The 58,310-nt window shown below is 39.0% G+C and overlaps 1 protein-coding gene and 1 long non-coding RNA gene across 3 annotated transcripts; one reads left to right on the top strand and one right to left on the bottom strand.

Moving 5' to 3' along the window:
* Positions 1-14,054: 14,054 nt before the first annotated feature.
* CXADR (CXADR cell adhesion molecule) lies at positions 14,055-47,436 on the bottom strand. Of its 2 annotated transcripts, XM_080551586.1 has the most exons (8): positions 47,277-47,436; positions 32,378-32,547; positions 30,999-31,203; positions 30,454-30,609; positions 28,281-28,403; positions 27,812-27,950; positions 27,304-27,490; positions 14,055-14,653 (listed from the first exon to the last, which is right to left on the bottom strand). In XM_080551586.1, exons 1-8 carry the CDS (start codon positions 47,353-47,355, stop codon positions 14,612-14,614), a joined length of 1,101 nt encoding a protein of 366 aa, XP_080407712.1. In that variant the 5' UTR covers positions 47,356-47,436; the 3' UTR covers positions 14,055-14,611. The 2 variants fall into 2 exon arrangements, with proteins under 2 accessions (XP_080407712.1, XP_080407711.1); XM_080551585.1 differs by lacking the exon at positions 14,055-14,653 and having other exon boundaries at positions 23,271-27,490.
* LOC308176365 lies at positions 14,661-24,185 on the top strand. Its single transcript, XR_013938239.1, has 2 exons — positions 14,661-20,348; positions 20,383-24,185. It is a non-coding gene; the product is annotated as an uncharacterized lncRNA (long non-coding RNA).
* Positions 47,437-58,310: the final 10,874 nt, after the last annotated feature.

Raw genomic sequence — 58,310 nt, 5'->3', positions numbered from 1 at the left:
TGCAATTTCTGAGTTCAGTTTACATCAGAGGAAGATTTATGTTTCATACGAATAGTGTTAGCGAAGCTGGCAATAAAGATACTATGTCTTCCCATCCTTTCACATAATAACACTATGCATCTTCTCTTTGGGAATGTGCTCTACAAAATAACCCTCATCCACAAGATCACAAACACACAATACCAAAAACATCCTTCTGTCCCTAAGTGACAGCGTTATTTGTTTGCATGCATATAATATTTACTTGTCTGTCAACTTGTCAACTACAGCCCGGTTATGCCTGAAGATGGGGAAAAAAAGAAAAAAAGAAAAAAGAAAAAAAAAAAAGGTCACACAAAAAGGCATATTATGGCTGTGTCCTTATCAGAGATTTGTCTGTATTCACTGCAGGTTTGTCACTTAGTCCCCATGATATCATGTGAACAACAGATTTCACAGAATTGCCTTCTCATTTCACTGACCTGTTATAGATCTTGTGTACATGTCTGAGGAAGCTGGGAGAGAGAGGCTGGAGAGAAATACAATTTGCTAATGCTCAGAGATGCATCTAACTGCTAGTGGGCTGCCACATACATCAGTGTCTTTTATACAAAATTTTATATATACATTATATTTCATTTTTACTTCTCCATATAGGGAACTAACAGCTGCCTGGGAAAATCACATGTAGAACTTCAGGCATAGGACTTCAGTAAACTGTTCATAAATACAAAGTAAACATTTTTTTAAGTACTTGGCTATAGTGGTACCCAGACATCTTGCAATGATTTGCAGGGACAGAAGGAATTTTATAAATCAATCAATTTACTACTTTTTATAATAACGAATTAGTACATGTGCAACTCTCAGATGTGTTTAGCACCTTGTCATGAGTTTGAGTAATTTTAAAACCAGAAAATAAGGTTTATAAAAATTGGGTGTCACCTCTTTTTCTGTCATGTACACATCTACAGGCTGGCAATCTCTCACAAGACTAAACTTGTGAAGTTGTATTTATTTTTCTTCTGAAGTTTGTCATTAATGTTTTACTAAAAAATGCATTCTACATGTAGCTTTACAATACTCCTAAAGCAATCAAGGACCTCAAGTCCCGTATTATAGTTCTTATATCAGTTCTTGCGAGCTCATATTTTCTTTGAAGAAGTGTTTCTTGTATTAAAAAGACAGCTGCTGATGTTTCCAAAAGATCATTTATGTGCTCCAGTAGAAGCACTCTTTAGATGAATGAGAATATACAGAGCTGTATTATGAATGTGCATGAAAGACAATATGTAATTATACTGCCTTCAGTGAAAACATACCTGAACTTCTTTGTCACAGCCTCAGTGGAGAGAGGCTTTCAGTGAAGGTTTTGAACAGGAAGAGTAGGATGCATACATAGCATGGCCAGTAATAGTCTTACTTTAAAGAAGGATTTCTGCAGCTGACTTAATGCATTTTGCCAAACTTGACCTCATTCCATCTCAGCAATTTAGAGCTGTAAGTCTCCCTGTCACTTTTCATATTACTTTGTTCATTGCTCAAACTGGTGTCTCACCTAGGTCAGTATGCACCAGGGAAAAAACCTTTTTGCTTATTTCAGAAGAAGCTTCAAGAGCAATTGTGATCTTGCCCTCTTGCTTACTCTAGGCTGCTGCAGAGTCCAAAGGAGAAAGCAAGCTGATGACAGGGGAGGAAGCCTCCAACAGCATGCTAAGTTTGGGACTGCATCAGGAGCAAACAACTGAACTTTATCTGGGACAAGGAGCAAGTTTCACAGGGTTTGTTCAGTCTTGCCCTGGCCACAGAAACAATGGTGCAAATTGGATTTTCATTGGTGAATCCTGAAATTTTAGCTTGCAAACAGCTCTCCCCAGGGTGTATGCGTGTTAGAGGTACCGCCAGGACTATGGTCTGAAGCTGTTATTTTCTAAACAGAGGAGACATTAGTGCTGCTGGATCTGGACTTGCCTTAATGAGAAGCTGCCTGGATCTGAGCTTCAGTGCTCATTTCCCTTGTCAGAATAACAGCTGGCTAACTTCTGCTCTTGTTCCCCAGGAATTTTATACTGTCCACAAAGTTTGATCTTTCCTTCAAAGACTGCCTTATTTGCATACCAAACCAGATACCATTTCATACATAGAACAAGCACAGATTTTCCTTCTTTCAGCACATGATGTCCAAGTGCATTCTTGTTTTTCATTACTCTTCACTTCCTTTTTACAAGCCCCCCAGACCCTGGTTCTTCTTAATCCAGTAAATCAACTTCGTGAGATGGGGAATGCAGTGAATAATGGTTTTATACCTGTCAGTCAACAGCCAGAACTTGGGTCAACAGGGAGGAGGCACATCAATTTATTGCTGGCAGAGGCAAGCAATATATTACTGGCACAGAAGTGGGAGGCCCCGAGTGGAAAAATTATGACAAGAGATGTCTGTCCATGTGACATGCTTCCTTATGCTGCACCATTAGTTTAAGGAACTCAAGTATTATTATGTGTGTAAAATAGCGACCTCGCAGCTATAGGCACGATGGAGTAAAACATCGAACTACAGAAACAGAAAATTACTGTTTATACAGAAATAAATGCTGTTTCTAAGCACCTTGTTACTTATATCACAACATCCTTACTAAGCTGAAAAACATTAATTAGGCACATACAATACCAGTGAAATGATAATAAAGCTCTTCTTCAAGCATCACTAAAATATGAGTGACTTAAACAAGTAGAGACCCAGCAGAACTGAACCCTGGTCAGATACCAGTTGTCTTCTCACCGTCTCACAAATCAAACTGCAATGCACAATCAAGGCAGAATACTGTCGGAATAATGTTAATTAGTGTATTAAAATCCATTTGGTAAAATGATGTTAAAAATTTAAAAAACAAAAATCCCCAGTGAATTGGCTCACGTTGGAGCTGTCTGGTGCATTACACAAAGTGCCTGCTTCATTGGACAACTAATCCAAAGTAATCCTCTTTTGAGATCATTGTTTCACTATCTGATTTGTACTCTGATTTGCACTGGGAATGTCTGCTACCGCAAATTATTCCAAAGTGGCAGATTACTTTATTTTTCACAGCATACACTTTGATCTCCAGAAACTGACAGACAGCACAGTCTTTCCAACAGCTGATGAAATACAACTTTAAAAAAAAAAAAAAAAGAAAAAAAGATCCACACGTTATTATAAAGTCTCTTACTGGAAATAAACCTATAATAAACATCCTATTTTGGCAGTCATACCTCAAATAGTTATGGGAAAGTTCACAGATTAAAAGCTTCGCTTTTAGCTTTTCCATAATCCTACCCTTTGGTTTCCAGTTTCCTTTTTTTAACCTACTGACTTACAATTCTGTCAGTCATTTCAGTGAATGCCTAGGTGTACCTTCTCTTCTTTCACTCGTACAGCTGCAGGAAGAATGCTGATCTGGTGAGTGCACTGAGCTTTTATGCAAGTAACCCGGGCTGGGCCTATCTGTCTATTGCAAGGCTCCTTTTTAGTCTGGGCTACTTGACGGACCTCAGGCTCAGTTCCTTATCTGTAGAATAAAGACAACAATGTGTCTTTCCCTGTATCTCCCAGCAGTTGGTAGTCTTCGCTATTTAGACTATGAGGTCTGTGTGGCAGGACTGTTTTTTTGCTGCTGGCCTGTAGAGTCTAAGCCAGTGAGGCCAGTCTGGGTTGGAACATGTGCACTCAACTCTACCTTAAGTATAGCAACTGCACAATTATTTGGTAGTGGTAAGAGTAAGCGTGTTGAACAGTTTAATCAAACAGCATCTGAAAGAAGTTTCTCTTTTACTACATTCATGTTCCTTAACTATATCATAAAGTAAATGTGAATGTATGTGTGGTTTTTGTATATAATTTTTATAGTAGTTTAAAATTTTGATCAAATTTCCCCTCCATAAATTGCTCTTTCATTAAATAATTCTAGTAGCTGGAGAATTCTATCAAATACCATGAGATATAAGACTGCAGAATCCAGGGCTTTCTTCATATTTGTATGTGCCATTCCACAACCAAGCATAACCAAGAAGGTATAACATAAAAATTCATCAGTAAGGAGGAAACTGAGCATGTATTCTGCTCCCCTCTCCCCTTCAGTTATGTAGATTAAGTCAACAATAACTAAGGCGATAAGATAAGTCAGGGTCAAAAACTGAGATCAAGGGAGAACAGGGGAGGTAAAAAGAGAGAAATATTTTTGGATTTCAGAAAGTTCTTAATCCATGGTCATGGTACTGCAATATCTAGCCAATACACAGATTGCTGGTCCCCACATGAGTTTCTGAGTGATGTACAGTAATAACAACAATCATTCTAAAAACATTGACATTACTAATTAGCTTGAGGCTAATTTTATGAAGCTTGACAGATTTCTTAAAGACCATACGATATATCCAATAGGACTGAATATTGGCAAGATGCTATTAACCACATTTCTCTCTTCTGTGTCTGCCAAAATACATTGCAGAGTCAATGGATATTCCCTGCAGTAAATTACAAAGAGCAGCAGTGCTCAAACGCATATAAACTATTACAAACCAACTTCCCATTGCAAGCTTTGCTGCTTCTACAGTGAAGTAGAAATAAATTGATGTTTTCATAATGCATTCAAGTTAGATCTCAGAGTCTGATCAACACACATCTCCACAGGCCACTGTACTACATCCTTTGCGTTGCTTTTAATGAAGCTGCAGTGTTCATTCTTAGGTATATCTTGTTGCCTGAGCAACAATACTTTGAATTTGGATTGCTGTGTTACTCAATTTTGCTCAATCAAATTAAATGAAGAAAATAAATCAGAGAGCGTAGAGTTCAGGAAAAAAACTCAGTGTTTTTCTAGCCTCACCTCCCTTTGATTTAACACCTCATCAGTCCACAGGTTGTGCTCCAAGAAACATAAAAAAGAAATGAAATGAATAAGTGCTACAGAAACTATGCTGAGATGGGCTTACAGTCACAGAGCTTCATTAGCAGCATCTATGACTTATGGTATACATTGTGTACATATGGTATACGTTATATACATATATATTCAAATAATGAAAGATGAAAAATTAAAAAATAAAATAAAAACAAAGACAGAGACAGGAACATAACAAGGGGGAAGGGGAAGAGCAGCAACAGAATCCAAGAGGCTTATGTGGCTCTCTGCAGTGCAACAGTTGGCAATAATGAAGGTGATGGGGATGACAATTATTTCTTGCTGTGTTTTTCCTTTGCTACTTTATACTTTTTGTTTAGGACCTGCTCAAATTCCCTACTGATTGCTCCCATTTAAGATGCTCTTAGCGTTGACTGGAGTATACTAATTGGGTGCAAATATTGCACGTTAGTTGTGAAGCTTCTCTGCATATTATTTGGATATGGAAAATATCCTTATTGGCAAATATTTATTGAGAATTTAAATGACTGTTAACTACTTTATTGTGCACTATATTTGTTCTTCACTAATAAAAAAAAAAATAAAAGCCACAAGAGAAGAGGTAAGGCAAAAAGTGGGCAAGACAGGTGATTGCCACACCAGGGGTAGTTGTTTCCCATGAGAACCTGACATAACAACAGGTTTGCAGGAACAAAGCCACGAAAAAAACACAAGCACAATAAAAGAAAAGAGGACCACAGAGGCTCTGGAAAATGCTGGCTAAGATGAAAGGTTACAGAGATGTAAACAGCAGGCACCATGCAGCGGTTTCTACAAATTGGCATTAAGCAAACCTCTTTGACAGGCTATTGCCTCTTCTCAGTAGCAGCTTTATCCAAACGTGCAAGAGGCTGACAAGTGGTCCTAGTCAAGAGATCAGCTCATATCTCTGACAAAACCAGAGTCATACAAGCTTTGTTTCGTAACAAAGAATCACACACGTGAAAGCTACGTGACCAAACAAGCATCTCCATTCTTTGTTGGCCCCCTTCTCCCTGTGAGAGGTGCTGGTGGCCTTTGCAACACATGCCACTATGTGTCACTGCTTGTGCATGACATTCAATATCCCAGATTTAAAAAAAAAAAAATCCATTAAAAGATAAACTCTGCTGACAGTGTTGATAGGATAATTTGGGAGGAAGGAGAGAGCTCTTTTTGTCTTTTGGTATTTTACTTTTGGAGTAGTGGCCAACATTTACTCCTGTAGTGTTATAATTTAGGTCTTGATGAGTTACTTAAGAATTAATCTCACTAAAATCTACTGCATCTCCTATCTTGTAGCCTCTGATTGATGACCCAGAACAGCAACCAGCAGTCACATCAAGGGATCTGCAGCAGCTGGAGGAAGGTGCCTCTCTGGTGAGGTTACCTGGCCACTGGGAACCAAAATGAGAGGAAACCTCTACAAGGTTTGCTTCTGCCAAGCAGTCTTCCAGTGGCATTAGCACTTGTCTTTTACCTGCTTAGATAGGAGTCAAACTGACAAGCTGAAGACAACTACAGTCTTATTTATGGTTTTGCTTTGTAAAGCTTACTTTCCAGGGCTTGTATACCAGAACCATATAGTCATGCCTGGGTGCCTCACAATGAAGATGAGAGCTGAAATCTGTGCAGAATAACTGTTTCTAGCTTTCTGCTTATTTACTGATTTTTTTTTTTCTTTTTCCTAAGGAGAGAGTGCAAATGTAGATTTTCTGAAAGTGTCTGTTTAAGATTAACATAGCACTGTGTTTGAAAATTAGGCACATCTATCTAAATGAGAATCTTTCAGAGAAGGCTTTCTACTGAGAAGTATGTTAAACTTGATGTTCCCTTTTACTTCAGAATAAATTAGTTGTACAGAAAGAAAATCAGCCAAACCCAAATGCAAAGCTTGTTATATCCTATGAATTTCCACTTTGCCTTAAAAAGACCTAACAAGGAACAGATATAAAATGCATTTCCTACAGTGCTCATTGCTGGATAGAATTCATGCCAATTACGGGGTTTTGTTAACATCTCTGGGAAAGCATGAGTAATATCAATATTGGGAAACACTTATTTGGCTAAATATTATTGAAATAAAAATGTTACATATTTTTACATAAAGGAAGTAACAGTTTGACATCTAGTTGCTGTTTAACTTTAAATATCCAGCCCTATTCTAATATTATGTAAGCTTTTAAATTGTACTAAAGCAAAATCATATAATAAAATTGGAAAATCACCTCAGGGGATGAATATTTGTTTTATATGTGTATGCATACATATAAAATAGCATCTAATATAAATATACATTAATATGTATATATTACCTAGAATCAAAGAATAAGTTGTATACCTACAAAATGTATTTTTAAAAAGAATGAAGAACAGCAGTTTTAACAGAAATGATCAGAGAAGCAACCATAATGGCTTGATTAAAATTACTTAGGTTAAATTTCTTTTATTATATCCACTTTTCCCTGCTCAGCTATCAGTTTGTTATTGATTCCTATCAACAGCTCCTCTCCAATGATTCACTCTTGAAATCTCTCTCTTTCTGAGTATGCACATTCTCCGTACATGAATCATCTCACAGCAGGACAAATCTAATCCTTATTCTTCTGCATGACAGCGCAATGCCAAACACACACATTCAGAGCACACAAAGGAAGAAAAGCCACCACCAATATCAGCATACAATGTACTGTTTATGTTCTTCCATACATTTTCTTGCTTCAGGCAATCCACTGACAAGCCCAAATCTGGCTTTTTAGCATAATACAATAAGACAACAATTTATGTGTGTACACTGCATTTTATGAATAAAATAGTATTATAAGTCAAATAACAGTTGGCCTTACTCTGCAACTAAAGAGATTAGTGGAGCTCTCAGGGTACGTGCATACGACTAAGAAAAAGAGGGCAAAGGCCTGCTCTCTGCACTAGAGCTAGTCCACCTTGATTCCTTATTTTATTTTATGGAAGAGCTGTCTGGAGAGATCAACCGGAGAATCCAAAGCAGCACTAGGGAGTGAGGAACCCCACCACATACACCCCAGGCAGTCAGAAGTCCTGTGCCCCTGACCATTTCTCTTTTGCTCAGAAGCATACGTGCACACTGGTTCCATGGCGAGGCCATCGTCCTGCACCGATTCCTCGTGGGTGGCCATGCTGCCTCAAGCTGTATCATTCTTTCCACAAATAATAATATTTTGCTACAGGAGACAAAAAGGTTCCTTTGGTCAGATATCCTTCTTGCCAGCATGAGTTTAAGAATATGAGTAGTCAGGGAAATGGCTGTCCATAAGGGGACATATCACACCAGAAAGACTGAAAAGGTGTTAGCTATAAACATACTACCTTAGTCCCTTGTGTGGGACATGTATGATGACTGTATTCTTGAGCAGGGTGCTCAGTTGACCTCTGAGTCCCTGAGCCTCAGTGTTCACTATTACAGATCACAAAGCATCTAAATACCTGCCTGTGGTACAATCAAACCACACAACCATGGTCAAGCCCTGTGAGCTGCTTGGCACACAAGGATCAATGGTATTCAGGGCCTGCCATTGCAAGCACATTAAACAAAACAAAACAAAAACTCATCTTAATCACCAAACAAGCCTTACTAAAATAATTACAATGTTTTTTTCTTATGTCTCAAAACTTTTAGGGATAAATTACTACAATTTCCTGTTCTCAACAGCTATGTACAAAAGCGTGTGTGGTTCTTCACACTACAAATACAGATTTTTTATGTTAGTATTTCCATTGCTTACTACCATATAAACTATACCAATAGTAGCTCTACAGAAACTTCTGCACAAGTCATTAGAATTGAAATTGTGATGTTAAATCTGTTGCTTACCACTTCTTTGCTCTACATAGATGCTTCCCAACAGCATCTCCACTTCTGGATCTAGGTGGAAGAGCTGCAGATATTTTCTACCTACTCACCAGCTTATTTTTGCTGCCGTATAGTTCTGCTGGCATAATAGAAGTTGTATTAACACACAAAATTTCCTCCAGTGAAAGCCTAATCCAAGCTAATTTAAACCATCCTTAGTTTATTCCAGTGATGCCAAAGCAGTAGCTATGGAACTACAAACACCTCTCTGACGGTTAAATCCTGGCCACTGAAATACAGCCCCAAGGGCTGAGAAAAGACACCTTTTACTTTAAAAGAAGAAAAAGCCAAGGAACTAAAAAAAAAAAAAAAAGAAAATGAGGCAAATGTAAGACACCTGCTGTCCTAGAAAAGTAACAGCAGCTTTGTGTACCACATAGTCCAGGGCAACAGACCAAGGGCTAAGAACTGCCTGGAATCTCAGACACCTTATGACAGGGCAAGATTCTGATTTGAGAGAGGGGCTGAAGGGAAGAGAAAAGAAGACTGCCACATCCATCCTGGTTTGCCTGTCCAAGAGCTCTTGAGCCACCCCACCGTGACTACTGGGACCAGAACTGCCCTGGAGGGCACCCAGCAGCACTAACTGCAGGGCTTCCACTCTGCAGTTTTGGCGTCACATACTCACAGGTATGAAATATATATACATAAAAATATATATATATATATGTCAAAATTTGGATTTGAAAGTGTGAAACTCTTCTGCCTGTCACAGGACAGGCCTCAGTGTGTTAGTACTCTATTTCGCAGTTTCAGCAACTCAGATACAGCATTCTTCAAACAGTTCTGCAAGGATTTCATGCACTTCATTTCCATGTTAAAGCATGATTTGATCAGAGATGTATTAAATTTACCACCTCCCTTTCCATTAACATGAAGAGTAGGACTATCAGAACCTCTGAAAAAGTTTGTTTTCTGATAATAGAGGGGGTTACATAGAAAAGGTTCAGGGCTGAGAAAGACAGGTGTGAAGGGAACAGGGATTTTTCTGCAAAGCCAACACATTCTTGTTGCATTAATGACATCTCAGTTGTGAGGACAGAGACCTGGCATTGACAATTTAGACACTCAGACATGGTAAAAAAGCAGCATGAGACAGTGTTAACACAGAAGGCAGTAATTCCATTATAATTTCTCTGTCAAGCAAAACTTTCAGTTTCTGTTGTGACATTTTTAATTAATGCAATTTACTTTGTAACCGGGGAATTACTTACGCAGAACAGAGTACATACAGTGCATTGTAAGCACGTTGACATATTCAGTATCAGCTCAGGCTCCTGCTCATGCCTTGCTGCTTCCTGAACGTTAAAGCATCCTGCATTATATAAGCAAACAATTCAAAATAAATTACTTGCAATTCTTAACATATTACATTTTCCCATAAACAATCAGAGTCATAAGGGGAATAGAAATGAACTAGAATGAACCACACTCAACTCTTACTGTCAGTGTTTAAATTTTATGAGCTGGGCCTTGCGTATGTGGATTAAAGCAAGCAGTATTTGGATGGTACACCACATTGTAGAGAGAGATGCTGGTTTTTCTTTTAATGTTTTCCCTCTTCGCCTTCCACATGTTACTGGAGCTGAGTTTGAAGTAAATTATTCCTCTTCACTTGAACTTGAGCCTTTTACATCTTGTAAACAACAGTAGACCTAGAGTTTGCACAGAGAACTGCACTACCAGTGACCTAGCTACACTGCCCTTGAAGATAACGGCGATTTGCCCAAGTGAATCTATTTCACCAGATGCCTTAGGGAGAGACTTGGAATTACTTTGCAGTCACAAAAAATAACTGCATACATTTTTGCAAGCTCATAATTGAGGACAACATTAGCATTATCAACAACCATCTCCTTTAAGTATTAAAAGTGGAAACTTCTGCTGACATGTTTAGTCCCAACACTGGCTGGGGCGGGATGTCCTGAGAACACACTGAATTTGTATAGACTGGTTTGTACATGTGGTAGCCCACAGGATGCACATGCAATACAACACAGCCTGCATCCCATTCAGACCAGCTGGTTTCTGAGCAGGCCAGGAGGGTTAAGGGTGCCTGGAATCACCAGAGTCGGAAGCAGAGGTAACTGTAGCCTTCAAGCACCTTCAGATTTACACGGCTGCTAAGAATCGCCATTTTTGATGCAGGGAGAATTTGGCTATGTGTGTCTATTCCACAGAATCACAGAATAGTTGAAGTTGGACAGCATCTCTGGAGTGCATCTAGTCTAACTCCCCGCTCAGAGCACTTTTAGCACTGCTGCTGAAATAAGCTGTCCTACCTTTCTCTTGTACTTTGATCCCTGTTTCCACTTTCACACTGCCTCCTTCTCTTCCCCTTTTGTCAGCACAAATATTGGTGCAGCTGCTTGGTGAACTGAAATGATGAACATATCTGAGTTAAAACTAAACTACACTATATGTAAGTAATTTTAAACTAAAACATGTCTCTGATGTGGTTCACAGCAGCTGCACCAATGCTTATGCTGACAAAAGATAAGATATAGCCCAAGGCCAGGAATGAAAAGCCAAGAGCAAGAAGGGCTTGGCCAATTCAGCTTCTAGCATGCTGAGTTCTGCTGCTTAAAATGCATATGCTAGAGTTACAGTCTGGGGTTTCTAATTTTTATGGAAATAATTACAATGATATAAGTTCAGGCCTGGATAGAGTTGTAGCAATGTGAAATTGCCTTGTGGTGGCATAGTTCGTTCGCATTTCTGAGCCTGTTGCAGCCATATTGCCTGTAGGGCAAAGTTTGAATCTGGATCAGCCCCTAGACCACAGGAAAGTTCATCTCATGAAGGATCTGGCTTGCTTCAGACTCCAGATGGTGTAACACCCAGGCAGTCTGATCCCACATAACCAACTTCGGTCTTAGATTGCAACATATGATTTCCAAAGCACACATCAAACCTAAAGGTCTGCATGACTAGAACGCTTGGTAACTGTGGAGAAGATGCCAGCAAGTGTGAAAATGGATGAGCAGAGTGCTATTTTTCAGATGTGTATAATTAGAATGGCTGTTGGAAAAATTATACTGAAGAGGTCTGAACTAAATAGAGTACAGTAACAGCTCGATTCAAGAATTCACATTCAATAGACCTGCATATTATGCAGGGACAGTGGGAAAGCACTGCAAGCTAGCTTATCCATTTTGCAGCAAAGATGCAGGCTGCTGAGTATAGGCAGCTCTTAGGCTTTGTCCAATTGTCCAGGTCAGCTAGCTTGCATATGAAAAAGAAAGACAGAGATTTTTGGGTGTGGACAAGAGCTCAGTTACCAAATAAGCACTGCTTGAACTTTCTTGTGAAAAGCAAGCCCTGGCAAGAAGATCTTCTCATTTAATAGTGTTGGCACAAGAGCCAGGGTGTTTCCTCCACCCTCTGACCATAGAAGACATTCTGCATGCTAGATACAAAGATAAAAGGTTGAAGACTTGAATCATATCCAAGTAAAAATGCCTACTGACATATATAATTCATAAACAGCCACCAGGTCACAGTAATCTATCCAGGCATGATCTCCAGGCTTCATTATTTTACCTTCTAAGCATGAACACGATGGCAGAATGCAGACAGAGTTAGTCTCAATCTTCAACCTGTCTATATAATATCAGGCAGGCTTTCAAATTTGTACCACATTTACACCACGGTAACAAAATTAACATTTACTTGGCCATCTCACTGAGGCAGACTTCTGGACTAAATAGTCAATATTCAGTACCTTTCAAAAGACTCCATGTTGGTATCTGGAAGGCTAGTAAGAAGAGCTGTACTGTCACGTGGATTAGACATGACAAAGTAGTTCTGCAGCTACTGGCTTTATTGAAGAAAATAAATGCAACACACATTTAACTTCAAGAGCAACAGTTATTTTTCTTTACTCAAAATATATTAAAAGTTTGTTTAGGTAGGAATTTGAGTACAAAAATGGCTCCTTTCACTCCAAGGACATACTTAGGTGCATGAAGTTTCAGACTTTCCCTGAGTTCTTTTTACAAAACTAATTTTTTAACCAACTAGCCGACACTATAAGCTTGCACAGTAATTCCTGCATTTCTCCCCTCTCCTAAAACACTAGCAGTTAATCACTTAGATGATGGGGTGTGTGGGGAGGTGGGGGTGGGAGGGAATATCTATTCATCTTAGTTGGAGCAAACTCTAGTGAAAAAGGTTTTATTTATATATTACTGTCTTATGTGACAGTCTTATGGAATCAAACAGGCAATTGGTTCTTCTTGACCAGGTAACTTTCCCAGTGGAATTTTACCATGATTAATTACTTGCCAGATTTGCTCACAGACAAGTTTAGGCAGCACAGAGTCAAAGAAAGGATGAGTAATGTAATGTTTTGGCATAAAAATAAGTGTTTCTTAAAGGCAAAGTATCTTTTCTGCAATTATAATATTGAAATTAAATCAAATTTGAAATTACTTCAAAAAAATGGCTACTTAAGCAACTGTGACATTTAGAAACTCCTCTCTCCTTTTTTTTTTTTAAACTATTTTCTTAATTTATTTTCTTTCTATATGCAGTGACAAAAACGATTGTATGGATTTTTTGGTCAAAAACATCCATCTCAGTTTGAGTTTATAATAGAATTAGCTGTGTTCCTTTCAAAAACAGACGCAAAAATAATTGAGTAAGTAGTATACTTTTCAGCATTATAAGCACCAGTATCACCAATAAAGTTTATGGTTGCCTTCAGAGTACAGCATAGCAGATATCACTGGATTAAGTTTTAAATTAGTAACTACATATTATAATAGTAAAACAAAAACAAACAAAAAAGCACAGTATGTGCACATACACTCTGCATTTCTCAAGAGCAGAGAAAGATGTAGTGTCCTTAAGTTGCTCTGATTTATGGGGACTGTGACAATAACCAAATGACCATTTTCAAAACTGCCTGAATATCAGTGGGGTACTAGGCTCCCACCAGTTTCATCTTAGCCACAACTTTAAAATAAAAGAAAGAAGAAAGTGAATTATTAAAACCTCTGATCCACAGGATCAGTCTACTGTGATTTCATCCTTACATGGTTAGGTAGATTGATGTTTTTATTATGAACTCAAAGTTTTAATTTGTACTCAAAGTCTCATGTCACAGACTACAAAAGACCATGTACCACCTAACTTGGTTTAAAGAGTGCACTCTTCTTTCCTCCAGTTTTTTTGCAGGGTAAAAGCTGAGGAACAGAAAGAACGAGACAGTGTACAAACATGAATTACCACAACATCTGCATTAACAGATTATGTTGAAGCGTGCATTAACTGTAGCATTCAAATACATTTTATTGTTAGAAAACATATACAATCTTAAAATACAATACATTTCAAACACAAGTTGCAAGTCCTCATTACAGTAATACTGTAGTAGCACTACAGTATTGAATAGGTGATATACTTCCTATCATATCAGCTGAACAGAAAGCTAGGAAAAAAAACTACTCTATTTAAGATTAAAATCTCTTTCAATGCCCCACTGCTTAAGGCTGTATTTCTACCACCTGAGTTGATTTTGTTAACCTGATGAATTTTTGAATCTACGTGATGGTGGGGCAAAGGAGAGTGATTGTGCGTTCTTTTTAAAATACAAAACTAGCAAGAAAAATGCTGGTAGTCACTTTGTAAACTTTGCATTAAAAATATATAAAAGAAAATTTGGTACTTAAAAAACCAAATACAGCCTACTTTACAATCTTGAATCTAAAGTGAGATTAAGTTAAAAACAAAAAACAAACAACAAAAAAACAGCACTTCGTTATGAACTTCAGTTTCACCGTACTTGAAATTCATGCAAAAAATGATGCCTGTTTCTTCATGTTTATACCACTGTTATGTCACCAATCTTGTGTGCGATGCCATACTATAAAAAAAAAGAATATCATTAATCTATATTAAAGAGGGGCCAGACACTTCAACATACAGTAATTAAATGTATGATTCAGATAATCATCCAAATGATGGTCATTCCGATTAGAGTTCATACCAGTGTCTTAGATAAAACCAGTGCAGCAGTGTAGCAAGCTAACTTGATTTATTAGTTAATTTTAACAGAAATTATTTGATATTTCGCCTAAAACATGCTTTAACTCCCACTCATGTCAATGCAGTTGGCTGCAGCTAACAGAATTGCTCTCCATGCCATCCAGTAAGTAGTGTGATTTTAACTTCGTCATAAGTTTTCTAGTATCTTCACCTAGGTTATTGAAAATTCTCATGGATTTCCCAGCATACACCCACTACAGTCAACTTGTAAAGTTTCTGTGAAAGTTTGCTTAGATGGCAGTTTTCTGTTTCATACCAATAACTGAATTACCAAAGAACCACACATTTTTGCTTAGTGCTATAAACACTCAAACAGGCTTTTCAAAGTACCCAGTGACTCACCCATACTTAATAAAACATACTTAATTAAAAATTTCTTTGTTCCAGTTGCCGTTCTTTACTAGCTCTGTATTCTTTGACCTAATATTCTAGATTGATATTCTAAGAAAAATGATAACTAAGCATTTTTGCTACCACTCTGTGCTGCAAAGCTATTTTTTCTACATTGCTAGTACTCAAACTTTGCTGACAGTCACCAATATTCATTTTCAAAACTCGATACTCTAACACAAAACAAATCTTAATTAACAATCCACAAATGTGTATGTATATAGTGCATTTACTGGAAAAATCCCACTTTCTTACTCAATTTCAGCCTATTAAAGGCTTATGTATCGCTGTCCCAGTACTGACAGATATTTAAAACATGCCTCAACTTCATGACAATTCATCTGTAAGACCATTAATTGAAAAACTGACTCAGGTTATCTCTGTAACAACTCACGTTCTTCTTCGCAAGCTGTCACATTTCAATTAGAATTACACTTTGAATAAATCTTCCAGCTGCACATGATAGTGAAAATAATCGAGCACCTTCACAAATCTTGCTTGGAAGCATAATTCAAAGCAGTGCCAAGTACTACTTGGCCAAGTACTACTTGGCACTAAATCACCATATTTGCTGATCTGTTCAACAACCTTATTCTGTTTACAGTTTATACAGTCTGTTTTCAAAAGTTATTCTTCTAAGGGATAACAACATGCAATAGTCACAAAGTTAATTTTCATTATCATTTATCTACTATTCTCTCAATTTGCAAAGATTTTAGCAACTTGTTTGTTTCTCCTGGAACTTATTTTCAACCCTAACTTAACACATCTATGCTCAACTCAGGTACCACAGGAACAAGAACACTGCCATCAGCCTGAAATTGTATTTGATAAAATTAATTGATACTCTGTAACAGGCATATTAATTAGAATTGTACACTGAGGCAAGAAGTGTCCTTTCAATCTGTATTCCTGTCTTTGCACTACAGTTAACACAGCACTCCTATTTCTGACATTTTTCATCAACAACTCTCAAATATATCCAGTTAATAATTACTAAACATAAGCCTTCTAAAAAAGATTATCCTGCTCCCCCCACAGTTCATCTTATCTCATTCTATTGCAAAAGCCTGAAGAAACAGATCTTACGTGCCAAAAAGTTTATAAATCTAGCTATTCTGAAGGATAAAACAGGCACACAAGTAGGGGCTTACTCAAGGAGGGCTCTCCATCAAGCCTGTCCTGTTCACACCTTCTCACAAATGAGTTTAGAGACAATTAACATAGCCTGCTTATGAAAAAAAGGTCTGCTGTGTGGTGCACAGAGACCAGATTGGAACAGGACGATAGCTTTTGATCACCCAGTTGTTTGGGAAAGCAAAAGTTTTGAAAAAAAAATCAGATGCTTAAAAGAGCTGGAAAGGCAACGTGAACAAATACAACGTAATCTGTTTTCTGTTTCCTGCACTGTCCTGATACTTCCAGTCTTTGTTTTCTTCTCCTTCTCATTTAAGTAAATCTCTCTCAAAAAAAAAAAAAAAAAAGAAAAATGAAGTCTGGCAAGTGAACCCTAGCATGAAGCTAGAGGTTATTCATGCAGCTGTGATAAAGGAACACCATCTACAAATACCTAACTACCCACTGCTGTTGTAACTTATAAACAAAATGTGGTAACTCTTTTGGCTCTCATAGGACAAATATTAATTAATTAGAAACTGCAGTCTGCCCAGGTACCTGGGATCATAGCTTTATGTTTAACCTGAGTAAACAGGTGACAGTGTAAGATACTACGTATATTTAGTTTACAGTACCTAATACCTAAAACGGTACAAAACAAGTGAAACTGGTTAGGAACAGAAACTATGATAGAAAAGAACAATAAAAAATTATGATCATCCACAAAAGCTTGTTCAATAGCAACATACAGAAAAGGGAAAAGCTGCCTAAAATCCATCCTGCTCCAATGGTGAAATAAATCCAGCAATCAGAAATAGACAGGTAGCAATAGAAAGAAAGTGGAAGGTCAGCCATCGGTGCAAGTGGGAAGCTGTAGGTAAAGCAAAGATGTATAGAAAGGCAAACCCAAGGAGTAATTCATTGCTGACAGGGCCAATGACGACAAGGAGCTCTTCCCTCTTTATGTACCTCAGCCTGGCAGTGTAAGCATACGTGGCTAGATGACTACAACATCAATAATAATAAAGAGAAGTACTCAATATATCTTAACTCTGTATTTTCAAAATAAATAGGATGAACTACCTTATTTTGAGAATACCTTTCATTACACCCATAAGTGAGCAGCAGAGGAAAAGGGTGGGAAGGGAGCGTCAAGTGACCCAGATGACTAACGAGGGACACTGGTCTACGTGACTACTCTCTCCTAAATGCAGTTCAGGGGAAGGAGAGAGAGGCATGCTTCCTGTGAAGGTGATCCCAAGCAGGCATCTAACCTGGGTTCTGTGACAATGCATCTGGAAGGAAAGTGTTCCCCTTGCACTGGCAATGGGTCTGGGGGGATCCTTCACTCTGAAGAAGTTGCCTAATGAGATCTGACCTACAATTCTTTTCACTACATCCTGAAATACCCAAGTAGTGCCAGAAGTACTGGAAGAGCGATTATTGTTAGGACAGAATTAACAAAGAGCAAATGGTAGGGGACAGACAACTACAGATGGTCTGACCAAGGCAACTACCTTTAAGTGCTGGTCATTTGAAGGTTTAATTCGACAGTTCAAACTGAAAGCAAACATTAGATGGGTAGCTGACAACCACTAAAAAGACTGGTCAAGGATAGCTTTAAAAAAATGAGGTGGTGAGATGGAAAGTCTAGTTCTAAAGTCCCAATAACTCAACAGAATTGTCTCCATTTTAACAAACGTGGAAACTGAGGAATATGGAGACGCTGTCAGTATTCGAAAAAGAAAAAAATGATCACGTGGCTAAATCATGACATAGCCAGGACCTCAACCCTAACCCTCTACTTCATTAATCAGACTTCCTTGCCTTGGAAATCTTTTGTTATTACTACAGGTGAGAGCATTTCTGTTGGCCATGTCAAGCACCAAGCATGTCCTAAGGTTCCTTGCATTTTCAGCAGTTTCACCCCGTGTACAAACTATACAGCCAGCAGCAAGTTAGCTAATATGGTTGGCACAGACACAGGATGTTGTCAGGATAAAATTCACATGTGTAATGTAATGACCCAATTTCCACTGTCAGTTGGATACCCCTTTTAGAGTGCTGATTAAAATCCTAGCTTGCCCAGGTATAACTGGGGGCAGGGAAATTATGCTAAGTCGGGCAAAATAGGACTGTTGAGCATAAAGGCTCTAAAACTCATTTCAGCTCTTTCATCTAGGAATAAAGTATCTTAGCAGGTTGTTGGAAACTCCTGCCTGCCCACCCATATCACGCACTATTAACAAAAAAAATCATATTAGTATATCTTATTTAAATAATACAACTAAAATACTTGAAGTAGAAACATAACATCAATTTTAAGATGTAATTAATGTTTAGAACTTCAATCTCTTTCAATTACACAAGGCTATCATGATCAGAACTGTACTTTTTTTTTTTTTTTTACAAGAATCAGTTTTCACTATCTTGCCCCTGAGAGAAGCCTACAGATGCAATTAAAATGTCTGAGATCCTCTCCCTCCCCAAGGACCTCTGCAAATGAAGAAATATTGTTGGTGACCTTAACTGCAGTCTCATGAAAACAGATATTTCAATGACTAACCCATACTAGTCAATCAGGTTTCAGTTACGCTTTTTTTTTTTTTTAAGAAAAGGATGTAGAAGTTTTTACTTCTAGCCTAGCAACAGGGTAACATAAGAGTAGTATTTCAAACCAAAACTGTCAAAAGCTATACTCATATCTCAGCTGTACATTTTTTAATGATATCTGTACAATTTACAGCTTTATTCCAGAGCTTATGCAGTGTCTGCATAAAGTGTCTGCAAATAATTGATGCAGATTAGAATAATAATTTTCTTACCTAAATTATTCTCCTGAATATTCTTACCTAAATTATTCTCCTGAATAAACAAGAAGAAAATAATTTTCTGGTATTTAAGAGTCACTTTGCTTTCTGTTGAGAAACATTTCTTAGTAAGCTACAGTCAACCATCAGTAGAACAGTGGCCTTTAGCCAGTCAGAAAAGGATTAAAGCTGCCTACAGGTCAGCCACAAGAGGGCAATCAGTATTGTCAAAACAGAGAATTTACTACTTCATTTCAATTCAGACCCCTCCATTTATCCACAAAATGTTTTTTTTTTTCTTAAGTAGGCTAGAGTCAGCATGGGAGACGACAACCTTTTTGAAGTTGTGTTTTAAACACAGTGAATTTTCCATCTTAAGTAATAATAACAAGGTAATTAAATACCTTATGCAAAGTTACTTGAACCAACATTCAGGTTTAACGCAAGAGATGGACATTGCAATTCCTAAGCAATTTCACATTATACAATACAAGGACAAAATTAGGGCAACAACAAATAGTCAATTTGAAGCTGTTGGTACCCAAGAAGTCACTGTACTAAATGGACAGAAGGAACAGGGAAGGAGATATTAAATAAAGCAACTTCAAGCTTTATTTTACATTTTACAGCTCTTACAGCTTAGACGAACTGTTTCTGCTCTTGACAGTTATAGGATTGGAAGTGACATAAAAGGACATTCTATTTATTGGTATAAAAAGTACAGTGCTGGCAGCCACAACATAAGCTTTTTGACAAGTTCCACAAACCACCAGCTGTGCCCCAGAGCTGTCATCTTGTTCAGAAGTCGCAAGTAATTCAGTAGTTTTGTCTTATCACCAGCTGTCTTTATTTCTGGTCTAAGGATATCAGTTTCCCTCCCACCTGAGCTATTCTGCTCGTAAATGGAAATCTTAAGTAAATATTTTATCTTAATCTCCTATCGTTAAGTATGGCACAGCTCAAGTGTTTTCACTTCAGAAAACAGTTTCTTAGAAACACCGTCCATTCACAGGACTAGCAAGATGCTGCAAGTTGATGCTGCTGCCAGTTGCTGACAGAGACCTTGAGTGCTGAGAATGGAAGCTCTGCTACACATTTTTAACTTCGGTGAAATCTGACTAATCCTGACTGCTGTTTTACAATTAAGATATTAACAAACAATATGAAATAAGGAGATTCAGATTCCTGTATGGGACAGTAATCCTTATAGACTTATATACTAAGACTATAGATCTATAAACTTATAGATCATGGAGCAGGCTAAATAATCATTAGCTATGGAAAAATGTTACTTTACTTGTATATCAGTAACTGCCCACAAAAAGACAGATGTTTCTCCCCAATTCACTACGAACGTAAGTGGCAAAACTGACACAACTGGAAGCTATTATACTAACAGTACTAGATGAAGTTACTTTCATAGCTCTTTATCATCTGATACAGTGTTCCCTGATACCACATTCTGAATTCTGACACCAAGTTCTGCTACGTAACTCAAATGATCACTGCATCCCTAGGGATGTTTGGTGAGCACCAAGAAACCTGGGCTCTCATTGCTTGCACCATGTGGGCTGTGCAGGAGACTTTCGTTTACTGCAGCTCCTACCATTTCTCACTGCTTCTTCATACAGTATTACTAGTAACAATATAACCGGAGACGACAGGTGCAGAAATTATTCATGGTAGGAAGAGTACCTGACACTGCATTTTTAAGCAGTGAAAATATACTGACTGCTTAAACAAATAAAATACAAAAAGGTGCCACAGATTGTCTGAAAACCACCAAATCAGACACTGCCGGAAACCAGAGCAGCAAAAGGGTTCAAGAGGTTGGACAGTTCATTTCTGTTTCCAGAAATCATATCCGTTCTACAAAATTCCCAATACGCTGATCAGACTTGCTACTTTCCGTTTCCCATTTTGTAAGTTGGAAAAGTACTCCTGGAAAGAAGTCCCATGCCCTTCGGCTACTTCACTCAACTTTTCCCTGCCTGCCACTTACAGAACCGAGGCTTCCAGCCCTGAGAAGTGGGACAACTGTCATTGCATCACACAGCTCTCTGAGCTTCCCAGTGGGCATACTGCCTCAAGAGGTTTTACCCTGAAGAAAAAATTAGATTACTGAAGGTAAAATGATGTGCTTTCAGATGTTAACGTCTATTCTAATATTGCCGTTTTAAAATTGTTACATAATCAAGTTGTGTAACCGACCTACTCAAGTTCTTTATAAAGATACCCATCTCCTTCCTACCATCTAGTAATCCTAACATCACACAAGGTTAGTAAAAGTTGCAAAACTTTTATGTTTCTGAATATTATGGTAGATTATGGTAGAAGTGTCCTTCATCTAGTCAATACAAGCTTGATAAATAATTCAATGAATATGCTGATCCGCTGAAGAGAGAAACCAACTAGTAGCTGCTGCCACTGAATTAACTTTGCTATTCAAAGCACCCTGGCCAGTACTAGGCAGCTGAAAACTTCTGTCTTCTACACTCCAACATAGGAACATGGCACTAACATTGCCTTAGAACAACAAATTCTTTAAACGATCCCTGTTTTCAGAACATTTTTTTCCTCTCAGAACCGGGTAATCATCTACAGTTATCCCTCAAGTGAAAGGTAATTTTAAAATATGAGAAGACTTGGAAAGGTAGGCAACACTCATAACTTGTTTCATTCAACTCTTACTCCTTGATCAGCTATTTTCTGTACAAAGGGTTTTGTTTTGTGGATTTTACAGAGAAGAAAGCAAAACTAAGTAGCTGGCATTAAGTGTTTTCTGTAACACTTAGTCTAATAATTTACTAAATATCAGCATAATTATAGAGCCTCTCCACCTGAGAAAAAATTTAAATAGTAAGCTCAAAGTACACAGGATGTCTAAGAAATTCAGCAAAGAAACAGCAAGACAGACCTTTTAAGAAACTTTATCCAAGGTGTTGTCTAATACATATGTGAGGACAATAAAGGTTTTGTAGAATCCATGATGAGCATCCTCTCTTCTTTTATGACACTACCAGCAAAGTGCTAGTTGCTTTGCTGGAATTCCCACATTCACCAGTTCCTCTGATTCACAATCACCTGTCTCTAAATAGAAGCAGCACAAGAGCTGCAGCATGAAAGTTCTATTTGAGAAAAAACTGCCAAATTAGGAAAGGACAGAAGTCTTGAAATTAACATTATGAAGGTGCAGAAAGATTTCTTAGGAGTTCTATAAAATAACAGCAATATGAGCTTTTATTTTTATTAGGTATCCTTTTGTATTTAAGCACAAATCTTTATCTGAAATATAAAAAAAATAAAGGTTTTCTGCTAGTACACTTAACTTCATATGCTTCTGTACACACATTAAAAAGATTTTAAATATACACAAAGAAATGACACATCTGGCATGGCACAAGTATGCATTATCATATGAAGATATGCATTCATTAAGAACAAATGTAAGCAATTTTGTCTTCTAATGGTATTATGGTATTAACATACAAAACATGCCACTAATGCAAACCCATGCCAGACCTTGTTTCCTGAAAATGTAAGCACCCAAGACAACACTGAAGAACTTGCATTTGTCTTTGAGAAAGTTACAAAGAAAGAAAAGCAATTGGTTTGCAAGGCCAAGGGGTGGGAGGTGTCCCAGGTCATCTTTATTTGAATAAAAAAAGCAAGTTGGTTGACATAAAAACAAGTATTTTGTCAAAATGCTTTAAATATAAGCCTACTTGTTTGAATTTTAAAAAATTAAAAAAACAAGAATTTATCAGATTTAGGAATACTTGGTTCTGCCCAAAATAAAACCAGGTCAAAAATTAAATTCCTTCCCAGCTTTTTCTTTTAGAATTCCTGTTGAGGCTGCCCAGATGTTTAAATTCATCACTACATCTGTGTATCTACAGTTAGAATTTCCATATTGAGTGCATGTTCTAAAATATCTATAAAAAGTTTTAATTCCTTTTACTTACAAATTGGGGGGGGGGGGGGGCTGGGAAGGGGGGCAAGAAATTATTATTTCCAGTGTGGTATACACACCCATGTTTATTAGTTCACTTCCAGTTACAGAAAGAGTAAAGTTGAAGCCATACGTAAGTGCTGCTTTAAAATAAAGACAGACTACTGTTTTCTCCAACAGTTTTATTTCAAAAAGTACACGAGTCTGTCATGGAACTACAGCATTTTAAAGTTTTGGATTTGTTTTTACAGATTCACAAACAATACTTGTATTTTGTGATACCATTCCCCCAAAAATGTGAATATAAAACTTCATACTGGAATTCATATCGATATTCAAGTTCATGCTTTGTGCATGAGAAGCATAACATAAGATTTTGGATTCCAGGAAATATTATTGCTCCAATTTCATTTGAGCTGTGCCTCAGTGCTAGAGGACCAACATCCAAAGGGCCTTATGAAGCACCTATCAAGCGTATAAAACAAGGTTTAAGTGATACAAATAGAATTGTGTCTTTAGACTGCCACAGAGATCTAAAGTGATCCAGAACATACACAGTCAAGAACAAAACCAAAAAGCTATCATGGAAAACAGCAATATACAATACACGTTATTACAGAGAAAGCTTGTAATTAAAAAGTCTTACTTGTACTACCAAGCAGGAAGCATACACCTAACGTGAATGTGACTATCACGGTTGATAAAGATGTATGCACTGTACATTTGCTTCAAAAGTCATTTTACCTCTCCAACAAGGCATTTCTGTGCACTACATAATTCAAAAGTATTCATTTTCAGGTATGGAAGGTTCACACAAATATCTTTAAATATCCATTTCAGAAGTTTATGAAAAGGCTTGTAATGTATGGACAAGTGTTACATAACCTCTATAGTATTACAAGTCTAATACTTTATTCACACCATACTATAATTCAGGGGTTTCTTCTATATATAGTAGTCCTCAACAGGCAAGTTTACAGTCATGACATTAACTAGTAATTTCTCCGGTTCATTTAGAGTATTTACATAATGCTATCACCGCCCATCCACCCCCATTCTTTTTTCTTTTTTTTTTTTTTTTTTTTAATAAAATGAGACATTAAGAATGCCACCTTCTAACAGGTATATCAGCTGCCACTACTTCCTAGAAAAGTTCTGTTAGCAGGTTTATTTGTAACATTTGACACCTCATGTGTTTACTCAATTCATGTCCTACACAACTAAAAATCATTGCTAAGTATAGTAGCTGCTTTTCAGAATCATAATCCAGTGTAAGTTACAAATCTAGTGACTAAAGAAATAATTTATAATAGTGGTATTAAGTTTATATTGTAGTGTTTTATTCATTCAAAAAGGCATGATGATAACAACTTGAGGCAAAGTTTACCCCAAGTCAGAGGTTCTTTATTTCAGATAAGGACTATGTCAGATTCCATTCCTTTTATTTTCCATGCAATTACATAAATAGACAGACACTGTCAAGGCTGCTAAGCCTAACAGCGAGGCTCTGAGGGCATATCATGCTGTCTTTCCATTCTGTCCATTTATTGTTTTGTGCAATCTGACAGAGCATTAAGTATGTGTAAACTCTGCTCTGCATGCTTGAGTGAGAAATTTCTCGAGTGTCCTAGGGCTTACCTGACGGAAAGCACAGGGTCTCAAGACAGGAAAAAAAAAGCAGAAGCAAACAAAAACCACACCTCATCTCAAATTACGTTCACAGAGGGCTACGAATCAAATTCAGTAGGTTTGTTGCCTGTTTGCTTAGGTGTCTAGCTATCTCTCAGTCTGTGATTCAGTTCTAGTTTTGTACTCAGCTTGTTTTTATGATCCAAATAACCATACCCTTTTAATTAAGGAAGGCCTTAGTTGCAAGGTAAACAACCAGTTTATGATCAAAATATCTTTAAAGTCTCTTCTGTCACAGTAATTGGATGCAAAATGTCATCTCCTCATCTATTGTTCTTCATAAGCTTGAGTTTGGCACAGTTACTAAACCTATTATTTACCACACAAGTGAAGAGTTTTCAGGAACATAAACACATTATAACTACCAATTGAAGGAGTAACCCACAATTTGAAATACAGAACAATACAGAGAGTCACTGAAATCACATCCAAAAACAGGCATGGAGAGGTATAAATAGTACATAAGAATCAAAAAATCAGATCACAGTGTCATGTTTTAAAAACTGTACCATCATCTAAGCACCTGTCCGAACAGTAAATTTAGGCACCAGAAATTTCATTAAAAACTGAAGATACAATCAAGCAAAGTTTATTGAAAAGGCACACATGAAAGATAAAAAATCTGATCTCTAACAGTATCAGTTTACAATCTAAAAAAGTCCAAAATATGTAAAATTTTAGAGTCTAGAATACTTAGTAGCCATTCAAGTATCTAAATTCGGTATAAAGGGTATGTTATCTACGTTAACAGTGCCAACCAAAAATGGTGCACATATCTACAAGATATGGGAAACATTTAGTAGTAAGCCAAATGATTTATCACAGATGTAAGCAGCTACAAGAAAGCAGACACTAAGCCTAGTTGTTCAGGGAAATCCTTTATCTCACTGCTGCTACATACAAACAATACTAACATCTTTCAACAGGTTCTTTCAGATATTTTCTCCATCAACCTCTGTGCCACATACTATAATCATTTAGAGTTTTCCAAAACAGTTAGTAGCCTAACATCTATAGCTAGAGTAAGCTGAAGGGAGTCCCCCCCACACACACCCAAGCACAAGGTGAGAAGGAGATTAGAAAATAGGAAGGAAGGAAAAAAAGATTCAAACTGCACTTAACTTTAAATCTAGCTCCCATAGATATGTAGTTTCAGTAATCAGAAACTATTCAAAGTCCTTAAGCAGGTGTGAAACTAAGATAAGGAATTGTTCTATTCCTCCTGTAATGCTTTAAGATAGCAGAACTGGGAAGGCTTTTTTTTTTTGAATAGACTCTTGAAACATGTTCATATCAGCAATTCTGGATAACTATTTTCTCCTAGATTCTGTCCACATGAAATTTTTGGTGCTGAAAATCTAAACGTCCATTAGTAAGAACATTTAGGGCCATTAAACAGGCAAGGAGAAGTAAGCGTTAAATTCCTTGCAAATTCATGTAAAAATGTATCATCATCTTAAGGGGAAGATTTTTCTGAAGAACTGTGAGAGCAAGAGAACAGATATCAAATACCAGTTAATTAACAGCTTTATTAAAGCCCAATGAAACTTCTAGGTAATTGGTTTATTAGAAAGTAAGAACACTGCCTTAGAACCTAAGCAGGATTTGGAAAATACAAGCTACAATTAACTTAAGACCTGTCGAGATACATATTCATTCTTACTGTGACAATATAACAGTTGAGCTACAGATTTTAAAGCTTATATACCACTACTAACAATTTGATAGGATGTCTTACATCAGATAACTTAATATTAAGTTATCTGACATGACTAAAACTAGTTATTGCGGTAAAATTCAAATTTCAAAGCGCTCACAAGGTCTCCTATCGCATTTCCAGTCACTGAGATTTTAAACTCAGGATAAATTCAATTATATTAACTGAACCAATCAGATAACTGGCAGCCCCTGAAATAAAAGCTCAGGAAGCACTCCAAATAAACATTACGAAGGTAAAGAGCTGCATAAATACTCAGCGTTTCAACAGAATTCAAAGTCATCCTCGGTATTTCAGCCCCACTGCAACTTCAGACGGTGGCCAAATTAAAATACTTCTATTACTCCAAAATTGAGGATGAAATTCAAGAACTCTGAGGAACTTCATGGTCTACATATGAAATGGTTTTGTTACTTTTCAACTGTGTATTACTGTTTCATATTCAGAGCTGCACATTAGCAGACAGTGCCTCTTCAGGAACCTACCAGAGGTCCAAACACCTTCAGCGTCTGGTATTTATGAACTCCCGTGCTTTCAGCAAATAGTTCAACTGTTATACACTAATAAGTTTAAAAATGAGAATCGGTGGCTTTTCAAACTAACTTTGTTTTCTTCAAGGAAAATTGCATGCCATTGTTTAAATGAGGGATGGAACACCGTAGTTCTCTAATACTTATAATGAACAATTAAAAAACAGGATTTAAATTAATATTCTATACTATGGACCCATCTTTGCTTTGTGCTGGAATCATCACTGGGACAGCTCCCATTCTACTTAAATTAGGTGCAGCTACCTTTGAAGATGGAAAGGTTTGGTTTTGACCAGAAGTACGTTCAAAGTCTTCACTTGGGACTTGACTATATGGAGTTTTGGTATATCCTTCCATATTTGAGGGAGACATTGAGCCCAGAGAAGAACGATTGCTGCCTATGTAGCTGCGGGCTGTTGAACTGCGACTTTTTGGAGGCGGAACATCTTCTCTGGAATAAAAGAAAAATTCAGTTGCAGAACAAGAATTCAGTCAATGTTAGTATGCAGGAGCTTACATGAGTTTTCCATTTGTTTCTTCCTATTCTAACACAGTAGCCTTTTTAAACTGAAATAATGAAGCATTTGTTGCCTTTAAGATCCTAACTGAAATTACAGACACGACATATTTAAAACAAGTTCTCAGACAAACTGTTAGTGTTTCAATAAACAAATTAAAACAGACATCTCAACCACTAAGTATCTTACTCACAGAAAGACATTTAAAAGTTAATTTTCAAATAATACTACTCAGAAATTAGGTATGTCGTTACCTAATATCATGATGTACTTCTTTCTCATACTTCTTCTCTCTGTGTTTTTTACAGCAACAGAAGACGAGAAAAGCCAGTAAGGAGAGACCCAGCAGAGTTCCTACAATAGCTCCAGCAATTATACCAGCTGTATTTATAGCTAGAATAGATAAATTACAATATTTTTAAGTGTTAAATTTATATGACCATTTTCTTTTCTCTCAACATTAAAAACAGTATGTTTCCACATGATCCAGGTTAACAGCATATCACTGAATCAGATATGCTTCAATCCATGATTTAGAATGACAACAGAGTTGCAGATTCCTGCATAAAAAAGGCAGTATTTAGAGGGAAGTACAGACTTAAAGCTGCAACCATCAGTTGCATAACAGTTTTTTATTTGTTGTTTTAAAACTTTTTAGGAATTTAGAGAAACAAGGTTATTCAGTTACACAAAACACGATATGACTATACAGTCAACACTTACGAGGGGTGACATTCAGCTCAATAGAACATTCATCTGCGCCAACTCGGTTTGAAGCAACACAACTGTATACACCAGAATACTCTTGAGACGCATTTTTCAAGAGAAGTTCACCCGTATTTCTATCTACAAGGAACAGAAAGCAAGTATTTATACTATTTACCAAAGTTTAGTTTCCTACTCAGTGCTACAGAATTATTATTCCCGCACATACGTGAAATCTTAAAAATACCATGTAAAAAAATCCAAAAGTCTACTTGTGCCACAGAACACTTATTTCAAAAATACTTTTTACTTTACTAGATATTTATTCCACAAAATTTGACTTTAATACTAAGCCTACAGATTGCTCTGTCAATGGAAAGGAACAGATGCTTAGAACGGCCAATTCTCTCACCTTAATGTAGAATACTAAAATATAAGAGATTAACTGCATCACAGAGGTACCCTCTTCTCTTCTGTGTTGAAACCAATTCTGCACAACCAGCTCAGATGTCTGCAGAACTCATGTTCATCATGAAAGACAAATCTGACCTAAACCTTGCACTCCAATGGGCAACTAGTTAAGTCTAGCTATGCTGATAGAGTGAAAGCAGGAAGAACATTTCCCTTAAGGCTTCCAAAGCTATTAACAGCTACCTTTGCGAGATTTTTACATTGCTAATAGATTTGCAACCAGCACTTAAACCCTAGAGCTGCCAAGAGATTACCTCATGGTAACAAAGAATCACACGTATACTTAGTTAGCTCTTCCTGCTGAAGTTAGGCAGCATAGAAGAGGTCCTTGAGAGCACGTTCAATGCTCCCAAACCTACAATCACAAACCCCAAACAACTGTTGCTACATTATATTAAATGCCACTTTTGCATACTTCCTAAATAATTCTTGTCCAGCACTATCAATTGATTTTTTTTTTATTTTTTTTTCCAAAACATGAGACAAATTTGGGATGCATAAGAAGGAATAACAACAGAACAACAGAAACTTAAGGCCTTGAGTGGTAAAGAGAGAAACATTACTGACTAACTTCATTGTCAAAACAAGAAATAGGACATAAACAGCGCTACCGGGATGCAAAAGTTCAAAGAGAACAGCACAAGGCTCTTCAGATATAGTTATTTTTTAAGCAATCTGACCCTTAAGATATACAGATACTAAGAGACTACAAAAGTTCTAAGTAGACTGGAGAAGTTCCTGTAAGTCAGAGGTTGTTCTAATCAACTAAACTGGAACCACATCTCCCTCTGGAAATTCCTGAACCATAAATTAAGGGAGGATAAGAGACCACTATGAGGAAGAACCACACAAGTTCCTGTTCCCTCTTCCCTAGACATCCACTTTTTAGACACATGGTATCATGATACCCTTTTACCTATATGCCATGCACACTTCACATTAAAATACTTCTCTTTGTAAGTAGATTCTTAAACTGCTCCAACTGCAAGGTGAACATACCTTCCCCCAAGGATTAAAATTTTTTTTTAAACTACAAAGACCAACAAGAATTGGTACTGAGAACTATAATTCTAAGAAATATTCCAGAATAACTTTCACATAGTCAAAACTCACAAATTACTAATAAATTGGCTTTACTAATAAACTTTCACAATGAAGCTTTCACAAGAAAATCAACACCACCACAATAATTCTGAATTCAGTCAAAATTTGTAACATTGAATTATTTCCTGGATGTCAACTAATGTAAGAAGGAAAACCTTCTCCTTTACATGTAGGAACTTTTCCCCTAAAGACACATAACCTCTTAAGAGGTTCTATCACTTGATCAGAAATTGAGAACTTCTGTGCACTCTCTAATGAAAATCAAGTTTTTATTTCCACTTTCCCAAATGCAGCTGTAATCACTGGTCTAGACTATTCTGGCTCTTACCTGCTGCCCATCTGAGCAGAAAGCAGCCAAGAATCAGAAAGCAAGAGAAGTCAAAACATTCATGCAGGGGTGAACATGGTTCTGCAGTTTAACGGTAAGAATCTTTCTCAACTTCAAACAGCTAATTTAAATGTCAGTTTTATTATCCAGTGAAAGGACAGAAGTGACACTTCTATAGACTGCTCTATACTAAAACTATGCATGAGATGCTAACAAGTCAAAATATGTCAAAAATATGAATACAATCTTTATTATTTATAATTCTGAAAAATTAAAGTTTGACAGTACTCAGCGTGGATGTGGCAGGAAGTTCTTGTGTGCCAGATACTCTTCTCCAGTCATAAGACAAAAGTGGAGATCCTTCTTGTGATGCACATTTCAACGTAACGTCCTTTCCAATCTCCTGTGATCCTTCAACGGAACATTTAGTTCTTGCTGGCTTTACTAATAAATAAAGTATTATTGAATTAATAAGTCACAATCAAAAATGCTAGTTATGTTCTAGTAGGTCAGACCGTTTTGCTAAAGAAAGTTTGTGAAACAAAGCCTTCGCAAGCATGGAGAGATTTTGTACGAAATACAAGCCAGATTTAGATTTTTTTTTTTAAGTGCTCATTATTCTGAATATTACTCCCTTTGCCCCCCCCCCCCGCCCCCCCCCCCCCGATCAAAAAAAAAACAGAACAATGTCTGCACCCACCCTGAAGTCTCAATAAGGGATGATAGATTCAGGATGCCTTTGCCCTATGTAGGTTTTCATTTTATATATCAAATATAAGATGGCATAAACACAAAAATGTCACCGCAAATTCAAGAAAAAAAAATTTGCTTACCAAGTACAGTCAACTGTATTTTTTGGCTTTGAACTCCAGGAGCTTTCTTCACTTTGCACTGGTATGTGCCGGTATCTGCTGACTTTAAATTCAGGATATCCAACGAACCATCACCAGATCTGGGATCAGAACTGGTAAACTGCATTCGCCCAGTCATAGCAGCATAATAATGATTATAAATTCTGTCTACAGCATACATAATTATCTATAAAAGAATAAATATGATTCAGAAATCTACTTGGCATGTAAGCACTTGAAAAAAATGTTATCTTCAGATTCCTAACAGTGTCTTTCTACTGTTTAAAATAAGCATGACAGATGATCACAAAGATGATCAGAAGGCTGGAGCACCTCTCCCATCAAGGAAGGCTGAGAGAGGTGGGGATGTTCAGCCTGGAGAAGAGAAGGCTGCTGGGAGAATCACAGAAGCATAAAAGGTTGGAAAAGACCTCCAAGACCATCTGCTCCAACCATCCTCCTACCACCAAAACCACTAAACCATGTCCCTAAGAGAGAGAGAGAGAGGAGACCTCATTGCGGCCTTTCAATACTTAAAGGATGGAGAAGGACTCTTTACTCAGGTAGATAAGGATAGGACAAGGAGGAATGGTATTACACCAAAAGATTAGATTTAGATTAGACATTAGGAAGAAATTCTTTAATGTAAGGGTAGTGAGGCACTGGAAGAGGTTGCCCAGAGAAGTTGTGGATGCCCCATCCCTGGAGATGTTCAAGGCCGACTGGATGGGGCCTTGGACAACCTGATCTAGTGGGTGGCATCCTTTCCCATGCGGCGGGGGAGGGGGGGGGGAATTAGATGATCTTGAAGGTCCCTTCCAACCCAAGCCATTCTATGATTCTACAAGCATCTCCGTTTTCAAAATAACACCTCATACAATGCTCTAATGAATGCTCCAACTCAACACCTGCTGACATCTCGTTACTTGGGCATTGATTTATGGCTTAAAGAGAACTGTTTAACATTGCTCAAATCTTCATTCTGTAAAATCTCTATTAAAAAGAAGTCATCTTACCGATAAGGCTTCAGAAGAAATGACAGCCTTAATAACTAACAAAGAGTTAATACATAATACAAAATTCTCAACTAGGAAAATAATACACATACACGAGCAGAGTTTTCCATACTCTGAAGCATTTTTAAAGTTCTTTAGTTATTAGATTAAGTACAAAATATCATAACATTCTCATTATTCCAAAACTTCCGCTACATGTCATATGACTGGTGTTTCAAAGTTATTTAAAACCACAAGCATCCCACCTTGAAAATTTTAACAAAGTCAAAAAAGTCACTACCAAAGTTCATATACTGATTTACTTTAATAATTTAATCAGAACCATGCAGAAAAGTCTCTACTTACTATTTGTTCCTTCTTTTGATTATCTGCTGGTATCAAGACCCACTCAATATCTAGTGGGCCTTCATCCTCTTCTGAGAGTACAAAAGTACATGGCAACGTAACTTTTTCTCCTTGAGCTTTTTCAAACATTGATTGGTCAGCTGAAGTTATACTCAGGCTTCTCGTTAGACCTATTAAAAATATTTTTATGTTTTAAAAATCACTTCACAGTTCCACAGCAAACGTTCTCTTAGACATTACTATATTCTTTCCAGAACAGAACGCCTAAAACCAGTCTCTGTACAACCAAAATGCATAGATTACCCAGACAGCTAAAATCTTAGTAACTTATCTCAACACAATGAAAGCCCAACTTTTTTGAAGTTCCTATGTTCATTTAAGAAAAAAAAAAACAACAAAATTATACCAATTCCTTTTGCAAATCCATCATATACTGTTTCTTCCTGTATAGAAATCAACTTTAAAAATCATGTCAAATTATCATTAAAAATCATTTCAAACTTTTATTGCTGCTTAAGAAATTCTGTGCAGTATGTTACTGAACACAATGCAAAGTCAGGTAGTCTTACTTTGGAATCATATCCCATAGGCAATTGCATCTTTGTTTGAAAGGTCTTTTTGTGCAATTTGAGTCCCATTTGAAGCTAAATAAATGAAAAGGCTGCTGCTGAAAATTTTCAAGTTATTGAAAACAGAAAATATAGAATATTTCCAATAACACATTTGGAATGAATTAAAAAAGTCACCTAATCAAAAGCCACTCACTCATTGATAAAATGAGAGCATGAAACAGTGACAAAGCCAACCAGGACTGTGTGTTAGATTAAGACAAGTTACTTTGTGATGAGTTATAAGGACTGGACAAATGAATTCCTTTCAAAAACCTCAGGGAGTTTTCAGATTTGTTGGTCCTTTCTACTTGACTTACTCCTCAAAAAAGGCTGTGTAATCTTTATCTGTATGGGTGACTAAAGAAAACATGTTCCTGAACAGAATTTCCCCACTTCAACCCTGTAAAATAATCTATATAGTGATCCAAACAAACTTGCTGAAAGGCCTGAAGCAAGATTCCCTTTATTTTATAACAAGTATAGGCTTCCCTCCTTAAGTGTATAGGAACATACATCACAATCAGGAAGTAGAACTCTCCATTGACTTGTTATGGAACTAGGTTTGGCATTTTTACACCCACTGTTTTGTCCACCTTGCTGGCTATCATGTTCAGGTTTTTGGAGTCATTTCTGTACGTTGAGGCTGCTGTCCATCGTGGCTATGAAGTAGTCACTTGGATGTTACCACTACAGCAACAGATAAAAGGCCACAAGAAGCTTGTCCAGCAAGAATAAGATTGTTTTGGCACATCTGTAGAATTATAGCCTCAGACATAATAAAAATTATTACAAACAGTGCACATAAGCTCTAACTTGCACTTTCACACTAGCTCAAGTTACTATTCAACTTGCGCTTTTCCATATAGTGGAGAAGCTCTAGCTGAACTCTAGAAACTCAGACTGTACCACAGCACAAGGACATGGACTTATTAGATCAAGTCCAGAGGAGGGCCATAAAAAGTTATCAAGGTGCCATAGAACCTCTCCTATGAGGACAGGCTGAGAGAGCTGGTGTTGTTCAGCCTGGAGAAGAGAAGGCTCTGGGGAGACCTCATAGCAGCCTTCCACTACCTAAAGAGGGTCTACATGAAAGCAGAAGAGAAACTATCAGGGAGGGTAGTGATAGGACAATGCGTAATGGTTTAAAACCAAAATAGGGTAGATTTAGAATAGATATAAGGAAGAAATTCTTTACGCAGAGGGTGGTAAGGCACTGCAACGGGTTGCCAAGAGAAGCTGTGGATGCCCCATTCCTGGAGGTGTTCAAGGCCAGGCTGGATGGGGCTTTGAGCAACCTGGTCTGGTGGGAGGTGTCCCTGCCCATGGCAGGGGGACTGGAACTGGATGGTCTTTAAGGTCCCTTCCAACCCAAACCATTCTATGGTTCTACGATCCTAAGAACGCTTGTAGATAAAGCTATTTTCCACTCTGTCCATTGCTTGTTGGGTCAATATTAGATTGACAAGCAGAAGCAGCAGGCATCTTAGTTGAAAGGCGATGTCACAGCCAGCTGGACTTGAATCAAGCATTAGCACTAGGAGGGAGTGGCAGTTAATACTAGCTGGAGATCCCCTTCTGCAGAAGAGACACCCATCTGCTGCCAGATATGCTGGCATAGGAGGTTTAGCCAAAGCAGGTGTGCTAAGAGATTGCTTACCTTCTATGACTCTTGGACTATTATCATTGCATTATTACTACTAGTAGTGTTTTTGTTGTTGTTTGTTTAAACTATTACCATTACCTACTCATGCTAGTAACGGAGACAACCTGAAATAAGTCAAAATTAACCACAGAACTGGGGGCAAAGGAAAAGGACGTGGGAGTGCTGGGAATGAAGGAAGAAAGGCTTGTGGAGAAGGATCCTGTGAGTGAATTGGCTGCAGGATTAACCAGAAAAGCTTCTACTAGCACATGAGCTGTAAAGAACCAAAAAGGAAGTCAGGGCAGTTGACATAAGGCAAGACTGAAGTACTCACTGTTGACTCTGCTTGGAGCAGAAGGTTAGATGATTGAGGTCACTCTCAATGCAAACAATTCAGTTAACTGCATTAAAGACCTACATGAAGCTAATGCCCACAGTGATCAGATAGCATTGTCTCCAAGCTTTCCCCAAGCCTCACCTCCTCCAGTTTCCATTCAAATCAGAAAGATTCAATTTCTGTTCACTCCCCTAGTGTACTCCTCAAAACATAAGAGGATCATCTGTGGCATTTAAGTGCTCGTATGACATTATCGGACTGAGCAAAGATCTGTATTTCATAGAATCATTAAGGTTGGAAAAACCTTCAAGATCATCTGGTCCAACCATTGCCCTACTACCAATGTCACCCACTAAACCATGTCCCTGTGCACCAGGTCCAACCTTTCCTTAAACCCCCCCAGGGACGGTGACTCCACCACTTCCCTGGGCAACCCATCCCAATGCCTGACTGCTCTTTCTGAAAAGAAACGTCTCCTAATTTCTAACCTAAATTGTTTTGGTTAGTGGAGTTTTATGGATCAAGTTTCAGACTTTCCAGACTTCTTTGAACATACCAGAAAGACGGTGATTCCTCAAGTTAGCTAACCCGTTTATTCAAAGGTGCTTAGCATGAACTTGTCTGATTTTTAATTATAGCTAACAAATCACTGTGAAGAATAGGAGCATATAACAGATTCTCAAAAAAAAAAAACACTGAAAACTATCAACATAGAAATGCAATTGGTCCAAACACACATATATCATTCCCAAATACTTTTTCAAGGAAAAAACATTTCAAATTCAGTAGGGATAATCAGAAGAATGAGCCTTTGTGAATGGGTAAGAAGAGACGAGTACCATTCCTTGATCTATTTAGTATTATCCCTTATAAAAGTTTCAGAGGAATGTAAGAGGTCAATACACATTTTGGTTCTGAGCATTTAAATTTAAAGTTCTCAATGTGGAATTATTTAATTTTTCTCTGAGAAACTGACCCTACAGCAAGTCACTGACTGAACAAGTTTTTCACATTATTTCTAAAGGAGTGCAAAACAGTATACCATTTTTCAGGAAACTGTAGTTCCTTCTGAGTATTTAGACATACCATCAAATAGCACTCAGGTGGAACACAGTTTAGCAAAGTATATTATTAAATTTTTCATCTAGGAAAAATGGTATATGTGATAAAACTTGATGGAAACTGATTTTTAGTATCATTTAAAAGAGTTTTCAAAACAGAAAACACAACAAATGTAACAGTGCGTTCTCCATTCCAACACAAGTAACAGAAGACAAATTTTCTTTAAATACTAAATGCAGAAATGATATTTTTTAGATTAAAAATGTGAGGAGTTCAGCATACACTGGAATTTGGGACTGCTTGCTTACACAAACTGAAGTGTAAATTTAAGCTTGACCAGAACACTTCCGGCAATCAGATAGCACTATCTTATGGCAGTGTTGCATAACCCACTGAACACAATCCCTCTCTAAACAGGCAAGGTGAGAAAAACCATCAGCTGGCACAGAAGGTAAGGCAAAGGCAACAGAAATACACAGAGTGGGCAGGAGTAGCAGAGCTACACCATAACAGCAGGACTGCCACCAGGTTCAAACCGATGTCTGAAATAGCAACTGCTACAGAACACAACTGCAAAGAAGCACAGACTGCTTCTCCATGGAATAAGAACTGAGTTCACATATCTTGCCGCACTTAAAAATCATAGTTGATCAATATACGTTCTACATTTGCACAGTACTTCACCTGTACTAGCAGGCTCTCCACAAACTTTATGGTTTGCCAATAGCAGCTCGTAAACAGGAAATGGCTGTTAAATGCATGAAGGTTTCCTCACAGAATGAGGCCTTCAGAAGTATCAATCAGAAATGCATGCTACAAAACTCACTTAAGAGACTCTTCTTTCAAGCATAGTCTATAGATGATGTTTGTCTGCATAGTTGTGATCAAATCTTTCTGCTTGACAAGACTTCAGTCTCAAGAATCAAATCCCCACTCATTTTACTTCGGAATATGCCTCTCAACTGTAGTGAGTCTCTTATTTTAAGTTAGCTCTAATAATATAAAGCAAAATTTGCCAACTGCCCCTTTTTCCCACATCCACTTTGACAAAACTGCACTTCTGAAATAAAACACCATAAAACTTGGAAAGTCAACTTACACCAACGTCCTTACCAACTAGTACCTAACAGAGCGAGTTTCCCACTGCTTACTGGCAGTCTGACACAAACATTGTAAGCCTTCCTCATAGTGCAAATCCCCAGAAGTCACCATCTCACAATCTTCTGCTTCCTGACTCCACAAAGAGTCAGTATCTTCACATGATGCCAATTAACATCTCTGCAAGGCAGGGTGCTTCTAACAGAATAACTGGAATAAAAGTTGCCTTAGCAGAAATAAAGTGAAAAGAATATTTGATATTATTCATTTTTAGTGATTTTGATAATACTAATTTTAGTGATTTTACAGCACCCACCATCCAAGCCACATCAGTACAGCCAGCATGGCCACAAGCTGCAGAACTTGCTTAGGGTTTTTTCCCACGATATCATAACTGACTGCAACACAAACTGAATCCTAGTTTTACCAGCGTGATCCTCAAGGGCCACAAAGCCTAGCTTCAGGTTTGGGTTCTCACAATTTCCCAGCATCTTGCCTCAAACAGCGAGAGTAGAAGCCCATTAAAGTCAAAACTTTCAAGAACTTGGGCCAGATGTGTTATGAAGATTTGTTGCGTCTATCTTTCCATGTCATAAACCCTAGAACTTCTGGAAAGCCCCAACACATGGCAAAATCCTGAGAACATCACGTCCCTTAGTCATAATGAGGTCTGACAGAGATTAAGACAGGGTTAACCTTGCCTTAGTTTCTGCGGAAGTTTTACCAGGATTCAGAAAAATCAGGCTGATCAACTGGGGGGGGAGAAGGGAGTGAATGAAGGGAAGAGAGTCAATTCAACTTTTCAACCAGCTCTAGTCATATGTATTTTCTCAAATTCACTTTTTTCTGAAGACATGACTTAGAACAACACAGAAGAAAGGCCACTAAAGAGCCTTTTTTAAGCTTAGTAAGCATTACAGAAACAATGGCAAGAAAAAAACCTACGATTTAATAGAAGGACACACACAAATAGTTGTCTTCCCTTTGGAAGGGAAATTCAACAGATTTGGAGAATTCTGATGTGAGAATAAAACTCTCAAATTCTATTTTACAGCCACAGTACACAGATTCTCATGAGATGTTTCAGAACAGTATCCAAAATCCCTAGTAGCTCAATACACATCTTCTTAACATTTTTGGTCAGACTCCTAGTCACTGAAGATTACTTAACCAGCACAGCAACCTCATCTTAGCTAAGAGGAATAAGAAAGGAGGGACAGAAACAAGCAAGCAGTCAATGAACTGTTGGTAAAAGCAAACTGTAAAGCTTTTCTAACAAAGGAAGTACTATCCGGCTAGTTTTAGAAAGTTAATATTTAATATGTTCTACAGAGCAGTGCTTGATGCTAACTATGGCTATTGTACAATGCTACAGTACAGCCTTCAAAAATAAAGCTGAGTTCATAGTAAGTAGAAAATAAAAAACCCACCACCACACCATCTTAGCAAAAGCATCCAAAACTTAAATCTAGTACTTCTAAAATTATCAACATTAACAAACTATGCCTTTACTTAAACCTCAAAGAGGCCCAATCAAAAAAGATTAGAGAGAAGATAAAAACCTGCCTGCCTATACTAGCTTAAGTCCACCATGCAGAACACTTGTTAATCCCTGAAGAAAGCAGACTCAACATTCGAACAGATGTTCATACCTGCATCTCTGATCTCCTAGGCGAACGCTCCACAAGCTAACCAGTCACACAACTTACTGAAGCCCTTCTGCTATGCAGAAAAGATCCAAAGTTTATGGAGCCAGAGAAAGTAAACATCTCAAAATAAAAGCACTAGCCTAGAAAAAGTTGAGATTTGGCTTCCAGTCTTCACTCCAAATGCTGTTTCCTCCTTCCTAGCCTATTTAGTCCCAGATTCAATATAATAGCTCAGGAAAATAAATCCACAAAGCAATTTCTGAAAGAGCTTCAATTCAAGATAGCATTAGTAGAGGCATGATGTTAAACCTTTCTCTTTCGCATTTCATCCCAGCTGCCTCCCCAGTAGCAGGATGAAGCTAAGTGATCAAACTCCCAGAGATCTGGTCTAGGTAAGCTTTCAGGACACACTGTACACAAACTGAAGCAGTTTACCAGCACAGAGGAAGTTTCTGCCATAAACTACAAAGAGAAAGCTGATGAAACAGCAGGAGCACTTAAAGCACAACATGGGAAAAAATCCATGTCAGAATGATCCTGGCAAAGTTCTATCACCTGGACAATCAACTACACCCCTGCTGGGTCTCCAAACAGTGGGTTTGTCTTTCCAAACTTCACTTCATTTGAGCAGCCAGGGTTGGGAGAACCACTTAACGGAGGCACATTTACCAGGCAAAGTCTCCCAGTTGCACTTACTCTCAAAATAACCAGGGTGACATCATGGATTTACTTTCTCCCTGCTTATTTCTGACTTCTCATCTGCTTCCACATTAAAGGGGACACTGCTATTACAATTAAGCCTTATTTTCTTATCTACTATCCAATCCCCAGACTCACAGAAATGTGTTTTTAAGTTGCACAGAACCTGCAATCTGACCAGTTCCAGAAATGGAGGAGTGTTGCCAGCCAAAGCTCCCGATTTCTGCAGAACATCTCAAAAAGACTGATTCTGCTCCAGAATTCCACAAACAACACCTTAAAGGTATCTGCTTTGAACAGAAACTCAAACAATCCTGCATTAGCCTAGTCTAAGAAATCTGACAAAAATAAATCAATTCAACAATAACCATTAAATTACTGAATTTCTACCTGAGCTCACCTGAATCCACAAATCCTCTGTCAAGTTACACAATGGAAAAAAAGAAAAACTGCACTAAAACCAACATGAAACAGGCTAAGCATACTGCCTTTCTGAAGACAAAAATATTCTCTTTCAGTTTGGACGTTACTTGTAATAGAAGAGTTCTGTGGCAGGATCATATGAATAAGTTGCTCATGTAGAGTCGCATACTCAAGCCCCAGTTTAAAGCATACTGCACAGTAACATTAGAAGTTATTCTTTCTCCCAATCTAATAAAGACTTTTTTTTAAGCTCTAAGACTCAAACAGAACTACAAACAACCCTAATCCTGTAAATACATAACATGATCTTAATTTCATTCCCAACCGCAATTCACTGAAATCAATTGGAATAGCTATGCAACAAGGAAAATCTAAAAAGCATGGGCTAAAGCTTTACTGATCTTTTACTCATCTCCCTCAAGTTTCACTTCTTCCCTTGATATCCCATTTGATTCTACCCCACGTTCCTTTCCTTTTCCAACTGTCCTTGTGCTCCTAACTTGCTCAGCACATTCTTGAAGCTATTCCTGTTGCTAAACCCAAAGTCATTAGCCAAGTATCCTAGCAACTACAGCAGCAGATGACCTTACTTAAGAGGGACGTACTTATCAAGTTGGGAGCGGGTGAGTTTGTATCTCATTACTGAACTAAACGATATGCTTGGGGGATGGGGCGGGGCGGCAGCCACACATAAAAAGGGAAGGGCTATTATAATAAAAATTGGGATTAAGATTAATTTTAAGCATGGGAATACTGTTTAGCCCAACATCTGCAGAAGACCACTATGAATTCTGAGTTTTAATGCTTGGTCACGTTCAAATGGTCAAGTACGACTTTGCTCAACCTGCAGTATTTAGGAAAAGGCAACCAGACGACTTCGGACTTACTGAGGTCCTGCCTTCTCATCCTCAGTTCTGAGTGTCACCTCCCTTCATGCCAGTAAAAGGCTTCATGAAAAAAAGCACAAGTTTCAGTAGCACAAAGGTGGACACAGAAAAGCTGAGGGGCTGTTGTAGCCTCGGTAAGGATTTGCTTACACTGCCATGGAGCCCCACCCCATAGAGAAATTTTGCGCTACACCTACACCAGACAGGCTGCTGCCAGCTCTCAGAGTAAGCAGCAGGGCTCATCCCCACACTGCACAGCCACGGAGTGACTTGACTTAATGAACTCATCCAGTAAGAAAATAACACACTCCATAAGTCCTCTGTTGTACCAGCTGAGTGAATTCAATCAGCTACACAACACTGACTCTGACAGCAGGAGAGGAAGAAGGAACCCAAAACCGTCACTGAAGCAGCAACAGCCTAGATGGACATGTGCAGTCACACCAGATGTAACCACACCACATCTTTAATGCACCTAGGTGCAACGTGAAACTGTACCTTCACACTGCACTTAAGAGGCATTAAGGAACCATCGCAACATACCATTTAGAAGAGTAAAAAGAAATGGCGTCCAACCATTACAGAGACTTTTTTCAAAGACAAAACAAGAAAAAAACAACAAATCCTGACATTCCTTACTTATCCATACAAAAACCTGCCTCTCCTCTACCAGTCCACACCAACTGCAGCAGCTGGTTTGTGCTTTCAGCCCTGCGAGTCACGTGTTTTCCAGCTACCCGACTGATACTGAAGGGTTATACAGCCACTAAGCAATCAAGTCACATGGTTCTTTTTTTCCTGCCAATTTGATGGCATTTAAAAGGAAGATGAATGAAGCAGCCCTTTTGCAGTGTGAAAGCATTAGGCACATCTGTCAGTCAATGCATTAGGGAATTTAAGTACAATCAAGCACTTAACTGAGCAGCCATATTACTTTCACTTGAGTAAAGGGGTTTGGAGTCTTCCGAGCTAGTGAGCCATGTTTTTTCATAGCACATGCAAGTTTTAAATTAAGATTGAAAGTTATTTTATTCAGTAGTATATTTTTGTTGCTGTTGCTTTGTGAGTTGTCTTTGTTGTTGTGGTGGTGTTTTAAAGTGGCTGCTTGTTTTTGCCTCCCTCCTCCCCACTGCAAGAAATAGCCAGAAAGGAACATGTTCAAAGAACTAGAATATCCACCCTAAATAGACAGAAAGTTAATGAGTCATTATATGTATACACATTCATTATTTTATAGGTCTTAACTGAGAGGGAACATTCCTCGTAGCTTAAGTGGTTAATACATCTAGAAGGAAAAAACAGAAAATGCAGGATCTATAGATACATGAAATTTCAACTACCTATACAGTATCACTCCGCACTAGTTAAAACAGCTGTGAATTTAAGAAGTTTTCATCTTTCTTTCTACACACGCACACCAAATATTTCTTGTTGATTGATCATCTTTCAACATGCCAAATGTAGGTTTTAGCTGCAGGGCATGAAAGATACAACTCTGTGTGCTACATTAAAAAAAAAAAAAGTAGCAGCAAGCAGAACTGCAAAACTTGTGACCATTGAGCACTTCAGATGCTTCTCAAAAGCAGCTAAAGGAAATCACATCACTGCTGAACAGCTCAGGACTAGCTGCAGCCTACAGCCACCAGAGCTGCAGATCCCACTTGTCTATCACACTGCAGTTTTAGAATACCCGATCCAACAAGCACATGACATCCACAAACAAATTTACATACTCCACCCACACGGGTTTGAGGTTACAGCTGATCCTTTGCTTACAACTAAGACTAGCGATCCCATTGAGTTGGATCCAGAAAAGGAACAGGTAAACAATACAACCTTACAAAACCTTACAAAATTTTCATGTTTTTCTGTCTTTAGACCTCCCTGAAGAGGCTCACCATGGAGCCAGAAGAATGCCAGCTACCACTTGAAACGGGATGTAAAAATAATCCTTGAGGTAACACCTAGCCATACAACTGACCAATTGCCTGATTTAGTGATATAGTCAAACTCCCCAAAAAAGCTCCCCAGGCCAGGGTTACATATTTTTCTCACGTGGGAGAATACTGATCACACACAATTCATCTTCTTCTGCCATCTTCCTGGTACTCATTCCTGCCCTGTAGCAGGACAGATTGTTGGCACAACTCTTTCTTGTTCCAAATCAGGCAATCATAACTGGTTAAAGAAAAAAAAAAAAAGGTAATGAAAACTGTAAGGATTCTCAGTTCAGACCCATTCACCATTCACCCACACAACTAAGACAGTTGTGCAGTAAATAAAATTACCAGCAAGGACAGAGGGTTTGCTATGATCAAGCTCCTACTGAAAGGGGTTTCCATAGAACTATAGCTTCACTGCCACTTACTCCCATGACAACAGGCTGAAGTGGCTCTTTTAATAACCACTCCCTGTCAGATGCAAACTAGTAAAAAGATGAATTTAAATAAAAGGCAGCATAAGCTAGCTAACTGTATATTTAGCCAGCAGTGACTAAATTGATGTAATTGGCAGGGGAGATATTCTTACAATCTGCTGAGACACACAACTGTTGAAATTTATTTAATGTTTCACACAGCATTAAAAGCTTCATGAAATGAATCAGAAGTTGCAACACGAGCAAAAAGGGAGTCCCTGACGTTAAAAGCTTATGAACACATGCAAGCAACAACAAATGATGAAATTAGTTAGGTAGTACTATGAATCAATACTGGCCCCAAAAACAAACTCCCTGTTGCGTATGCATCCCCCGGGTCACTGTGGCAAATGAGTTTTAAAACACTCCAATAGCAAGACAGATCCAAAGATGCTTACAAGGTTACAGGGAACTTCTTGAAGCATGAATGGAATCAAAGGCAAAGCATACAAGTACTCGTAAGAGACATTTTTTGGGAAAGAAAAAAAAAAGAAAACAGCAATGGAAGCCAAAAGAAGTAATTTATATAGAGATGAAACTACCACTGCTGAAGTGGAATCCGCTTTGGAGAATGCTGCGACAAGCACTGAAAGTGAAGACAGGCAGCTGATGCTTGATGCTACACAGGGGAAGCTAGCAAGGGGAGGCAGCCAATGGAGAGCAAAGTGACAAGCTGTAACCATTTTTGCAGCAGCACACTGAATGCAAGAAATACTTTCTGATAAACAGAAGATTAGATAAAGCAAAATGATTGTAATTCAAATCTCAAGGCTGATGTCACAACAGTAACTAATTAAACCCAACAACCTCAGCTACTGCTGGTTAAAGTTTTTCATATGACTTGAAAATACTACGATTTGGGAAATCTAGGAAAGGAGAACTGAACATCATTTAACTGTCCACTGACATGAAAAGCTAAGAAGAACTTGAACCCTGCAAATTGTTAAAATTATTCCTCAACTGACCAAGCATATGCAGCTTAGCAATAAAGGTACTAGGATGGGAATGATCCTGTGGTATCGAAATTCAAAAGTCAAATTTCTCCTAGTTGAAGCTTCTGTAAGATCCTGGTGCTGCATAAAAACATGAACAGGTTTAAGTGCCTTCTTACACATACTTGACAAAGTGTACCAGCCACCAAATGCTGGCTGACTTAGAATGCATCAAAAACAGTTGCATAACCATAAGACCTAACAAAATGATCTGCCAGTGGTAACAAATCACCACCTCCTTAAAACAAAATTCTGCATTATCCTTTGGAAAACAGTTTAATATACATTTTCTCATTAAAAAAATATTCAGGAGCTGAAGAGTATATCATTTTGATTAGCCTACTAAAGGATTTGTTGGTGACAGCTACACAATATTAATTTAGATGAAAGAGAGTTTGCACATTTTGGAAATCCCCAACTACTTGAAGTGACCAATCATACTTAACCAAAATACGTAACAGACCTTGCAGATGGACATCAAGTCTCACTTACCACACTGCCTGGAGTGCATTTTTAGATAGAGAAGAATTAGCAACATAGCTTTAGAAAAGGTCTCATGATTACAAAAAGTAATCCAAATACGAACTCATACTGTACAACCACAAGGCAGCCAAGACTCAATTTCACTACACCAACCAGTTCTGTGGTCACGTTGCAGTAGCACCAACTCAAAGAGAAACCACCATGAGTTATTTATCAGTTGCACAGCCAAGTAACACAGAGGCAGTCGCTAGAATCAATGCAGGCTAGTTACAACAATAGGGTAGAAGAGGATGGTTCTCCCCTTGTATCCCAGCGTTCAAGGATGAACTCTTTCCCTCCTGCAAGGAAAGGGGAAGCTCCCAATTTGGTTATTTATGACTGTGAAATTGACCTTAGCAGAGAGATTAAACCCCTGAGCTGGGTTCAGGGATGGCTTAAACCCAGACACTTCTCTCTTTCAACACAGAATAGCACAGCCTGGTTGCCTGCTGAGGGTCTATTTTGTACAGTCAAGATAAGCCTCCTGATTTATACAAAATCAGTTATTTTGAATCTTCTACTTTTAGCAAGGTGGAAACAAGGAAAGTTAGACTTACAGGAAAAGAGGAGGAAAAAAACCACAACTTTCAGTAGGAGCCCTGAAGTACCATGATAAATTACTCCACTACCACAAACTCAAGTAAGGACTTGAGCAGCTAGACCGTGCTCCATTGCCAACAGCTTTCACACAACTGCACACAAATGGCTTCCTCTAACTTTGGTCCATACAAAGAAAGGCAACTTACTGCTCTCTGTTTCCTCAAAGGAAACAACGTGTGTCTGGACCACTGACAGAAATATTAATTCTATTTAACAGAGAAAAAAAATAGAAGGAAGCTCTGATCAGCTCCAACGATAAACTAATTTTTTAAGTTGTTTTTTTCAGAGGACTACGAAATCTGTGCATCTTACAGGCTAGTCATCCCAATAACCACGCTAAAATATTCCTAATCAAAACACACTATGAATATTTATGACTTTCTCTAGGAAGTCATCCAGTTTCACAGTGAAGTTTGAAGACACCTGTAACACTTCAGTAAAGCTGAGGTGTGAAATCTGGTTCTGGTTTTGTGTTTCATCATATAATAATTATCTCCAGTTTTATAGCATGGTAACATTTGATATCTTAGCAGGGATACAGCTCATTTACAGCATATACAATAATTGTGCTCGAGACAAGCTTTTTTCCCCAGCTTTTGTTACATGAAGTGTTTCAGTACAAACCTGAATCACTAACCCAGCCACTAAATACTTGTAATTCATAGTTCACGCACAACTTCTGCTTAGAGAAAGTGAGTTAATGCAGAACTACCGATATCCCTTTACGCATTAGATTAGAGCCCATCATTCTGTTAAACAGGCAGAATTTTGATCCCATGAGTAATTTCCCCCGTGACATCAACACAGCATTAGCATTTCAACAGGAAACAAAATCTGTCCTCCTGCCAGTGCTGATGCATGCTCTGCCGTAAACCTTAACCTCCTCAGGTGTTCCGTCACCTTCCACAGTTTCACATAAATTCGGGCCACCATTAGGCGGAACACAACACGTTTTCCGAAGTCACTTGAAGGAAGCGTTGGCATTGCACGCGGTTCAACCGAGTTCATGCCAGCAACCAAGCCAAGTGTTCGCCTACTTTGTGTTTCAAACAGGCCAGGCACGCTTTTGTTGCTGTTGTTTGACAACATCTACCCCTTTGTTCTCTCCCAGTAAGAAAATGAAATGAATTCGGGTATAGGTGTAACGCAGAGGCTTTTTCCCACCTCGAATTCCCTCAACTTTCCACCAGAGCTTCCAACCGCCCTCACTGAATCCAGAACAATTGGGCAGCGAGGGCTCTGCGAGCCACCCGGCCCCTTCCATACCAAGACCAACTTCGCGGCTGGATGCAGGGTCGGGGGAGGCGTTAGGCGCTGATTTCTCTCGAATTTTTGATTAAATTTGATTAAAAGCACCCCTTCTTTTCGCTCCCATTCCCCCGGCGGGGCTCGCTCCCTCCCCAGCCCCGAGCTGCTGCGGCTGTTGCTGGCAGCTTCGCACACACACCCTACCACCACCACGTTAAAGATTAATTAAAAATAAATAAATAAATAAGATGAACACAATAAGGAGAGGAGCGACAAAAATTAAAATTTAGAAAAGAATAAGAAAAAACGAAGCCCGCAGGTCGCCTTCACGCGGCGAGGAGGAGGAGGAGGAGGAGGAGGAGAAGGAGGAGGAGGGAGCCGAACCGCGGCAGCCCCCCGCCGGCTGGCGGCGAACAAAGCCCGGCGCCGCCCGCCGCAGGGCTCCGAGCCTCGGCCACCGCCCCGGAGCCACGGGGGAGAAGCCGGGACACCGGCACCGCCACGAGGACCACGGCCACCGCCCCTTCTCCCAGCCCAACAGAGCCCCTGCCCTTCCCTTCCCTTCCCTTCCCCTCCCCTCCATTCCCTTCCATTCCCTTCCCTTCCCCTCCATTCCCTTCCCCTCCCCTCCGTTCCCTGCCGGTCCCCTCCCCGCCACCTGCCCGCCACCTGCCCGCCCGCCCCGTCCCGTCCCGTCCCGTCCCGGCGCCCACCGGCGGAGCCGAACAGGGCGAGGGCCAGCAGCAGCAGCACCGCCAACGACGGCGGCGGCGGCGCGAGCGGCGGCTCCATAGCGCGGCGCGAGCGGGCGGGCAACCGCCACCAACGACTCCGGCCCCGCGACTCCCCGCGGGCGCGCCCCGCCCCGCCCCGCCCCGCCCCGCGCGCCCCGCCCAGCAGGTGAAGCGCCCGTCACTTCCGGGCCCTGGCGGCCGAGGTGCGGGCTGGTGGCGGCTGGTGGCAGTGGCATAACCATAACCATTTACTGCGCATAAGTAGCTACTGCTATGTAGTAGTCTATGTATATACTGCAATACCAATGCTGTTAGCGGGCATAAGAGGGTTTCTAGCACTATTCTAGCGCTATGGCTTATTCTCGTGAAGGGATAAGTCGTGCTGGTAGCGTGCCCTTTTATGTGCCTGCTGCCCTGTCCGTGCTGAGAAGCTATGCCCGTAATAAAAATATTTACACAAACACAAAACATTGCTTGTTTCCAACACCATTCTTTACAGGAATTGTGTTACTGTTCGTTTTCTTTGATGCCCATAATACATAAACTCCAAATACGTTAACATTCTGTGAGTGTGTGGAAGGTGAGAGCTTAAAAAGCAAAGTCCTTTTTCCCCTTGTTGTAAATTTTAGATCAAATGAGCAGCTAATCATTAGGGTATTTTCCCGACTGCTTAGCTATAAAGGACGTGTTGCTCCTTTCATTCAGTCAGGGATTCCTAGTGATGCAGGTGGTGGTGTCTCCATTTCTGCTGGAGTAACGAACGCGTGAATGTGAGCTAGCATCTTTCAAAATGGTTGGCTGCTGTAAAGAAAACTGCAGCTTTTACCTACCACCTCACAATCTTTATTTTTTTTTTCTGATAAATAGGGTAAATGCATTGCTATTTTCCATGAACGTGCAGCTAAGTACTGCTTATTCCATCTTGTAAGGGCATGACAGTTCATAGTGCCTGTTAGATCTCCTTTCAAAAACAAACTTCCCCCGTACAATGCTAGAGACTCTACATAAAGGATAGGCTTTTAAATCAGGGGATTTTATTTAATGACAAAACAGAATTGTCTTTCCCCTCTATCCAGGAAAGAAAATAACATTAAAGTAATATTATGTTAAAGGGACTGGGACCTCAAAGTGGGGATATTCAGATTTTGTTTTCATCTGCTTTTTTATATGTGCCACAGACTTGTGCTTTAAAGGGTAATCTCTTTTGAGCATCCTAGGCTGACTGGATGAGTGAGGTTTTTTGCTGTATATCCACTTGTGTCAACACAGAAATTACATACCATGGAAAGTATAATGAGGCAATCACAATCATTACAGAAAGAGAAAATGATTCATCATTAGAATGGAGATGCTCATCCTTCTGTGAAATAAATCCTAGCTAGTAATTAAAATAAAGACTGTACTGCATTTAGGAGACATGAAATCCACACTTCGTCTAGCCTAGACAGACCTATTCCTGGTCTCATTTAAATCTAAAGCAATACTGATGCACTTGTGTTCACACTCCTGAAAATTGTCCTACACTAGCAAATTAAGAGTACGTCAAAATGCATTGTTTAAATAATAATTATTAAAAAAAAAAAAGGCAAAAATCTCCGTGCTTCCTCACTGCAGACCAAAGTCAGGGTAATAGGGCATAAAGCTACCAAATTTATTAGAGGATATGACACTATAAATTTTGAGTGGCCTATACTTCCTGGAACACTAAACAATATGAGGGAAAACACAACTGTGAAAATGACCAAAGCTATTCCACTCACAAAGGAAAAGGTAAAGTTCAAAACTTTTTGAACAGATTTCGAGTAATGCTGACATTTTGGATCAAGCCCAAAAAAAAGGACCCGAGCTGAACACAGAATCTGCTCTACGAGGAAGAGATATCCAGTGGAGCAGAGACCTACAGTCTAGACCTACGTTTTGCAAATGTATAATTCCTTACCATTTTGTTTATGGAGAATGCTGTCTTGTGCTCCCGAATCTTAAGATTTAAGTCAAATGTACAACCGTACATTTCATGCCTTTAAAGTTAAGGAAAACCTCAGTATGACAACCCATACATTAGTGTCAGTCTAAATTTATGGATATCCTGAAGTAATAGGAATAAAATCTTTTTTAAGTTTTTAAATAGCTTTTTACACAAAAATCACAAATTCATAAGTAATTTTAAAAGAAGCTTACAAATGCTGAGGTGGGACAGGATATCCACAACTAAATCTTTCACAGCTTGAATAAAATGATTTGCAACTCCCCTCTACTTTTGTTGAGGATAAACTATCCGTCAATTCAAATCTCAGTTTGTGAGTAATTTCTGTTCCCTGCTTTGGGAACACTTCCTTACCTACCCTTATCTACTTGACCTTCCTGTGTAAGTGAAATAGCTTTTATTATTAACTCATTTTTTTGCGGAGAAGAGTGGAAAAATATCAACTGAAGTGACGTAGAGACGTGATACAGAATCAATGAAACGGGACTTATCTGTGTTTCTATTATACAAATCAAAAAAATGTACAGCACATGGTATTGTGACCCTGTCATGAAAGGAAAACAAGGACTATGTTTCAGTTTCCTCCTGATGAGTGGAAGGGCCGCTGTGGTCAGACAGCACAATTCTTGAGGGAAAACTGCCCATAGGACTATATGGCTCCTAACGTGGATAACTGTATTTTTCAAGAAAACCAAGAGGAAAAATAAAAATAAAATAAAAATAAATTTAAAAAAGGAAAAAAAAAAAAGATAAAGAGAAGGAACAAAAAGTCCCTTGGGACTTTGATTTGAGATTTCTACTTGTAGAAGGGAGTGGACAGTGGACACATTTTTTTTCCAGGACAAGTTTTCTTCTTGACCAACAGACTGTATCGTTTACATTATAATTCAGGCCAGAGCCACGCAATGGAAGGAGCAGGAACATTTGGCCAGGGGAGTGGAAGGGGACAGTTTCTGTTCAGGCTGCTGCTGCTAGGTGTGAATCCACCCAGAGGATGGTAGTTCAGATTAGAGGTGCAGCAGCCCTGCCCTCTCCCTGACACCACAGTACTGCTTCACAACAGCGCTGGGGCTTGTGACGCTAGCCAAGTTAGTTCAGGAAGCCAGGCTGGCCAAAGATGAGTACCTTTTGTTTTCAGCCACCTCAGCTCAACGAACTTTTTTCCTCCTTATTTGCCTGAGTGCCAGCTGGCCTCAAAAATGGGGCTGGGTGGCAGGCTGGGGAAGGGCAGGACTCTGAGTAGCCCAGCTGAGAGCAGTTTAAGCTGCTGTGGAACCACATCCAGAGCTACCAGAAGGGAAAGGTCCACCTGACACAACCATTTTTTTTTTCCAGAAGAATCCTCAGCGCTGCTTATACTACGCTTTGTGCCCTGGTGCGAGGAGCAGGCAGTCTATACAGCCAATTTTTTTGGCTCTAGCTGCCCTTATCAACGTTAGTTAAACCAGCCTTGGGCAAGTCAGGCTGATATGCTGAAAATAGCTACCAGAGTCAAGATATAGGCTACGTTAAGGTCTCATCAACATGGGGAGATTACAGCAAAGGATTTTAGATGGCAGATTTACAGAGCGCTATGTATTTCACAATAATGCTTTGAGTACGCACTCTTGTGCTGTGTCCCAACTGGCAGAGCCTGGAGCAAAGTCAAATTCCTAAGTGTGGGATGTGCCCAGCATTCCAGCTTCCCAACTGGAATTGATCTAGCTAGGTATCACCACCCACTTCCTGACCTTAGTTTCCACACCAGGGTGGATGGATTGCTGACTGGGAGACCAGATGATTGAGGTCCACCTTTTTCTTTAATGACCTTGGGCTGTTTCCAATTAAGCTTTCGTGAAATTGCTACCTTTTTATAATGATAACTATCATTACTATCACTATATAACTATCATTACTATCATTATCAATACAATCCCATACTGGGAAAAATAAAAAGAAATAAAGGAAAAGATAGCCAACAATAGCTGGGGTTTAATTATCTTTAATTTGGGTTAATGTTTTTCACAGACTGTCTTGTTCAGAGTTGAAATAACAGCTTTGAAATTTAACACCTCAATCAAGTGACAGTTGTTATCAGCGTACAATTCACACCTTGCTATACTCTGCTTTTGGAGAGACTGTTTCTGGAAAAGATGTCCTAAGAGGGCAACAATTTACACCTTTGCGTTCCTGTGATATTAAAGTTTAGAAATATAAATTGCCTCCAATTATTTTCTCTTAGGTTACTTACACTTGTGTGTCACTTAGGATGCTTAAACGGCAGAAAGTAAGAAGGAACACCAGTTCCCTACTGATGGCAGCTAGAGTTTTACCCAAATTTAAAGTTACACATTTACGCTATAAAAGGGAAGCAGAACCCATGTAATATAAAATAGATTTGGTTTGTTTAAAGTCCAGAAGGAGAGTACACTGTGTAATTTGTCTTTGTAAAAATATTAACACTATACATCTTCTATTATATATTGGAGGTTTATGTGTGTTCAGACTTTCATTGTATATTCACGTCAGTAAAAATGCAATGGTTGCTGGTTGGAACAGTAATACAACTGAAAATACAGCTGTGTACAGTAATAAACTATTTTTCTGAGCTAATATTCACCACTAATATACCTTGATTTAAGAAAGCTTCCATTACATAGGAAGCAAAATAGATATTAAGCAATTTCCTGAAGTGATGAGAAAGTGCTTCTTTAGCAACTGATCTGAAAATATGCTTTCTCCCAAAGAGGTCACATTCACATTCCTCTCTCCCTTTTTCTCTCTTTGCATTGAATTTCAACTGTGAAATTTGCTGATGCCTATATGACCCAGAAACAGCATTTCACAAAAAGCACAATTCTAGTCCCCTCTCTCCACTTTTGCAATCACCAGACTTACCCTTGTGCCAGCTTTGATAGCCATCTGACAACTTAGTGAGCTAACTTAGCTCTCCAGACTAGCAAACAATTGTCCCCTTCACTTTTTTTTATCATCTTATTTTTCCTGCAGAATAGGTTACCGACCATTGCTGGTGTCTTAAAAGCCACACAAGCACAAGGTAGGAGGAAGTGCAGCTGTGAGAAAGGCTTGGGAGAACAGGCCCATGCTTGTTGTTTGTAGCAATAACTAGATCATCTTAGATGCCTCATGAAATTTGGCCTTTCAGCTTTGGCCTAATTTCACTTCAGAGCAAAATTAGCTGCATCACAGGGCAGTTGTGTTGGAGGAACCGCAACTACACTTGTGAAGAAGTGCTGGATTCCCACTCCTGCAATTGGCTCCTTGTGGAAGGAACTCATCTAACTGCTTGTACCCCTAACATAGATCTTAAATATTACATCCAGAGAGAGGAGTTATGTTCTTCCTTGCATGGCTTTTATGGGCTATGTTTAGTTTGGGTCTCCAACCGGAACCTCTTAGCACTGGGATGCATTCTTGTGTGGTCAAGCTGAAAATGATCATTAGAAAGCCAAAAGGAAACCGCCCATAAAGAAGGTGAAAGGTGCACTGTAGAAATGGGCATCTGTGGACAGAAGGAGGGTGTTTATAGTACATTTTTCTAGTGCCCAGAACAAAAGTTATGATCCTTTAAGCAGGCAAGACTAGGAACAGGAGGCCACACTTGAAAGGAGAGAGAAGAGAAACTGGATCTGAAATCCAAGAGCATTCGTGAGCTAAGAGTAGTGGGAAGGGGTTTCGCCACCCCTTCTGGGAGTTCAGTTGGGCAGAAAGATAATCACAGATATGTCAGAGTCAATTCTTATCTAATCCCCAAATTAACTCAGGTCAGTTTTGATAGTCTTGAACAAATAGCAGATGAATGCTTGGACTCCGTCAAGAACTTTCAAATTATTTCATTTGGGCAAGACATTTATAAATGGCACCTTAGCACTAACTATCCTCTTTGGTAGCTGCAGTCTACAGACACTGGTAACATTTTGTGAACTGGCACTCAGCTGCCACTCTCCTGCTAAGTAGCAAGTTTCTCCTGTTGTCACTACAGACTTTGCCCAGTCATTAGCAAGCTGCTCAAGCCATTTCCTGAGATGATATCTTAAAACCCCTGAAGCAAGATCCTCCGTAATCAGGGGAAATCACCCTTTCATACCAAGCTTGAGGCCTACTTTGTTAAGTGGCTTGAGGGAGAGCCTGTGACTGGAGTGGGCAAGTCTGCTGTGCAGTACTTCTAGTGACTGCAGTAACTCTGTTGTTATACAACTACTAGCTACGGGAAGAAGCAAGAAGGTGCTTAAGACAGGAGACAACTGCATGTAACACTCACTTCATCTGACATTCATTTTCTTATTCTGTCAGCGAACCAGATCCCAGAAGCATGCCAGATCACTCCTGTTTGTGGCCTGCCAGCTCACGTGCTTGAAGGTCTGGGTACAGGCCAACAGTGGGTAGAACAACACAGTGTCAGCACAAAAGGCAGTGGGAAGAATAAAATAACAGGCCAAAAATAAGAGAGAGGGGCCGCAAGTACAGGACGGGAAAACAACTGTTTCATCTGGTACTGGCAAACCAAAATTTGATGCTGATGTGAGGAAGGTGTTTGTAGCTTAAGATCTCAAGAACAGGTGGGTGGGTAGGTGCCATTTCAGGTCCACCAGCTAGTTATAGAGTCACTTGCTTATATGCCTGTACAACTTGTTGCTCTGCATGTCACCTCTCTTTTTATCGGTGTGAGACACTGTCCTCAGCTGGCTGCTTTCTGAGATATTTCCTGTGTAGCTGTCTAATGTTCCCCATCTCCAGGGAAGCATGATTGCTTAGCTTGAAACTCTAAAATCTGCTTTTCATGGGGTAGCTAGAATAGCACTTAGAGCCGAGTTCTATAAATGTATCTCAGTGTTAACTGGCATTGTTGCCAACAAAATAGTTAACAATTACAAAGATTGTGACACTACTTCCAACAAATGCCTATTTTTGCTATATGCGATATCATTAAGAATGGCAATTTTCTCCAATTTGCCTGAAGCCTTGTTCCATTTGGTCTTATCTTTTATTTTAAAGCACCAGTTGCTACACTCATAAAAAGCAGAACTTTCATAAAAAAATGAATAAATATTAGAGCCTCTTTGCAGCTGATAGACTGGGAAGAAGACCTGCAGAAATCACAAAAACAAAAAGCAAATTAAAAAAAAAAGCTTTTTTTTCTTTTTTTTTTTTTTTAAGAATATTCATCATTTTTGATGCAATCTCAATACTTGGGGATGCAGGGAAAACTCGTAAGTTTTTAGTTGTCAGTACAATGTAATAAGGGTTTCTAGCCATTTTTGAGATGGATGCTACATCCTCCTTGTCTACATCATCATTTCCACTTATTTCTGTCTAATCCTCAGCTTTGCCTCTTCAGGTTCCCTTCTTTAAATTCCATTTTGTTCTCAGGTAGGCATGTATCCAGGTTATCCTAGATAGGCTGCCCAGAGAAGTGGTTGAGTCACCATCCCTGGAGGTCTTCAAGAAACGTGTAGATGTAGAACTTAGTAGCATGGTTTGTCAATACTTAACCTTGTCAATACTAGGTTAAAGGTTGGGCTAGATGACCTTAGAATTCTTTTCCAGCCTGAATGATTATTTGATTTTATCCACATTTAACTATGTCAATCCCTAAAATCCCCAAGTTTTGTATAGCAAGGCCTAGGAGCTTAAGTATGCTGAAATTAATATTCAGTATCACTTATAGATGTCCCTCCTCTAAATCATGCTGGCTGTAATGGGGGTTCTCAGAAAGCAGAAGAATGGGTATGACTGCCTGTATAGCCAACTGCAACTAAAATAGTAGTCTTACTTTTAGCCGTGTTTCCTTCACTTCCATCATGTTGCTCTCCATTTCCCTTATCCTGTGTAGTTATCATGTATCCTCAGACTAGGTCCATCTGACTGACATATTGGGAAGTTAATCCTACAAAGGAAAACAAAATCCACCGCTTTTCCACCTGAGCCAAACGAAACCACATGATCACTAGATCTGTCAACAGAAACCGGTAGTTTATTGCGGTTGGTTTTGTAGAAAGGGTTCAGCCCCTTCTGGCAGCAGTTTGCCCTTGGGTGAGCTTAGGCATCAGGCACAGCCATGCCCCCCAGGAGCCAGGGAAAAGACCGAGTGCGCAGTCAGCCCCTCGGTGCTGAAGCTGCCAGCAGTCCAAAAGTGCAATGTGAAACACCCTTTGCCTTTCATTGCTTCCCTCATTGCGGCCCCACCCGCTGGGTGCAACTGGGACTTTGAACCAGAGAATCTACTTTTTTTTTCTTCTTAATTTCAGGGGAAAGTTTCTAATTCTTCATGTTTGAAGTTCTAGGAGAACTTTTCCCCCTGGAAGCGAAAATAAAGGTCTAATGACTTTTAATACAGGACTTCACCGGTTTCTGCAAGGGAGTGTATGACATGGCTGCTTGAACTTTGCTCAGCGACCCAAACAGAAGTCCTCCAAAGGTTGTCTCTAGTTGTGGTTCTGTCTTTCCTTGCCAGTGCATTGTATCTAAACACCTTCCTATCATAAGGGAAAGTTCCAGTTTGTATTCCAGGCTGACCAGAATGCATTTCTATGTTGCTAAGTTTGTTTTTTTTTTTAAGTTTTTTTTTTTTTTAAGGTAGGCTTATGTAACTTTCTTTCCTGCTGTTTAAACGGGTTGGGTTAGTTTCAATAGTGCTTTGCAATTACATTAGCTTGGGGGAAAAATGCTGACAGTGTAAGGAATACATATTTTCACTGATAACAACCTTTGTAATGGCTTGCGTAACTATTTACAACGAAACCTGTTTAAATGGCCTGCCAGAGAGCCAGTGAAAAGTATTTGCTTAGTAGAAGTGGCCCCTAACTGGAATTCTAGCACTGTTAGCCTAATGTCAAACTATGATGATGTCATTGCTTATTGAAAGTGGTGCTTACTATGGAACTGTGGTGTATTTTGGGGCATTATGCAATCAAAGAATGAACAAAGAAATGCAACTTTGTTCATACAGAATGTTACAAAGAAATGAAACTACTTTTCAAATTCTGTAATTTGCTTTTCTGTAAGCATTTTTCGCTTTCCTTCATGGTTTCAGCTTATTGCCTCTTGTTAAGTCAGATTTCAGCGGTGAATGTCATTATGAATTATATGTTAGTCTTTCATCAATTAGTGAAATGCTCCAGGAGGATGAGTAAAATGCATTCAGGAGTTCAAAACCAAATTTCATGACATGGAGAGGAGAGTGGGAGGCAGGACAGCCAGATTCTTCATTTTGTTGTTTGCTGAAATCTCTGTGAAATTTGCTTCACCTGTCTGCTCCTTAGTTGTCTCATGTGAATAGCTGTATAATAAAGTATTTGTTCGTCTGAAAGGGGAAAATGTGAAAAGACAAATTTAAAAACATATTTGGCAAACGCTTAATTTTTGATCTTCATACAGGAAATACTGTAAGAGCCAGAGATGTTATAGGTGCTGTAATGTCCATTTCATAGTGTATTTTAATACGTTTTATTGCCTCAAGATAGAAGTTCTGTTTACACTACAGGGTGGTGAAGGCTAAGGCTTATGACTGGTGTGCAGTGACATCAGAAGAAGCATTCCTGGCCCTTCCCTTTGCCCTGTGCTCATCACTGCTCCCCTGTGCCTTCTTTGTTTGTGCACGTGTTCATTGCCATGCAGCCCCTGGGGAGAAGGGATTAGGCACATCCCAGAATTCACAGGGGAAAGACACATCAGGCCAGGACAGATGAGGACTGGGGCACGCCTGTTGTGAAACCGTACCTTGAGACAGCACAAATCAGTGAAAGCTATTGATATTTCCCCTGAGTAAAGGCAGCAAGAGGAATTCTGGCACCACCAGAACGAGCAGCCCAGCTCCCACCACCGCGTCCAGCGAGGCCAGAGCTTCCCCTGGCAAAGTGTGGCTTCCAGCCAGCTTGGGGGTGGCTGAGGCCACTGTCAGCACAGCCCCTCCGCTAGTGGCTGCTGAGTTAGTTCCTGAATCACTGCTGGTCACAGCCATGCGTACGGACAGCAAACTATGCCCTCGCGCTAGTGTCATTGCAGGACAGGGCGGCATCGCAGGGCAATCAGTTTTACAAGAAGGCAAGGATGGCCATGGGGCTGTGATTGTTATGTCAGCTAAAGCAATTGTCATTTCAGCTAAATCTGCTGTTAAATCACTGTCAAGAGTGTATATATATGTACTATTGTTTGTGCAAGACTCTGTTACAAGTCATGCCTCTCTTTCACTAAGAACTCTAAATATGAGTAATAAAATGTTGATCGCTGTCCTAAGTAACATGTCTACTCTCCTCTCTGAAGCTAGTGTTTTTTTCAGTGCTCCTGAAGGTGTGCAATTAAACCATCATAATGAACCCAACTATTCCAAGATGCGTTCTCAGTGAAGATAACGTGTTTTAATTTTCCCATAAAGTACTATTACTTGGATGATAATTGACCTGGCATTGTAACCTCATACCAGAACAAACATGACTGATTTTAAGCGTGATTCCATTTCATAATAAGCCCTTTTTCTCATGGCTGTAGCCTTCTACCAGACTGCTTAGCAGTTATTTAAGATTCTATACTCTGAATGTTTTTCCGGTCCCTCTCTCAGAGGTCCCTCTCCCCAATGGCAGAAGCAACAAAATAGCAGGTGTATCTACATCTCAGTTTCTCCAGTTTACTGTTTGGAAATCCATCACATCAAAGAGCTTTCAGCTCACCAGCTTCTGAATGATCTGTAGTGAATGAACTTCTGAGTGAACTGTAGGAAGGCAAAAAACCCTTCTGGTGGAATGGCCAGGGGACATCTTAGCGGAGGAAATGGGGTGGGTACTATACAAACCATCCCTTTTTTATACACAAATGTTTATCATTCGCTTTAGCTGACCTGAAGCTAAGTATTTCACGCATACTACCCCTTAGGAGTGCAAACAAATCAGAACTTAAAACAAATATCTGTAGTTTTGGCCAAAACTATGGAGAGTATGCTTCTATTTAGAGATGTGCTTATTACCATAAATTAACCCACCATTTTTGTAAAATAAATACATAAAAAATGAAAATAATTAAAAAATAACAAAGTG

Source organism: Anser brachyrhynchus (assembly GCF_964034855.1).
Source record: "Anser brachyrhynchus genome assembly, chromosome: 1".
NCBI lineage: Eukaryota > Metazoa > Chordata > Aves > Anseriformes > Anatidae > Anser > Anser brachyrhynchus.
The sequence above is the reverse complement of the archived record's forward strand: the minus strand, read 5'-3'. Positions and strand labels throughout refer to the sequence as shown.

Coding starts and splice junctions, on each gene's coding strand:
- CXADR (XM_080551585.1), bottom strand. CDS start 47,355: ATGGAGCCGCCGCTCGCGCCGCCGCCGCCGTCGTTGGCGGTGCTGCTG. Junction 32,548..47,276: donor CGCCCTGTTCGGCTCCGCCG/GTGGGCGCCGGG, acceptor TATTTTTAATAG/GTCTAACGAGAAGCCTGAGT. Junction 31,204..32,377: donor ATCAAAAGAAGGAACAAATA/GTAAGTAGAGAC, acceptor ATTCTTTTATAG/ATAATTATGTATGCTGTAGA.